This window comes from Balaenoptera ricei, chromosome 15, assembly GCF_028023285.1.
Source record: "Balaenoptera ricei isolate mBalRic1 chromosome 15, mBalRic1.hap2, whole genome shotgun sequence".
Classification (NCBI taxonomy): domain Eukaryota; kingdom Metazoa; phylum Chordata; class Mammalia; order Artiodactyla; family Balaenopteridae; genus Balaenoptera; species Balaenoptera ricei.
Genome location: NC_082653.1, coordinates 34127264 through 34199352, shown reverse-complemented (window position 1 = coordinate 34199352; position 72089 = coordinate 34127264). Strand labels below are relative to the sequence as shown.

General features: G+C 42.9%; 2 protein-coding genes across 3 annotated transcripts; one reads left to right on the top strand and one right to left on the bottom strand.

Moving 5' to 3' along the window:
- Positions 1 to 23817: 23817 nt before the first annotated feature.
- On the top strand, positions 23818 to 38025 carry LRRN4 (leucine rich repeat neuronal 4). Its single transcript, XM_059898674.1, has 6 exons — positions 23818 to 23973; positions 24325 to 24432; positions 26979 to 27651; positions 29498 to 29702; positions 35129 to 35266; positions 36780 to 38025. The coding sequence occupies exons 1-6, from the start codon at positions 23818 to 23820 to the stop codon at positions 38023 to 38025; spliced, it is 2526 nt and encodes an 841-aa protein (XP_059754657.1).
- Positions 38026 to 41732: 3707 nt separating this feature from the next.
- On the bottom strand, positions 41733 to 68142 carry CRLS1 (cardiolipin synthase 1). 2 transcript variants are annotated; one of them, XM_059897574.1, is made up of 7 exons: positions 67624 to 68142; positions 64689 to 64826; positions 59995 to 60124; positions 47143 to 47228; positions 46168 to 46236; positions 44469 to 44560; positions 41733 to 42723 (listed from the first exon to the last, which is right to left on the bottom strand). In XM_059897574.1, exons 1-7 carry the CDS (start codon positions 67927 to 67929, stop codon positions 42636 to 42638), a joined length of 909 nt encoding a protein of 302 aa, XP_059753557.1. In that variant the 5' UTR covers positions 67930 to 68142; the 3' UTR covers positions 41733 to 42635. The 2 variants fall into 2 exon arrangements, with proteins under 2 accessions (XP_059753557.1, XP_059753558.1); XM_059897575.1 differs by lacking the exon at positions 67624 to 68142 and adding an exon at positions 67452 to 67611.
- Between the last annotated feature and the right edge of the window lie 3947 nt (positions 68143 to 72089).

Sequence of the window (72089 nt, the reverse complement as noted above, 5' to 3'; positions counted from 1 at the left end):
GCATTATGTCACATGGCTTCATTTAGCTACAAGGGAGATTGAAATATTTGGTCTTTATTCAAAGTAACATGAACTCAATTAAAAACCAGCGTTCTTTTTCTGATAAAGGTGAGAATAGTTGTTGGGAGATGAGGAGCTCCCTCTGCCATAACCTCCTGTTACATGCTACACACAATGTCAGCTGCTAAGGAGAATCTATTGAACAGAGTTTATAATCTAGCAAGAGACAGGTCTCTGAGCAAATAACTTTGTAATGCTGTATAACAGGTACTATTCTTGATATATAAAAAAGACATATGAGAAAAAAAGGAGAGAATAGTTTTGTTAGATCAGGAGAAAAGTAGGAAGGATTTCCCAAAGGAGGGGACATTTAGACTTGGCTTCGAAGGAAGAGTAAGAGTTTGCCAAGTGAGGAGACGGATGGGAATTAGGCCAAGCTTGCCAGAGTAGCCACTAGTAGAGAGAGCCACTGAATGTTCTTATACTTGCGGGGCCATAATCAGATTTGCATTTTAGAAACATAAGTCTGGCAACTGATGGAGGATGGTGGTAGGAGGGCTACGTTGGAAGTTGGAGGGTCAGTTCAGAGGCTGCTTTGATAGACAAGTCAAAAGACACTGAGGACAGGAGCTAAGAGAGTGGAGAGAGAGATAGGAAACCTGAGAGCTATCTCAGAACTAAAATCAGCAGACTTTGCAACTATGACCAACACTATTATTTACCCACCAACACAGTTTTACCTACCAACACAATTTTCCCTTCTTCCTTGCTAACAGAACTGGAATTTGGCTGAGGGAATGTGTCTAGCCCCAGGCATGGATCTTTATTTGTCTGGACCAATCTGACCATCCTGTTCCACACTTCCCAGTTCCCTTTGCAGGTAGGGGTGTCCATGTGACCAGTTCTGACCAATGAAGCCTAAGGGAAAGTACACTGTGGAGATTTCTGGGAAAGCTTTTTCTATCCTGATAAAAGGGATATGCAGCTGGCTTCACCTTTCCCATTTTTCCTGCCTTGAACGTGGATGTGTTGCCTGGAGGTACAGCAGCCCTCTTACAACCCAAAGGCAACAAGCCTGAGGATGAAAGGATCCCCTTTGATGGTGGAGCCTGAAAACAGAAGGAGTCCATGTCATCATGGGACAGCTGAAAGGACACCAACAGCTGCCTAATTCTGGACTTTTTGTTATGTGAGAACAATAAACAAATGTGTTTAAGCCACTATTATATAGGTTTTCTATAACTTTCAGCTGAATGTATCCCCAGCTGATTGTGGTGAACAGTAAACAAGTGAATTTGTAGAGTAATGAAGCAGAGGGTCGAGCTTTACCTACAGTTTCTAACTTGGCTAGTTGGGTGGATGGAAACCCAGTTGATAAATTAAATATAAAGGATACTGGAGACCAGATCCTCCCATCAAGCCTTTTAGATAGCCTCAACCACCAGAGGGCAGACAGCAGAAGAAAAACTATAATCCTGCAGCCTGTGGAAGAAAAACCACATTCACAGAAAGATAGACAAGATGAAAAGGCAGCGGGCTATATACCAGATGAAGGAATAAGATAAAACCCCAGAAAAACAACTAAATGAAGTGGAGATAGGCAACATTCCAGAAAAAGAATTCAGAATAATGATAGTGAAGATGATCCAGGACCTCAGAATAAGAATGGAGGCAAAGATCGAGAAGATGCAAGAAGAGTTTAACAAAGACCTAGAAGAATTAAAGAACAAACAAACAGAGATGAACAATACAATAACTGAAATGAAAACTAAACTAGAAGGAATCAATAGCAGAATAACTGAGGCATAAGAACGGATAAGTGACCTGGAAGACAGAATGGTGGAATTCACTGCTGCAGAACAGACTAAAGAAAAAAGAATGAAAAGATGAAGACAGCCTAAGAGACCTCTAGGACAACATTAAATGCAGCAACATTCGCATTATAGGGATCCCAGAAGGAGAAGAGAGAGAGAAAGGAAAAGAGAAAATATTTGAAGAGATTATATTCAAAAACTTCCCTAACGTGGGAAAGGAAATAGCCAACCAAGTTCAGGAGGTGCAGAGAGTCCCATACAGGATAAACCCAAGGAGAAACACACCGAGACACATAGTAATCAAATTGGCAAAAATTAAAGACAAAGAAAAATTATTGAGAGCAGCAAGGGAAAAACGACAAATAACATACAAGGGAACTCCCATAAGGTTAACAGCAGATTTCTCAGCAGAAACTCTACAAGCCAGAAGGGAGTGGCATGATATACTTAAAGTAATGAAAGGTAAGAACCTACAACCAAGATTACTCTACCCGGCAAGAATGTCATTTAGCTTTGATGGAGAAATCAAAAGCTTTACAGACAAGCAAAAGCTAAGAGAATTCAGCACCACCAAACCAGCTCTACAACAAATGCTAAAGGAACTTCTCTAAGTGGGAAACACAAGAAAAGAAAAGGACCTACAAAAACGAACCCCAAACAATTAAGAAAATGGTCATAGGAACATACATATCGATAATTACCTTAAACGTGAATGGATTAAATGCTCCAACCAAAAGACACAGGCTTGCTGAATGGATACAAAAACAAGACCCATATATATGCTGTCTACAAGAGACCCACTTCAGACCTAGGGACACATAGAGACTGAAAGGGAGGGGATGGAAAAAGATATTCCATGCAAATGGAAATCAAAAGAAAGCTGGAGTAGCTATACTCATATCAGATAAAATAGACTTTAAGATAAAGAATGTTACAAGAAAAAAAAAAAGAATGTTACAAGAGACAAGGAAGGACACTACATAATGATCAAGGGATCAATCCAAGAAGAAGATATAACAATTATAAATATATATGCACCCAACATAGGAGCACCTCAATACATAAGGTAACTGCTAACAGCTATAAAAGAGGAAATCGACAATAACACAATAATAGTGGGGGACTTGAACACCTCACTTACACCAATGGACAGATCATCCAAAATGAAAATAAATAAGGAAACAGAAGCTTTACATGACACAATAGACCAGATAGATTTAATTGATATTTATAGGACATTCCATCCAAAAACAGCAGATTAAATTTTCTTCTCAAGTGCACACAGAACATTCTCCAGGATAGATCACATCTTGGGTCACAAATCAAGCCTCAATAAATTTAAGAAAATTGAAATCATATCAGGCATCTTTTCTGACCACAACGCTATGGAATTAGAAATGAATTACAGGGAAAAAAACGTAAAAAACACAAACACATGCAGGCTAAACAATACGTTACTAAATAACCAAAAGATCACTGAAGAAATCAAAGAGGAAATCAAAAAATACCTAGAGACAAATGACAATGAAAACACGATGATCCAAAACCTATGGGATGCAGCCAAAGCAGTTCTAAGAGGGACGTTTATAGCTATACAAGCCTACCTAAAGAAACAAGAAAAATCTCAAAAAACAATCTAACCTTACACCTAAAGGAACTAGAGAAAGAAGAAAAAACAAAACCCAAAGTTAGCAGAAGGAAAGAAATCATAAAGATCAGAGCAGAAATAAATGAAATAGAAACAAAGAAAACAATAGCAAAGATCAATAAAACTAAAAGCTGGTTCTTTGAGAAGATAAACAAAATTGATAAGCCATTAGCCAGACTCATCAAGAAAAAGAGGGAGAGGACTCAAATCAATAAAATTAGAAATGAAAAAGGAGAAGTTACAACAGACACCGCAGAAATACAAAGCATCCTAAGAGACTACTACAAGCAACTCTATGCCAATAAAATGGACAACCTGGAAGAAATGGACAAATTCTTAGAAAGGTATAACCTTCCAAGACTGAACCAGGAAGAAACAGAAAATATGAACAGACCAATCACAAGTAATGAAATTGAAACTGTAATTAAAACTCTTCCAACAAACAAAAGTCCAGGACCAGATGGCTTCACGGGTGAATTCTATCAAACATTTAGAGAAGAGCTAACACCCATCCTCCTCAAACTCTTCCAAAAAATTGCAGAGGAGGGAACACTCCCAAACTCATTCTATGAGGCCACCATCACCCTGATACCAAAACCAGACAAAGATACTACAAAAAAAGAAAATTACAGACCAATATCACTGATGAATATAGACGCAAAAATCCTCAACAAAATACTAGCAAACAGAATCCAACAACACATTAAAAGGATCATACACCATGATCAAGTGGGATTTATCCCAGGGCTGCAAGGATTCTTCAATATAAGCAAATCAATCAATGTGATACACCATATTAACAAATTGAAGGAGAAAAACCATATGATCATCTCAATAGATGCAGAAAAAGCTTTTGACAAAATTCAACACCCATTTATGATAAAAACTCTCCAGAAAGTGGGCATAGAGGGAACCTACCTCAACATAATAAAGGCCATATATGACAAACCCACAGCAAACATCATTCTCAACGGTGAAAAACTGAAAGCATTTTCTCTAAGATCAGGAACGAGACAAGGATGTCCACTCTCACCACTATTATTCAACATAGTTTTGGAAGTCCTAGCCACAGCAATCAGAGAAGAAAAAGAAATAAAAGGAATACAAATTGGAAAAGAAGAAGTAAAACTGTCACTGTTTGCAGATCACATGATACTATACATAGAGAATCCTAAAAATGCCACCAGAAAACTACTAGAGCTAATCAATGAATTTGGTAAAGTTGCAGGATACAAAATTAATGCACAGAAATCTCTTGCATTCCTATACACTAACAACGAATGATCAGAAAGAGAAATTAAGGAAACACTCCCATTTACCATTGCAACAAAAAGAATAAAATACCTAGGAATAAACCTACCTAGGGAGACAAAAGACCTGTATGCAGAAAACTATAAGACACTGATGAAAGAAATTAAAGATGATACCAACAGATGGAGAGACATACCATGTTCTTGGATTGGAAGAATCAGTACTGTGAAAATGACTATACTACCCAAAGCAATCTACAGATTCAATGCAATCCTTATCAAATTACCAATGGCATTTTTTACAGAACTAGAAAAAATCATCTTAAAATTTGTATGGAGACACAAAAGAACCCGAATAGCCAAAGCAGTCTTGAGGGAAAAAAACGGAGCTGGAGGAATCAGACTCCCTGACTTCAGACTATACTATAAAGCTACAGTAATCAAGACAATATGGTACTGGCACAAAAACAGAAACATAGATCAATGGAACAAGATAGAAAGCCCAGAGATAAACCCACGCACCTATGGTCAACTAATCTATGACAAAGGAGGCAAGGATATACAGTGGAGAAAAGACAGTCTCTTCAATAAGTGGTGCTGGGAAAACTGGACAGCTACATGTAAAAGAATGAAATTAGAATACTCCCTAACACCATACACAAAAATAAACTCAAAATGGATTCGAGACCTAAATGTAAGACTGGACACTATAAAACTCTTAGAGGAAAACATAGGAAGAACACTCTCTGACATAAATCACAGCAAGATCTTTTTGGACCCACCTCCTAGAGTAATGGAAATAAAAACACAAATAAACAAATGGGACCTAATGAAACTTAAAAGCTTTTGCACAGCAAAGGAAACCATAAACAAGACCAAAAGACAACCATCAGAATGGGAGAAAATATTTGCAAATGAAGCAACTGACAAAGGATTAATCTCCAAGATTTACAAGCAGCTCATGCAGCTCAATAACAAAAAAACGAACAACCCAATCCAAAAATGAGCAGAAGACCTAAATAGACATTTCTCCAAAGAAGACATACAGATGGCCAAGAAGCACATGAAAAGATGCTCAACATCACTAATTATTAGAGAAATGCAAATTGAAACTACAATGAGGTATCACCTCACACCAATTAGAATGGGCATCATCAGAAAATCTACAAACAAGAAATGCTGGAGAGGGTGTGGAGAAAAGGGAACCCTCTTGCACTGTTGGTGGGAATGTAAATTGATACAGACACTATTGAGAACAATATGCAGGTTCCTTAGAAAACTAAAAATACTATTACCATATGATCCAGCAATCCCACTACTGGGCATATACCCAGAGAAAACTGTAATTCAAAAAGACACATGGAGGGAGGAGAGAAGATGGCAGAAGAGTAAGACGCGGAGATCACCTTCCTTCCCACAGATACAGTAGAAATACATCTACACGTGGAACTGCTCCTACAGAACACCCACTGAATGCTGGCAGAAAACGTCAGACCTCCCAAAAGGCAAGAAACTCCCCACGTACTTGGGTAGGGCAAAAGAAAAAAGAAATAACAGAGACAAAAGAATAGGGCTGGGACCTGCACCAGTGGGAGGGAGCCGTAAAGGAGGAACGATTTCCACGCTCTAGGAAGCCCCTTCGCGGGCAGAGACTGTGCCTGGCAGAGGGGGGAAGCTTTGGAGCCATGGAGGAGAGCGCAGCCACAGGGGTGTGGAGGGCAAAGCGGAGAGATTCCCGCACAGAGGCTCGGCGCCGAGCAGCACTCTCCTGCCCGAGAGGCTTGTCTGATCACCTGCCGGGGCGGGCGGGGCTGGGAGCTGAGGCTTGGGCTTCGGTCGGATCACAGGGAGAGGACTGGGGTTGGCTGCGAGAACACAGCCTGAAAGAGTTAGTGCACCACAGCTAGATGGGAGGGAGTCCGGGAAAAAGTCTGCAGCTGCCGAAGAGGCAAGAGACTTTTTCTTGCTTCTTTGTTTCGCGGCGCGCAAGGAGAGGGGATTCAGAGCGCCGCCTAAATGAACTCCAGAGACGGGCGTGAGCCTCAGCGATCAGCACGGGCCCCAGAGATGGGCGTGAGACACTAAGGCTGCTGCTGCTGCCACCAAAAAGCCTGTGTGCGAGCACAGGTCACTCTCCACACCGCCCCCTCCCGGTAGCCTGTGCAGCCCGCCACTGCCAGGGTCCTGTGATCCCGGGACAACTTTCCCGGAAGAACGCATGGCGCACCTCAGGCTGGTGCAACGTCACGCTGGCCTCTGCCACTGCAGGCTCACCCCGCCTCCTCTGTACCCCTCCCTCCCTCCGGTCTGAGTGAGCCAGAGCCCCCGAAGCAGCTGCTCCTTTAACCCCGTCCTGTCTGGGCAGGGAACAGACGCCCTCAGGCGACCTACACACAGAGGCGGGTCCAAATCCAAAGCTGAACCCCAGGAGCTGTGCGAACAAAGAAGAGAAAGGGAAGTCTCTCCCCGCAGCCTCAGAAGCAGTGGATTAAAACTCCACAAACAACTTGATGTGCCTGCATCTTTTGAATACCTGAATAGACAACGAATCATCCCAAATTCAGGAGGTGGACTTAGGGAGCAGGATATATTAATTTTTCCCATTTTCCTTTTTTTGTGAGTGTATATGTATATGCTTCTGGGTGAGATTTTGTCTGCATAGCTTTGCTTTATAATAACCTTATTTTACTCCACTATATTATAGCCTTTCTTTCTTTCTTTCTTTCTATTTTTTCTCCCTTTTACTCTGAGCCGTGTGGACGAAAGGCTCTTGGTGCTCCAGCCAGGCATCAGGGCCGTGCCTCTGAGGTGGGAGAGCCAACTTCAAGACACTGGTCCACAAGAGAGCTCCCAGCTCCATGTAATACCAAATGGCAAAAATCTCTCAGAGATCTCCATCTCAACATCAAGACCCAGCTTCACTCAACGACCAGCAAGCTACAGTGCTAGACACCCTATGCCAAACAACTAGCAAGACAGGAACACAGCCCCATTCATTAGCAGAGAGGCTGCCTAAAATCATAATAAGGCCACAGACACTCCAAAATACACCACCAGACGTGGACGTGCCCACCAGAAAGAAAAGATCTAGCCTCAACCACCAGAACTCAGGAACTAGTTCCCTCCACCAGGAAGCCTACACAACCCACTGAACCAACTTTAGCCACTGGGGACAGATACCAAAAACAACGGGAATTACGAACCTGAGGCCTGTGAAAAGGAGACCCCAAACACAGTAAGATAAGCAAAATGAGACGACAGAAAAACACACAGCAGATGAAGGAGCAGGGTCAAAACACACCAGACCTAACAAATGAAGAGGAAATAGGTAGTCTACCTGAAAAAGAATTCAGAATAATGATAGTAAGGATGATCCAAAATCTTGGAAATAGAATAGACAAAATGCAAGAAACATTTAACAAGGACATAGAAGAACTAAAGAGAAACCAAGCAATGATGAAAAACACAATAAGTGAAATTAAAAATACTCTAGATGGGATCAATAGCAGAATAACTGAGGCAGAAGAAAGGATAAGTGACCTGGAAGATAAAATGGTGGAAATAACTACTGCAGAGCAGGATAAAGAAAAAAGAATGAAAAGAACTGAGGACAGTCTCAGAGACCTCTGGGACAACATTAAACGCACCAACATTCGAATTATAGGGGTCCCAGAAGAAGAAGAGAAAAAGACAGGGACTGAGAAAATATTTGAAGAGATTATAGTTGAAAACTTCCCTAATATGAGAAAGGAAATAGTTAATCAAGTCCTGGAAGCACAGAGAGTCCCATACAGGATAAATCCAAGGAGAAACACGCCAAGACACATATTAATCAAACTGTCAAAAATTAAATATAAGGAAAACATATTAAAAGCAGCAAGGGAAAAACAAAAAATAACACACAAGGGAATCCCCATAAGGTTAACATCTGATCTTTCAGCAGAAACTCTGCAAGCCAGAAGGGAGTGGCAGGATATACTTAAAGTGATGAAGGAGAAAAACCTACAACCAAGATTACTCTACCCAGCAAGGATCTCATTCAGATGTGATGGAGAAATTAAAAGCTTTACAGACAAGCAAAAGCTGAGAGAGTTCAGCAGCACCAAACCAGCTTTACAACAAATGCTAAAGGAACTTCTCTAGGCAAGAAACACAAGAGAAGGAAAACACCTACAATAACAAACCCAAAACATTTAAGAAAATGGGAATAGGAACATACATACCGATAATTACCTTGAATGTAAATGGATTAAATGCTCCCACCAAAAGACACAGGCTGGCTGAATGGATACAAAAACAAGACCCCCCAAAAAAAAAAACAAGACCCATATATATGCTGTCTACAAGAGACCCACTTCAGACCTAGAGACACATACAGACTGAAAGTGAAGGGATGGAAAAAGATATTCCATGCAAATGGAAATCAAAAGAAAGCTGGAGTAGCAATTCTCATATCAGACAAAATAGACTTTAAAATAAGGAATATTACAAGAGACAAAGAAGGACACTATATAATGATCAAGAGATCGATCCAAGAGGAAGGTATAACAATTGTAAATATTTATGCACCCAACATAGGAGCAACTCAATACATAAGGCAAATACTAACAGCCATAAAAGGGGAAATCGACAGCAACACAATCATAGTAGGGGACTTTAACACCCCACTTTCACCAATGGACAGATCATCCAAAATGAAAATAAATAAGGAAACACAAGCTTTAAATGATACATTAAACAAGAGGGACTTAATTGATATTTATAGGACATTCCACCCAAAAACAACAGAATACACATTTTTCTCAAGTGCTCATGGAACATTCTCCAGGATAGATCATATCTTGGGTCACAAATCAAGCCTCGGTAAATTTAAGAAAATTGAAATCGTATCAAGTATCTTTTCTGACCACAACGCTATGAGACTAGATATCAATTACAGGAAAAGATCTGTGAAAAATACGAACACCTGGAGGCTACACAATATACTACTTAATAACGAAGTGATCACTGAAGTAATCAAAGGGGAAATCAAAAAATACCTAGAAACAAATGACAATGGAGACACAACGACCCAAAACCTATGGGACGCAGCAAAAGCAGTGCTAAGAGGGAAGTTTATAGCAATACAAGCCTACCTCAAGAAACAGGAAACATCTCGAATAAACAACCTAACCTTGCACCTAAAGCAATAAGAGAAAGAAGAACAAAAAAACCCCAAAGCTAGCAGAAGGAAAGAAATCATAAAGATCAGATCAGAAATAAATGAAAAAGAAATGAAGGAAACAATAGCAAAAATCAATGAAACTAAAAGCTGGTTCTTTGAGAAGATAAACAAAATTGATAAACCATTAGCCAGACTCATCAAGAGAAAAAGGGAGAAGACTCAAATCAATAGAATTAGAAATGAAAAAGGAGAAGTAACCACTGACACTGCAGAAATACAAAAGATCATGAGAGATTACTACAAGCAACTCTATGCCAATAAAATGGACAACCTGGAAGAAATGGACAGATTCTTAGAAATGCACAACCTGCCGAGACTGAACCAGGAAGAAATAGAAAATATGAACAGACCAATCACAAGCACTGAAATTGAAACTGTGATTAAAATCCTTCCAACAAACAAAAGCCCAGGACCAGATGGCTTCACAGGCGAATTCTATCAAACATTTAGAGAAGAGCTAACACCTATCCTTCTCAAACTCTTCCAAAATATTGCAGAGGGAGGAACACTCCCAAACTCATTCTACGAGGCCACCATCACCCTGATACCAAAACCAGACAAAGATGTCACAAAGAAAGAAAACTACAGGCCAATATCACTGATGAACATAGATGCAAAAATCCTCAACAAAATACTAGCAAACAGAATCCAACAGCACATTAAAAGGATTATACACCATGATCAAGTGGGGTTTATTCCAGGAATGCAAGGATTCTTCAATATACGCAAATCAATCAATGTGATACCCCATATTAACAAATTGAAGGAGAAAAACCATATGATCATCTCAATAGATGCAGAGAAAGCTTTCGACAAAATTCAACACCCGTTTATGATAAAAGCCCTGCAGAAAGTAGGCATAGAGGGAACTTTCCTCAACATAATAAAGGCCATATATGACAAACCCACAGCCGACATTGTCCTCAATGGTGAAAAACTGAAACCATTTCCACTAAGATCAGGAACAAGACAAGGTTGCCCACTCTCACCACTATTATTCAACATAGTTTTGGAAGTGTTAGCCACAGCAATCAGAGAAGACAAAGAAATAAAAGCAATCCAAATCGGAAAAGAAGTAAAGCTCTCACTGTTTGCAGATGACATGATACTATACATAGAGCATCCTAAAGATGCTACCAGAAAACTCCTAGAGCTAATCAATGAATTTGGTAAAGTTGCAGGATACAAAATTAATGCACAGAAATCTCTTGCATTGCTATACACTAATGATGAAAAATCTGAAAGTGAAATTAAGAAAACACTCCCGTTTACCATTGCAACAAAAAGAATAAAATATCTAGGAATAAACCTACCTAAGGAGACAAAAGACCTGTATGCAGAAAATTATAAGACACTGATGAAAGAAATTAAAGATGATACAAATAGATGGAGAGATATACCATGTTCCTGGATTGGAAGAATCAACATTGTGAAAATGACTCTACTACCCAAAGCAATCTACAGATTCAATGCAATCCCTATCAAACTACCACTGGCATTTTTCACAGAACTAGAACAAAAAATTGCACAATTTGTATGGAAACGCAAAAGACCCCGAATAGCCAAAGCAATCTTGAGAACGAAAAATAGAACTGGGGGAATCAGGCTCCCTGACTTCAGACGATATTACAAAGTTACAGTAATCAAGACAGTTTGGTACTGGCACAAAAACAGAAATATAGATCAATGGAACAGGATAGAAAGCCCAGAGATAAACCCCCGCACATATGGTCACCTTATCTTTGATAAAGGAGGCAAGCATATACAGTGGAGAAAAGACAGCCTCTTCAATAAGTGGTGCTGGGAAAATTGGACAGATACATGTAAAAGTATGAAATTAGAACACTCTCTGACACCATGCACAAAAATAAACTCAAAATGGATTAAAGACCTAAGTGTAAGGCCAGACACTATCAAACTCTTAGAGGAAAACATAGGCAGAACACTCTATGACATACATCACAGCAAGATTCTTTTTGACCCAGCTCCCAGAGAAATGGAAATAAGAACACAAATAAACAAATGGGACCTAATGAAACTTAAAAGCTTTTGCACAGCAAAGGAAACCATAAACAAGACCAAAAGACAACCATCAGAATGGGAGAAAATATTTGCAAATGAAGCAACTGACAAAGGATTAATCTCCAAGATTTACAAGCAGCTCATGCAGCTCAATAACAAAAAAACGAACAACCCAATCCAAAAATGAGCAGAAGACCTAAATAGACATTTCTCCAAAGAAGATATACAGATTGCCAACAGACACATGAAAGAATGCTCAACATCATCAATCATTAGAGAAATGCAAATCAAAACTACAATGAGATATCATCTCACACCGGTCAGAATGGCCATCATCAAAAAATCTAGGGGGCTTCCCTGGTGGCGCAGTGGTTGAGAATCTGCCTGCCAATGCAGATGACACGGGTTCGAGCCCTGGTCTGGGAAGATCCCACATGCCGCGGAGCAACTGGGCCTGTGAGCCACAACTACTGAGCCTGTGCGTCTGGAGCCTGTGCTCCGCAACGGGAGAGGCTGTGACAGTGAGAGGCCTGCGCACCGCGATGAAGAGTGGCCCCCACTCGCCGCAACTGGAGAAAGCCCTCGCACAGAAACGAAGACTCAACACAGCCAAAAATAAAAATAATAAATAAATAATAAATTTAAAAAATCTAGAAACAATAAATGCTGGAGAGGGTGTGGAGGAAAGGGAACACTCTTGCACTGTTGGTAGGAATGTAAATTGATACAGCCACTATGGAGAACAGTATGGAGGTTCCTTAAAAAACTAAAAATAGAAGTACCATACGACCCAGCAATCCCACTACTGGGCATATACCCTGAGAAAACCATAGGTCAAAAAGAGTCATGTACCAAAATGTTCATTGCAGCTCTATTTACAATAGCCAGGACATGGAAGCAACCTAAATGTCCATCGACAGATGAATGGATAAAGAAGACGTGGCACATATATACAATGGAATATTACTCAGCCATAAAAAGAAATGAAATGGAGGTATTTGTAATGAGGTGGATGGAATTAGAGTCTGTCATACAGAGTGAAGTAAGTCAGAAAGAGAAAAACAAATACAGTATGCTAACACATATATACGGAATCTAAGGGAAAAAAAAAAAGGCCATGAAGAACCTAGTGGCAAGACGGGAATAAAGACACAGACCTACTAGAGAATGGACTTGAGGATATGGGGAGGGGATGGGGTGAGATGTGACAGGGTGAGAGAGTGTCATGGACATATATACACTACCAAATGTAAAATAGATAGCTAGTGGGAAGCAGCCGCATAGCACAGGGAGATCAGCTCGGTGCTTTGTGACCACCTAGAGGGGTGGGATGGGGAGGGTGGGAGGGAGGGAGATGCAAGAGGGAAGAGATATGGGAACATATTGTATATGTATAACTGATTCACTTTGTTATAAAGCAGAAGCTAACACACCATTGTAAGGCAATTATACTTCAATAAAGATGTTTAAAAAAAAAAAAAAAGACACATGCACCCCAATGTTCATTGCAGCACTTTTTACAATAGCCAGGTCATGGAAGCAACCTAAATGCCCATCAACAGACGAATGGATAAAGAAGTTGTGGTACATATATACAATGGAATATTACTCAGCCATAAAAAGGAAAGAAATTGAGTCATTTGTTGAGACGTGGATGGATCTAGAGACTGTCATACAGAGTGAAGTAAGTCAGAAAGAGAAAAACAAATATCGTATATTCACGCATGTATGTGGAACCTAGAAAAATGGTACAGATGAACCGGTTTGCAGGGCAGAAGTTGAGACACAGATGTAGAGAACAATGTATGGACACCAAGGGGGGAAAACTGCGGTGGGGTGGGGATGGTGGTGTGCTGAATTGGGCGATTGGGATTGACATGTATACACTGATGTGTATAAAATTGATGACTGGTTAAAAAAAAAAAAAAGAAGTAGTAAGAGTGGTCATTTTTATTTTCTTCCCAACTTCAGGGAAAATTGTTTAATATTATTTAATATAAACCAAAAATAATGATGCTCACTGCAGGCTTTTGATAGATATATATACTTTATCAGATGGAGAGGGTTCCCTTTTTTTTTAACATCTTTATTGGTGTATAATTGCTTTACAATGGTGTGTTAGTTTCTGCTGTATAACAAAGTGAATCAGCTATACATAAACATATATCCCCATATCCCCTCCCTCTTGAGTCTCCCTCCCCCCTCCCTATCCCACCCCTCTAGGTGGACACAAAGCACCGAGCTGATCTCAGGGTTTGCCTTCTATTCCTAGTTTGCTAAGACTTTTTATTTTAGTGTCTTGGATTGAAATAAATGTTTATTCTGCATTTACTAAGATGATCATATAGATTTTCTTCCTTATTCTGTAATTGTGCTAAAGTACATTGATTTTCAAAAGTTCATACCAACTTGAATTACTGGAATACACTTTGTGATGTCATATCCTTATTGTATTTGAGTGCTGGTGTTTTGTTGAGAATTTTTGCATCAGTGTTCATGAGATAGCTTGATCTGTAATTTTTCTTGTATTAGTTTTGTCAGGTTTTGCTATAAAGGTTACACTGGTATCATTAATGAATTCAGAAGTGTTCTTTTTCTATTTTCTAGAAAAGCTTGTGTGATATTGGCATTATTTCTTCCATACGTGTCTGGAAGAATTGAAGCCACTTGGAACTGTGATTTTCTGTGTGAAGATATTCAGATTTTTCTGTTTCCTATTGTGTCAATTTTGGTAAATTGTGTTTTTTAGTGTATTTGTCCATTTAATCTAAATTGAATAAAGTTTCTCATAAGATGAAAAAAAATGGATACTGGAGGGAAAGGAGGCATAGATAATAATCAGTGGACATAGACAATGAATTTGTTTTGGGTGAGTCTGATATCTCTATCATTCCTGACATGATGTAATTCTATGAAGTATGTGTGGACTTTGGCAAAGGTGCATCCTCAGAACTCCCCTTTGGAAATTCTCAGCAAACCCTCATTCACCTTACTTGGGATATCCTGGCTGTAGATGAATCTTCATTACTTTCATGGGGGATTCAGTTTTTGGAAATATTTAAAACTAAATAAGGTGAGTTATGAGATTGTGATAATTTTTTTTTATAAATTTATTTTATTTATTTATTTTTGGCTGTGTTGGGTCTTTGTTGCTGCGCACAGGCTTTTTCTAGTTGCATTGAGTGGGGGCTGCTTTTTGTTCTGGTGTGCGGGTTTCTCACTGCGGTGGCTTCTCTTGTTGCAGAGCACGGGCTCTATGCCCGCGGGCTTCAGTAGTTGTGGCTCGCAAGCGTAGTTGCTCTGCGGCATGTGGGATCTTCCTGGACCAGGGCTCGAACCCGTGTCTCCTGCATTGGCAGGCAGATTCTTAACCACTGCGCCACCAGGGAAGCCCCTAGAACGAGATTGTGATAAAATATTTTGGTGAATGCTCTAATAAATAAAAGTAATCCTGTTGATTGTTTTGTGCACGAATCATAAACTCCTTCTAAAAGCAATTCCAGAACAAGAATTACAAATATATTTTCAACACTAAAAGCATCATTTGCAAAAGGATACCACCTACCAAGTAACTCTGCTCAAGACCAACTCTTGCCAGAGAGTTTTTTTAATTACTCTCAGGAGTTGATGATCCAAATATCCTCTCAAGTAAAACAGGCAGGTATTTTCCATGTCCTCAGTACTCCTAAAAAAAAGAAATGATCTCAGAGTTCTAATCCTGGGTTCTTTCTCAGACTTACTTTATGAAGTTACTCTAGTTCCTCCAAGCAATAAAGCTGAAATAACAGCACATACACCCCATCTAAAGGAGTGTGGTGAGCAAGAATTGGTCGTCAACTTCCTAGAATTTGGAGCATCTCTCGTATGTTCCACAAATACTTGGCATAATTAACAATCACCAATAAACTGATTTTGTTGTTAATATACACTTGAGGATTAATAATCATGTACTTATGATCTATATTCTTTTCAACAATAACAGAAAGCCATCACTGTTAAACTCTGCTTTTCAAACAAATACCTAATGTTCCTACTCTCTAAAATTACTATGACGTACACCTTCTTTTCTTCTTAACCCTCCTCAACGACTACCCTCAGCAGATGATGTGTAACGTAATTGCCTGCACATTATTGGGCACAGTGAAATCATCAGAGGGGAACAGCCTCATCTTTTCACTCTGCATCCGTCCTCACAATGTCCTTCCCTCCTGCCCCAGGGAGAATAGTGCTCAGTCTCCAGCCTTTGAGTATTGTCCCCTTGTGACCTCTGAAGGACTTGTTGATTCCTGAGGTTTTCTCTTCTCTCTTCCACATCATTCACCTCTTCCCATCTCATGGTGCATTCCCATCCAGCCTGCAAACATGTTCTGTATCTGTAGGAGTTTAAAACATAGCTGCAAATTCTCTGACTGTCCTCCCATCAAGAGGTGGGGGCTATGTCCCCTCCCTTAAATCTGGGTGGGCTTCTGGCTGGATTGACCAATAGAGTACAGCAGAAGTGATATTCTGTGATGCCTAAACATCAGTCATAAAAGGCCACGTAGCTTCTTTCTTGTCACAGGACACTTGGAGCCCTGAAACCACCATGCTAGAGATGCCACAAGAAGGCACTCCAGTTGACAGTCCCAGTGGAGCCCAGCCTTCCAGCCATGCTCACCAAGGTGCCAGACCTACGAGTGAAGCCATCTTGAACCCTCAAAAACAGCCCGTTCAACAGCTGAATACTATCAGTGACTCCAGTTGGTGCAACGTGGAGCAAAAGAATCATCCAGCCAAGCTATCACCAAATTCTTGGCCAACAAAAATCATGGAAAAGAATATAATGACTATTGCTTTAAGCCACTAAGTTTTAGGGTACTTGTTAGGCAGCCATAGATAACTACAACAATATTTCCAACCTTAAAAAGTTTTGAACTCCACCTTATCCCATTTTTCTGCTCCTTCTCACAGCAAAATTTCTTCAAAGAGTTAAGAAGGCTAATACTACCCCGTTTCTCACGTCCTTAACTCCTCCTTCTCTGGCTTCTGTCCCTTCGCCCTACCCCAAACTCTGCTCTCATCCAGGTCATAAATGTCCTCCCCTTATTCGCTCTCTCAAAGCCTGGTTGGCTGTGCCCTCCTCACCGAAACTCTCATGATACAGAACTTTCCTGAGTTTTCTTCCCCCTCCCTTGCTGCTCCTTCTCAGCCAGATAGGCTGACTCCTCCTCCTCGGCTCTACCTGCAAATGTTGGCCCAGCCCCCTCCTTTTCTCTCTCCACACTTTCCCTGGGAAGCCTCAACCAAGCTATTGGCTTTAAGCACCATCTATGTGGTGACGCCTCCCAAGTGTAGCTCTCCAGCTCTGACCTCCCCCCAGAATTCCACAGTCTAGTTATTTCCTCAACATCTCCTCTGGAAGTCCAGCAAACATCTCAAATTTAATATGGCCTGAACAGAGCCTGTGATTTTCCTACCCTGAATCTGTTGCTCTCTGAGACTTCTCTTTCCCAGTAAATGGCATCTCAATCCATCCAGTCCACAGGCCCAAAAGCCTAGGGATCATCCTTCATACCTTCTTTTCTCTCCTCCCTCATGTATTAGTTTCCTGTGGCTGCTATAACAATTGCCACAACCTCAGTGACTTAAAACAACACGTAATATTATTCAGCCATAAAAAGAAATGAAAACTTGATAGATGTTACAACTCAATGGACCTTGAAAACATTATGCTTAGTGAAATAAGCCAGACATAGAAGGGTAAATATTATATGACTCCACTTATAGGAAGTATCTAGAATAGACAAATATAGAGACAGAAAGTAGAACAGAGGTTACCAGGAGGTGGGGATAGGGGAGAAGGAGGGGTTAGTATTTAATGGGTTCAGCGTTTTTATTGCAGATGATGAAAGTCTTTAAAGCAAAGATAATGGTAATAGTTACACAACATTGTGAATGAGTTTAATACCACTGGCTTGAACACTTAATGAATGGTTAAAATGTTAAATATTATGTTATGTATATTTTACCACAATAAAAACAACAACAGTAGCATAGACATGTATTCTCTTAAGAGTTCTTGAGGTGAGAATTCTGAAATCAGATTCACTGGGCCAGAATCAAAGTGTCAGCTGGACCACGCTCCCTCCAGAGGGTTTAGGGGAGACTCCACTTCCTTGTCTTTTCCAGCCTCTAAAGCTGCATTCCTCACTCCAGCAGTGGAGCATCTTCCTTCAGTCTCCACTTTGCCTTCTTTTTCTCTGCTGTAAAATCTCCCTCTGCCTCCCTCTTCTAAAGATACTTGTGATTACATCCAGATAATCCACGATAATCTCCCCATCTCAAGATCATCACCTTAATCACACATGCAAAGTTCCTTTTGCTATATAAAGTAGCATCTACAGGTCCCAGGGATTAAGACATGGATATCTTTGGGGGCCATTATTTAGCCTACCATACCTCACTTTCAATCCATTGACAAATTCTGTGGATTCTCCTCTCAAAACATATTTCAAATGTGTATACTTGTCTCATCTTTTACTGTCATCACTCTCAAGCCAATATCATCACCTCCCCCTTGGACACATTCAACAGCTTCCTAATGTAACTCCCTAGCTTTGCTCTTGCGTACAATAGACATAGAAAAAGAATGATCTTTTAACACACCAAGCAGGCCATGCACAACTTACTTGCAAGATAGCGTCCTTAAAAAAAAAAGATAGCATCCCTGCCTCCGCCTCCCCTCCCCCACATTCCTCTAGACACAGAGATCTGCTTTCTGTGGCTCAAACACAGCAGGTCCTTCCTTGCAGGCTCTTCCCTGCTGTTCCCTGGGACATTATTCCCATGGCTCTTGGCATGACAGCTCCATCCCACCCTTGGGTCTCAGTTCAAATGAAGCAACCCCTCTTGATGACCATCTCCACTCTCCTCCCCAATTCCTTTACATCATATCAGCCTGCTTATTTCCTTTATAACTCTTACTGCAATCTGTAAGTCAGATTGTGAATTATTCATGTGTTTGCATGTTGTCTGTATTCCTCGACAGAATGAAAGCTCCTGAAAGAAGAAACTAAATCTGCTCCAGCATTTAGAACACTGGTTAGTGCAGAGCAGAGCTCAGTGTGTTTAATTAATTAATTAATTAATTAATTAATTAGTGAGTGAATGAATAAATGAACAAACGAACTTGACACCATAATCAAGGCCTGTATCAACCCAAATAGACAAGGATATGCTGCAGTAACAAGCAACCTAAAACTACAAGGTTTATTTCTCACACTATATATGCCTGTGTTCAGCCTCAGGGGAGTTCTGGTCTTCCTAGGGACCAGGCTGATGGAGCAGCCACCATCCCAAATAGTGCCAATTGCAAGAGGGGAAGAGAGATCCCTGAAGGGTCTCATACAGCAATTAAATGCATTGCCTGGAAGTGGCACACACCGTTTCCTGTTACAACTCATTGGCTGGAACAAAACATGGAAACATGGTCCCACTCAACCACAAAGGGCCAGGAGCACAGTCTCACCAAGTGGCCAGAGGGAAAGAATCTGAAATATGCAGCAAATAGCACAAATGACGACCACAGGGCCTTTTACAAAATGGCCCAAGAAACCTTCCCATTCTCTCTCCCTCCACTCCTCCTCCATGGCTCCTGCAATCCTCCTGCCATATTGAGCTGACCCTTCCCTCAACACACCATCACTTGTCAAAACTCCATTTCTTTGCGCATAACTGGAACCTCTGCCTGGGATGCTCTTCAGAGGTTACCACTATTCTAACCTTTGATTAGTTTTGCCAATTCTTGAACTTCATATAAATGGAACCATATGGTATGTACCCTCGTGCCTGGTTTCTGTTGCTAAACACAGCATCAGTGAGCGTAATCTGTGGTGTCGAGCGTGGCATACTTCATTCTTTTTTGTGGCTGTGTCATGACTACGCCATTGTATGACTATACCATGATTTATGTATCTATTTTCCTATTTATAGCATTTGGGTTGTTTTGAATTTGGGGCTTTTGAATAAAGCTGTTATAAACATTCTTTTGGTGGATATATGCACTCATTTCTCTTGAGAAGAAACCCAAGAGTGCAATTGCTGGGTCACTAGGTAGATGTATGCTTGGCATTCATGGATCGATACTGCAAGTTTTCCAAAGTAGTTGTACCACCTGACACTCTCATCTGCAGAGTATAAGAGTTCTAGCTGCTCCACATGTTCCCCAAAACATGGCACTGTCAGTCTTTTTCATTTTGGCCATTCTGGTGGATGCATATTAGTATCTTACTGTGGTTTAAATTTGCATTTCCATGGTGAGTATTGACATTGAGCACATGCTTGTTTGCCTATTGGATGGCATACATTCTTTCATCCCACAAAATGTTATCAAACGTCCACATTGCATGTGCATGTGGCTATAGCAATGGGAATAAATAACATCCAAGCTCCATGAAATTCCAAATCATTGCCTTTTTTGTGCAACTCAAACACTGTTGATTTTGGAAGAATTTTATTCAACATATTAAAAATCTAAATAAATATACAGGCAAACCCTGACTGTTCTTCTATGTAAAATCCCAAATTAGGAAATATAACTGATCAGAAACAGAAGGGGAGGACACAGTTAATAGACACTTATTCATTCAGCAAATATTTCTTAAGCACAAACTGTATGCAGGTACAGCCAGACCCTGGAAACAGCAGTTCATGGGCTAGACACGCCCTGGGGCTAACAGAGCTCACAGTTCAGCCCTTTGTAACGCGACAGTGCACTCACACTGTGCGGGATTGTTTTCTGTCTTCTGCTCCTTCTAGACTGGGAACTGCTTGAGGACGGGGTCCCTCTTTTATATACTGAGAACCTGGGGCAGGTGCTGGCATGTTCTGAGGATACATGTGCTCAATTGCTAAGCCTGAACCAATTCATTTACTTAAAAATATGAGACAGAAGTTTAAGGATACATTGTACCCAATAAAATATTAGCACTGTTAGGATGCGAACCCAGTATCCTCTCCCAGTTTAAGGAAATTTTCACTTGTACGCTGCCTCTGGGCTGTGGTAAATTCGAGAATGTAGTTTATAAGAACAGCCTATATGCTATCTTATCCCACTTCCTACAGCCACATGCAGAATAAAGTGGCAGAGTCTGACTTTTCAGTTTTAATCTTTTCCACTACAGATTTTAACAAGACCCCATATGGTATGTATTTTTTTTTTATTTCTAAGCATCCTACAAATCCTCATGCTAAAATTTTACTGCCACTGAGTGACACCTCAATAGAAAAATAAATGAGTCTCAACCCGTTACTATTTCATTCCCTCAAGGTCATTTCCTCACAGGCAGATCGGCCACATCAGTGGAGCCCACTCAGATGTCTTGGGCCCCACCTCTGCTCTGCATACCATTCCATGAGAGCTGCTGCCCGGAGACTTGACAGCCTGGTACCATCTCCTCCCACAATCACCCTCCCATTCCTCCAGCTTATCTCTGGTGTCAGAGAAGAATGAGCCTTCAAGTTTGTACATTCCAACTCCAGCACTTGAGGGAAGAACCCTCAGCACAGTCATCTGGCATCTGGACGGCAGGGCAGGGGAGCTGGCTGCCCAGGCACCTGTCATCTAGGCCAGGCCCCCTCACCCAACCCAGGCTGCCAGAACTGTGAACAGAGCCAGACAGGACCGCCTTGGAAAGCACAAATTCTGGGTCTCTGGGGCAGCCTGTATTAGGGGTATTTATTTCTGGGGTTCTGGGGGTGGCATCAGGACAGCAGGTGTCAGAACCCCTAGAAACTCTGCCCAGTCACCTGATGAGTCAGGTGTGTTTAGTCATGGGAAACCATGGGGAAAGGCCCACAGTGCTAATGCCAGGGCAGGTGAGACCTGGCTGACTGTGCAAATGAGCCCAGAGCCCAGAATAGAGCAGTGAGAATTAGGTCACCTTTCCTTCTCACTGGACTATTCGGACACAACTATGTGACCCCAGACAAGCCAATTTCCCTCAGTGGCGCTCAGTTCTCTCCCTCTAAAATGGACAAGGAGGGGTGGAATCAGACAAGTTCTAAAGTCACGTCTAAGGCCAAGGACCCATGACTCTGATTTTGATCTAAATCCAGAAAAGAACTGTGGCCAGGTGTCTAATTACTGGCTCATTGTTTTTCTCCTGCAGGCTATGGGTTTACTAACACTCTAACCTTGTGATCTTCTTCCAAGAGACCTTCCCCCCGAAGATCCATGGGAGTACTGGGAAAATGGATTGGAGGCTTCTTTGTGACCCAGTTCTCTCCTTACATTCCTACCCCCACCTGCACCCACCATGCCCATCTCAACCCTTACCTGAGCCCTTCTCAAGGCTGGGATGCTGGCAGACCTCGGATGCAAATCTCAGGCACTTGCATTTAATGTTTGCTGTTTTGCGTCCTGCCCTATCCACTCCTGGGCACCTCGGAGGACATTCTAACTCACCATGTACTCTTTTCCCATCCATTTGTTGAGTGTTTCTCCCAAGTGCCAGACTCTACTCTGAGCACCTGGGCTGCCGAAAAGAACAATGTGGCCCGTTCTCAGGAAGTTGTCTTAAATTAGGGAGGAGCGCATCAGTCCAAGTGACAGCAGTTAACCCCAGGTCAGCTGGGAGAGAACACCAAGTGAGGACCTGCCTGGGAGAAACCTTGAAGGTGCTACAGCAGATGCCGCCAGTGCCCACCCATCCCCCTAGCCCTCCTTAGAGTCCTCAGGGCAAACCAGACGTGCCAGGCAGTAAGAGCCACAGGAAGAACCCTTGAGCCAGCAAGCAGCAGAGACTAGGGGGTAAATACCCCACCACCTGGCCACATGATGAAATAATCCCAAGGCGGCTGGCCACAGCCTCCCGGAGGATCCCAGGGGGACTGAGTGACCTGCTCATTAACACACCTGCAGTGCCTGCCCATCCCGGTCTCACTTCTTTACTCCCTCTCCATGCTTCTTAGGATGGTCTCTGGAATAAACTACATGGATTCATGTCTTTACATCAGGGCTGACTTCTGAGGGAAGCCACAGTAGGTCTGGAAGAGTGAGCTGGATTGGAGAGTAAGGTGGTCGGGGGGAGGGCACCCAGACAGAGGAGCCGCTTGGGAACAGTGCTGGAGGGCGGGACGAGGCATGGCATTCGGCGTGGGGCAGCATGTGGAGGACACACTTGACCCCAGGACTCTGTTGTGGGACCTTAGCACCCTTGTCCGAAGGGGACAAACACTTCAGTCATCTTTTCCAGATGTGTCTGGAAGAGGAGAAGCGGCTGGAGAAGACAGCCAGGGCTTTCCTGAGAGGTGCCCGGTGGCCCTGCCCAGCCATCTGCCTCAGTCAGTCCTGGGTCCACAGGGAACCAGGAAGTCAGCTCTGTTTCTTTGGAGAATGAGCTGCTCAGCTATGAAAGGAAATATCCCAACTGTCCTGGCTTCTTGAGTGATTTGGATCTCTCTAAATATTTGGAAGAGTTTCTTTTGTGCTTACAGGGATATTACAGTGTCAAATGCTGAGGCCTGTGGAAGGCAATAGAAAGCAGTGGGTAAGCCAGACAGACTAACTGGTAGTGTGCTCCAGAGCCTAGTCAGCCTCTGGGGGCCTCAGTTTCCTTACCTGTAGCATGGGAAAAATCGTACCTGGTGAGCATTCAGTAAGATAATGCATATGGCATTAGGCTCTGAGTATAGTAAGTGCTCAGTTTTGAAAGGTGGGAGGATGTTGGTGACAAGCAGAGTGCACCCCTGGGGCAAGGCCCACCTGCCACCTGGATGAGATCACAAAGCAAACGCCACCGTGCAGGATCTGCCACCAGACTCCCCGGCTCAAAGGCCCACCTGGGCAGCTCCCCGAGAGTGTGTCTGCTTGGGTTGGGTATGACCAGAGCAACAGAGCAGTCCAAGGGCCGAGCTCAGACGTCGGGTCTGCCTGTGCAGGCCAGGCCCTTGCTGACACTGGTGAGCCAGCCAGCAAGCAGCGGGGACAAGAAGCTGGCTCAGAGGGCCTGGGGCTCTGGCAATGACGCTGGCCAGGTGATGACCTCAGCCAGGGCCTGTCCAGACCTCTTACCCCGCTAGTGTACAGAGGAGCACACTGACATCGCTCTCTGGGGTCCTCTTTATAGGCCTCCATGTTTTCTTGTTTTTGGCCACACCGTGAGGCACGCAGTATCTTAGTTCCCCAACCAGGGATCGAACCCCTGCCCCCTGCATTGGGAGCGCTGAGTCCTAACCACTGGACCGCCAGGGAAGTCCCTTTGTAGGTCTCCATGGAGAGCCGCTTCCTCCTCAGAGTCTCAGTTCAAATGGGCATGTTTCAGTGGGTTCGGCTCCCTCTCATCCGGGCACCCCTGCCTGAACACCCCAAACCTCTGCTGGCCTCAGGCTGTCAGTCACCTCCAGGGCAGTCCCAGCTGTTACGCTCTGAGAGAAGCTGAGGCTTCAGTTGACCTGCTGGGTGCTCTTCTGCCCGTGAACCAAGTGAAGGCAGAGGTAAGGGCCTTACCTGAGGCCACCCACTGACCCCCCACATTGGTCCTCTCACCTTCCCACCTTTCCCTGACTCCTGCCTCCCACTTGACCTCCCTGTTGTTTATGGCACAGAATTTCTACCTCTGTGGCCTGCGCCTCAGGCTCCCTGGTAGCAAATGCACTGCCCCAAACAGGGCTGCACAGAACAGGCCTCTCCCCACCCCCATGTGGGGCTGATGAAGGTATACTTCTGAGCAGCAAGGCCCCGGGCTAGCAATTAGGCTGAAAGGATATTTTTGAGGCTTTGGGTGGAGAAGGCCTCAAAAGAGATCCCCGGGGATTTGCAATTAACCAATTAAACATGCCAATTCCCAGAGGTCCTGGAGTTCCTCAGCGGCTGCTCAGATAAGAACTGACAAGAGGAAGGATGAAGTTTTGGTCTCAGAGGTCTGTGTACACAATGCTGGGGATGATTAACCCCTGGCCTGGGGTGGGGGCGGGGGTGTGCAGATCAAAGGCCCTCAGATGAATGAACAGTCTTGGAATTCTGGGGGAGAAAGGCACCGACTGCTCTAAAAAATTTGCTCTAAGCAAAGCACATTTAGCATCCCCACGGTTTCAGGGAGACCTGGGGCTTTTGGTAACCAGGATTGATCACCCCAGCCACGGGGCAGGAATGATCTTTCTGCATTTCTGCCCTCTTTATTGATTCCCACCCCTGATGAGAGACAAACATCCATGCTGTCACTGAACTGAGTCCCAGAGAAACCAAACCCATCCTTCTTGGGGACTCCTGGATCCGGTCCATGCCTGCCCCCGCTCTCACATTCCTCTGAGGACCCCCCACTCCTGCTGCTTTTTCCTTCCTATAGACTGGGATACCTTCCTCTTTTGGGGAAGGGGGCTTCCTCCTCATACCAGCTCACCATTCAGCCTCCAACCATCCCAGGAAATGGGAACCACCTGGCAGGAGGATCAGATTCCTGGGAAGTGACGGAGCTGCCTCTGCCCCACTGCCCCCATTATCCCTCAGTGCTCACCTTGTCCCGGAAGAGTGGACTCCCTCCATCTCTCAGGCCTGGGAAAGGCAGCTGGCTGGCTGGCTTGCTGGCTGGCGAAAGGCCAGGTGAAGATGGGGGAGGGCTGGGGGGAGGTGCCATGCCCCGAAAGGGGCAGGGGCAGGCCCAGGAGACAGGCAGTGAGAGTATTGGCTGAAGACCACAATATCTCGGTAGGGAAGGAGGGGCTGCAGGGGCTGGGGTATCTGAGGATCCCTGGGTGGGTGGGGCCAGGGCCAGGGGCATCTGGGAAACAGACCTCCTTCTGAAATTCAAAGTTGAGCTGCTAAGCTACTGGCTCCTGGAATCTGTAAGACAAAACTGAAGACTGTAGACGGGCATCCAAGACTGCCACACTCTGAAAGGACAGCTTCCAGGTGAGTGTGACATATTGCTGGACACATGGACTCCTAGCCTCAGTTTCCAGGATCTTTCTCACTGCCTTGACACTCCAACTAGCAAGAGGGAGGCCCTTCCCCTGGAGCCAGGGTGGTTGCTCAGGGACTTGGCAGTCAGCAGAGAGAGCTGGAGCAGGAATACACACCTGCAAAAATGAGGGGATGTCAAGCAGTGACCTCAAGGTCAGGACCTAGTTGGAAGTAGCTCTGCGGCATCCACAGCAGCCCATGGCTGCCTGATCTATCCCTACCTGATCTCCCAGCTGCCCTGTGCAATCCTGGGTACTCCAGAAACTCCACATCTAGCAGCCCTCAGCCATCCCTTCTGGGCAGGGCTGACCTCAGGAGCCCTAGCTTTTGTTGGGACCAACATGGGATGAGGAAATGCTTGACTCCAGGTTCCCAAGCCCCACAGTGGTCTGTGGGCTCCTTTCTTCCCTGAAGGCAACCCTGAGTGCCCTCCCAAGAAAGAGATCCCAGAATTTAAAGTGTGACTTGCAAACTAGGTTACAGGCAAACTGGACTCACCTGTGGCTCCGCAGTTCTAAGGGGAAAAATTGGGGCAACTGAGTGTCGTTGGAACTAATAAAGTCTTCCTTAAGTCTCATGTTTATTATACCCCAGCAGAGCTTCCTCCCGACTGAGGCCATCCACTGGCGTGTTACTAATATACGTTTATGCAGCAGCGTCTGCACACCTGGGGAGAATTTGCAAAGAGAAAGGCCATGTTCCCTTCCCCCCAGAAACTCATGGGATGGGGACAAGCAAAGGGAGAAGGTTACTGGAAAGTTCAGGGACAGATAAGGGAGGCCTTCCTCAAGAGGTCACCTGTGGGTGGAAACCCTCGAGTGAATTAGAGGGAAAGGCAAAGCTAGGGGAAGAAAGGGCAGGAGGTGCCGCGGGGTACATGCGGGAGATGATGGGGCAAAGCAGGCAGAGGCCAAGTCACCGCACATCTGGTGACGCGCGGGAACAGCCCTTGCCCTTCAGGGAACATCCAGGGCTGGGCTCTTCCTGGGGAAGAGGCGGCGGGGGGTGGCGGCGGCGCATTTGCCCCTTCGTTCGGCGTTTCCGATGCATTTAATGGGTTGGTCCGCTGTTCTGTCTCCAGCCAAGCGCCATGTGGTGGACTCCGTTGCTGCTGCTGCTGCTGCTGCTGTCGACGGCGCCGCGCCCGAGCTGGGCGGGGCCTCTCCAGAAGGCCCCAGTTTTCCAGCTCACTCACCAGGGCCCCTGGGGGAGCGGGGTCGGCAACGCCACGGTCTCGCCCTGCGAAGGGCTCCCCGCCGCGGGAGTCACGACCCTGACCCTCGCGAACCGCGGCCTAGAGCGCCTGCCGGGCTGCCTGCCGCCCGCGCTGTTTAGTCTCGACGGCAGCCACAACCTGCTGCGCGCCCTGAGCGCGCCCGAGCTCGGTCACCTGCCGCGGCTGCAGGTGCTGACGCTGCGCCACAACCGCATCGCCGCGCTGCGCTGGGGCCCCGGCGCGCCCGCGGGACTGCACACGCTCGACCTCAGCTACAACCTGCTGGAAGCCCTGCCGCCGTGCTCCGGGCCCGTGCTGCCCGGCCTCCGAACGCTGGCGCTGGCCGGGAACCCGCTGCGGGCGCTGCAGACCGGAGCCTTCGCCTGCTTCCCCGCGCTGCGCCTGCTCAACCTGTCCTGCACCGCGCTGGGCCGCGGCGACCATGCTGGCATCGCCGACGCTGCCTTCACGGGGGCTGGTGGCGCGCCCCTGGCTGCGCTCGAGGTCCTGGATCTCAGCGGCACGTTCCTCCGGCGCGGTGAGTGCGGGCGCCGGGTGTCGAGCCCGAGTGGCCGGCGATCTGGGGAGAAAGGGCTGTGAACTTCCTCGAGGGGCGCTGCCCCGGGCGCCTGCTCACAAGACCACTCAAAAAGACCCGCCCCGAGATTCCCCAAGCCGAGGGCACCCTGTTCGAAGCGCCGCAACAGGCTTCACTCCTTGAGTCCCATCTCCGTTCTGCATGTGAGGGAACCAGGGCACAGAGAAAGGGGAATGGCTGGCCCGCGGCCTCCCAGGTCATTAGCGGTGCCTCCACATCCGAACCCAAGCGTTCTGGGTCCAAAGCCCACACTTTTAGCCTCTCTGTTCTGCTCCCCAGCAGAGCTGGTCAATGCTTGTAAAATGGGGAGTGGATGCAGCGCTTTGGGGCTGATGAATGGACGAACTTGGTACCAAACATTTAGTTAACGTGAAGTACCTGATGCTCAGAGGATGCATTCATTGATTTCTGTTCAGTTGGCTAAAACTCTTCCTGTGAATGTTGAATCCTTCAATAAGACACAGGCGGGAGGTGAGAATACCTGTTTTCCTGCACTTGGCATGTTCTGACTCTGATTCACAAGGTTGGTTTTATTTTTAAAAAACGCTTCTCGTCTACACAGTAAGTCCCCTACATACGAAGGAGTTCTGTTCCTAGAACGTGCTCGTAAGTCCAATTTGTTGGTAAGCCCAACAAAGTCAGCCCAGGTACCCAACTAACACAATCAGCTATATAGTACTGTACTGTAATAGGTTTATAATACTTTTCACACAAATAATACATAAAAACAAACACAAAAAATAAAGAAAATATTTTTTAATCTTACAGTACACTACCTTGAAAAGTACAGTAGTACAGTAAAATAGCTGGCATGCAGGGGCTGGCATCGAGTGAACAGGCAAGAAGAGTTACTGACTGGAGGAGGGAGAGGAGGTGGGAGATGGTAGAGCTAAAGGATCGTCAGCAATAGGAGACGGAGGGCAAGCTGCAATTTCATTCATGCCTGACGTTGATGGCACAGGTTCTGGTTCCTTGCTGGATTCAATTCTATCTACCCTCTTAAAAAAATAATCCAGTGATGTCTGGGTATTAGCTCTTTTTTTCTTATCATAGATGACATGGTAGCACTGGATTGCATTCTGAATGGCTGCTGCAACCTTCATGTACTGTTCTACATTCCAGTCCCGTGCCTCAAAAACTAACAGTGCCTCCTCAAATAGAACTAACTTACATGATTGGACATGCGAATGCATGTTCGCATCTTTGAAAGTTCACAACTTGAATGTTCGTATGTAGGGGACTTACTGTTATCACCTGTTCCACCACCGACAAGAGAACAAAGAACAGGAAACAGGAGAAGGGGCACGTTCTCCATTTACTAGGAGAGCCACGAAATGAGGTTTCTGGGCCTCCTCCTGCCACACTCCTCCTCTCCTCCTTCCTTACATTCCTCAAAGATTTCCTTTGCTTCTAGTAGCCATCAGAGTAAAGGCTGGGGTACTTCTGTGTGGGGTTTAACAAGAGGGTGGGGCAACAGTGGACTTGGAGACAGTGTCCTGGGGTCAAGCCCCACCCTGTCCCTTCCCCACTGTGTGGCCTTTCACCAATCAATGTCCTCTGGGGCCTCAGCCACCTGGGGCTGGAAAAGGAAGAATTGGTCATCTCCGAGGGCCCTTCCAGCTGAAATGGCTCATGCTTCTGAGATTCCCAAAGCTGCCCACTGTACCCATGCTCTGCAATGACCTTCACCACTCACCTTGTCACTCTCATTGTTTCCTTGATCCCGTGCCGGCCTCCTGGGTTTATGCCTTCCCAGGTAGTGGGCAGTTTCCCCTCTGTGTTTCAGTTCAGTCAGGATGGATCAGAGACCTGCCGAAGCTCACGTCCCTCTACCTAAGGAAGATGCCCAGGCTGAACAGCCTGGAGGGGGACATTTTCAAGGTGACCCCTGACCTGCAGCAGCTGGATTGTCAAGATTCGCCAGCACTTACCTCTGTCCATACACACATCTTTCAAGACACGCCTCTCCTACAGGTCCTTCATTTCCAGAAGTAAGTGTTCCTGAATCACGTGACTGATTTTTGCCCATTACACTAAGTTGAATAGGCATAACTATTTTATAGGATAAACCAGACCTTACTTTTCCTTCCACTGCTCCTTCAAGGCCTCGCTGGGGTCTTGTTCCTCCTCATCCTTCGGGTGATATGGTGGGCACATCCTAGAGAGTCCATCCAGCCTAAAAACCAAGCAAATCAGTCTTGTCCAGAATATTGTTAAAACTTCAAACTCTCATGCATGTTAACTTTCCTTTAAGCCCAGGATGAGAAACTTGCAGTGGGAAGAGGAGTTGAGGGCATCAGGGTCTTCTCTATTTCTCCATCCACCTGCTTCCCCATGTGTTTATGCAAGTCAGCAGCCCCTTCCAGAGCTTGAGCAGGTCCTACTTGCATTGGGACCTGGGGATGGTGCCGTCTGGCCCAGTGGATGTCCCAAGTGTCACTATATCCACCCTCCTTCCCAAGAGCAACTACTGTTCTGACTTCTAGCAGGAAGGGCAACATCCCTTTGAAGATGATCCCAGGCCACCTCCTTTCCTGTGGGCCCACAACTGGGCCCTGGGAAGCAAGCACTGTTGCCCCACCATCACTCTCAATGTAGCCACTTCTCTTTTTTCTCTGCTAGCTCCAGAGTACTCACTTTGGGGCTTATCACAAGGGAAAAGGACACAGAACATGCAGAGCACTTAGCTCAGTGCCTGGCACATTGTGTGTGCTCTATAACATTAGTTAAGATCACCATGGTGGTTGTGATGAAGGTGATATAATGATGACAGTGATGGTGGTAATGGTAACTCTGATGATGGTGATGATGGTGAACTGGTGATAGGATGGTAATGGTGATGACGATGGTAGCAGTGGTGATGATGTGGATGAGAGTGATATCATCTCTGGCTCAGACTCCTCTTTTGAGCTTCAGACTAATGCAGCATTATTTAAGGTTATCAGATATGGAACCAAACTGCCTGGGCTCAATCCTGACTCCACCCACCACTATGTGAGTTGGGGCAAGTTACCTAATGCTTCTGTGGCTCAGTTTCCTCATCTGTGAAATGGGGATAATGATCAAATCCTCCCCCATTGCATTGTTGTGAGAGGAAATGTTTTGATATGTGCCTAGAACAGTGCCTGGCACAGAACAGGAGGTTTGTATTATTACTACTGGACATCTCCACTGGATGTCTCATAGGTCTTTCAGGATCTAGCACACAGCTAGATACACGAGCCTGGAAATCATGGAAGGCCTGGGCTGGAGATCCCTAACTGAGGACCCTTAGCACAGAGATGGTGGAGGAGGCATCAGGTGGTGACGGTGGATGCTGATGGGGATAGTGGTGAAGGCACCAGTAACAGTGATGCTGTTGAGGGCGATGGTGGTGGTGATGATGACAGCATGGCCCTTGTTTTCAGGGAGTGCACAGTTCTGTAGGCAGCGGACATCTGCCAATTGTCATGATACGCTGGGATCAGTAGAGGCACACACCATGTACTGTGCTATAAGGCAAGTGGGGTTAACGATCAGCTCCAGCAGACTGGAAGAAGAATATAATTGATCCATACCTTCAACGGTGAGTCCAAACTCACCAGGTGGAAAAAGGCAACCTAGACCCCAAGAAAAGCAGGCGTACCTGGGTCAGAAGTGGTGGCTGCTTCCTCTCATCCCTACGCTTCTCAGTTCGCTGCAATCTGACCACCCACTTCAGCTTCATGATTGAACGGGACCAGTGGCATTTCAGCTGCTACGTCCAGTGGACACTTCTCTATCCATTGAGCCCCTTGTTGAGTCTTTCCTCCCTCTTGACACTCTCTCCTTGTCCTCAGGATGTTGCCCTGGTGCTTCTCCATCCTTTCTGGATAGGCCTTCTTAAGGTCATTGGCTATTTCCACTTCTTATAACTTTTTTGCATGTCATTTCTCACCCTACATGCTTCCTCTAGCATTGTCCCCACCCCCTTGTCTGATGCCATAGGATTTGGCAAAATGTGGGGTGTTGGTGACATTCATTCTCAGTGGAGCCAGATGGGAGTGGGTTGAAGAGTCAGTGCAGGTGTAGACGGATCTTAAGGTTGGCTTCCCAGTTACCAGGTCCAGCCTGGTCTCCATTCCCAATAGCTCCTGTGCCAGCCCTTCCTACCCGCCCTGCAGGGCAGCTTGAGGTCAAGTTCTCAACATTCCCTGCCCCAATAACCAAGAGCCTTCTAATGGGTGACTCCACCTTCAGGGGCCCACATGTTAGTGCAGGAAGTCTCAAACGTTTCTGTGCCATGGACTCCTGTGGCAGTCTGTGAAGCCTATGGGCCTTTCTCAGAAGAAGGTTCTGATATACATAAAGTAGAGTACGTACGTAGGATTCCAAAGAAACCAATTATAGTTAACAAAATATTTTTAAATGTGTGTTTTAGGAATATATGTGTGTGGGGTGTGCTTCTTTATTTAACACCGTAAATAACAAAATCCAGCAGCAGGTCCAATAACTTCCATAATTTTGATGATTATAAATGACAGAAAACTACTGAAAAGTGATATGGAAATATCTGTTATTTGTCGGTGACTCACCTGTGGTTTGCTGCCTTCTTTTGCCACTGTAGCAAATGGTTAATTTCAGTTAGAGGTTTGTGAAAGTAAAGAAGTAATATTCTCCATCCAAGTTCACAGACCCTGTCTCCAAGGACTTCAGGTTAAGAACCCTTGTAACCCAGTCACCATATTCAGCCAAGAGATCTGTCTAAATTGTGATCTGATTGAGTCTTAAGCCAAATGAAAACCTTTCCATGCTTTCCATGGCTGGAGGGAAAGGTTTAACTCTCTGGCTGGCTCAGCCCAGGCCCCCACTGTACCCCGCTGTGCTCCAGCTGGGGGAGAAGCCACTCCCAGAAGTCTGGGAGCTCTCAAGCCTCTGAAGCTCATTAAATGCCCTCTCCCCTGCTGGACCCTCTTCCCTTCTTCTCAGCCTGCCTTGCTTCTGGCTCTCCTTAACGCACCCACAGCCTCCCCTGGGAGGCTGTCTGAGATAGATGCTGGGGGACGTGTGCGTGCCCTGGCACAGCCAGCACCCTCTGAAGAGGGGATGGCACCCTCCTGGCTGCTCTGCCAACCCGGCATGCCCAACGCCATCCATAGTCCTCTCCGACAACGCTACATGCAGGAGGGAGACGCCTTCGGCAATATTTCAGCAAAAAAAAAAGAGAAAAGGGATTGTTTAGAGGGCGAGGGGAAACTTCTTCCACACTAGGGCTTTGTCAGTTCAGATGCAGAGAACACCTAGGTGCCATCATGCGTCAGGACGTGATGCAGGCTCTCCCTCAGCATGTGGATGGCAAATGCAGCTTGTCTTTATCATGTGCAGGTTGCACTGGATGGCAGAAAGGGCTGTCAGATAAGGAAAAGACTCCTTTTCCTTATTTATAAAATGAGTGAAATATTGGGAATTCCCTGGCGGTCCAGTGGTTAGGAGTTGGCGCTCTCACTGCTGGGGCCCAGGTTCAATCCCTGGTCAGGGAACTAAGATCCCGCAAGCGCAGCCAAAAAAAAAAAAGAGTGAAATATTATCTACCTTATGATCTGACATAATGATATCAATGAGATAATGTTACCTGAACCACTAAACAATGTTACTTCCCCCAAAATATGGTAATCCTTTTCCTCTCCCCTTCAGGCAAAAAGAAAAATATTTCCTTTGAAAGATGAAGTGCTAAGTAAACTCCCATCCTAAGATTTCTACTCTATCTCTGTGAATCCTGCTAAAAGCGAGCATTTGCATATATATACACATAATGTGGGTACACCTTAAGTTTCAATATAAATGGCACACACATACAGTCAGTGCTCCACAGGGGACAACTGTCAGGTGCCCACTGGCCAGGAGTGTTAGAGCAGATCTGGGTGGTGGGTCCTTCCTTGCCCAGAACATCTGCATCTCCCCCAGAGCAGGAGAAGGTGGATGTTTCCCAGGCAGATGGAGAAAAGCCAGCCTTTGATGGGAAGAGGCCTGTAGATAAAGTGTAACTCCTGTTGCTCATGATGCTCAGATTATAACTGAGAACATGTACAAGAGGACAGGAGACTCCAGGAGTTGAGACAGTTGAGGCCAAACCCTCAGTGAGGCTCTGGGCAGAAAAAGCAGAAAACCAGGAGGGGGCCTGCCATTGCTAGGTGTGGTACATTGTTTGCAAAAATGGCTCTGGTAATTCCTCCCATCCCTGTAGACACACCCCTTTGCAATGTGACTTTGCAGCTCCTCCCATCAGGAAGTAGAGTCTGTTCTCCACCCCTTGAAGCTGGGCGTGGCCATGTGACTTATTTAGGCCAGAGGGACATTAGCAAAGGTGATATAAGCAGAGACTTGAAAGCAGATGAGCAAGCTGGGGCTCGCCCTCTCTTGCTGGTGGGGACTGGTCCAGCACCATGTGCACAAGCCTCCTGGGTGATGAGAGACACGTGGAGAGAGGTCCCGGAAAACCCAGCTGAGGCTCCATATATGGGAGGCCATCCTAGATCTTTCGGGCCCAGCTGAGCTGGCCCAGACCATAAAAATCACTGAGTCAACCCACAGAATCATGAAAAAGAATAAATATTTATTATTTTAAGCTAAGTTAGCGAGAGCTAACTGATACACTTCAGTGAGGCATCTTCCAAAGGACTGGTGTTGAGTGCCATCAGCTGCAGTTCAACTGCAATAGTATACGTTCAAGAGTGTTCTCACTAATTAAGAATTTCTGCCATTTCTTGTGACTGGTCTATAATAACAATATCTTATTTTTTTTTAAATATCTTTTATTTTATTACTTATTTATTTTGGCTGTGTTGGGTCTTTGTTGCTGTGGGTGGGCTTTCTCTAGTTACGGCGAGTGGGGGCTGCTCTTCCTTGCAGTGCGTGGGCTTCTCATTGTGGTGGCTTCTCTTGTTGTGGAGCACGGGCTCTAGGCACGCGGGCTTCAGTAGTTGTGGCACGTGGGCTCAGTAGTTGTGACTCCCGGGCTCTAGAGCGCAGGGTCAGTAGTTGTGGTGCACAGGTTTAGTTGCTCTGCGGCATGTGGGATCTTCCTGGACCAGGGCTCGAACCCATGTCCCCTGCGTTGGCAGGCGGATTCTTAACCACTGCGCCACCAGGGAAGTCCAACAATATCTTACTTTTGTTTAGAGATTTATATTTATAAACGCTTTCATCATCACAGACTCTTTTTGATATAACCGGCAGGGAGGATTGTCTCCATTTGTTTTGAGGGGTGATACTGACGGGGTTAGGTTTGTATCCCTACAGATGAAAAAAAAAAAAAAATCCAAGGTTATTAAGAGTTTGCTCAAAGCAATATCATCTAGCACCTAACAGAATGGATTTCCCATGACACCACCGTGGCTCTCTGGGTATAGTTTTGACCTGATTGTAAAAGACTGACTTAATAGATTTTTGTGCATTCCAGCTGCAACTTGAGTTCCTTCCCTCCTTGGAACCTGCATTCCTCCCAGGTCCTGTCCATCAACCTCTTTGGCAACCCTCTCACTTGCAGCTGTGAGTTGTCCTGGCTCCTCATGGATGCAAGGAGGATTGTCCTAAGCAGGTAACACATTTACAAAGCAGATGACTGAGGGGTGAGGGCCTGCCCCCCGGAGCTGAAGTTCTCGCAGCTCATATCTTGCTCATGTAACCATGCTGGACAGGTTGGCAGTGCTGGGTGGGGCGGCCGTTCCTCATGTAGTCACACTCAAGAACCCAGGACATAGAGGCTCTAGTTCCCTCCCAGCCAGCCAGAGGGGCAGAGAGCATGGAGGACCCCCCGACTCAGGAGGTTTTAATGGGCCAGGCCAGGAGGTGGAGCTCACCACCGTCACTCACATCCCATTGGCCAGATGTCACTTAGCAGGCCACGCCTACTACAAGGGAGGCTGGGAAATGTAACCTAGCTGTGTGCCCGCTAGGAAAAGAAAGTGGGCAAAGTAAATAGCTAGCTTGTCTCTGCTAAAGCGGAGTTATCATTGCTCATTTTACAAACGAGCGAATTGGGGCCCAAGGAAGAGAGGTACTTACTTAGATTCACGTAGCCGCTGGGTGGAGGAGGCAGGATCTATACCGTCTTCCAAAAATGTGCTCTTAACCACTGGGCCCCACTGAGTCCCCAAAACGGAGCCTGGCCTATAAGTCCAGGGCCAGTGGGCTTATAGAGCTCTCGTGAGACAGGAGAAAAAGAATTCCTATGGAGACTTCCCATTGGCTGCTGGCTGGAAGAGTTGTTTTGCAGTGGGGAGCCATGCCCAGGCTGGCCACCAGGAGAGGATGCGGGCTGGGGACACCTCTGGTCTTGAGCACCCTCAAACCACCTCCACCAGCTAATCTGTTCTCCTTGCAGCTCACTTTGAGAGCCCTGTCCTGTGGGGTTCTTTTCTCACCTCTCACGCAAGCCTGGATATCAAGTGGGGCTCAGTCTGCCCCCCTGCCCCCTTCATGTTGCCTCTGGCACCCAGGCCCTTTGCAGTGAAGGGCCTTGCTCTGGTATAAATGAAAAGGTTGAGAGTACTTACTACTGTTGATTTTGGCTGTTACTTAACCTCTTTGTGCCTCTACCTCCTCATCTGTAAAATGGGGATAATAGTGCCTACCTCATGAGGTAGTGCAGACTAGATTGGTTTATACAGTAAAGTGTTAGCAATAGTCCCTAGCATGCAGCAAGCACTCAAAAAATGTTAGCTAGTATGAGTATTGTTACTAGTACTCACCACTAGGAAGCAGACAGGTGAGAATAAAATGGCAGACCACACTTAGAGCATCTGGACTGCCCTTCACTGGGCTCACCCTGGGTTTTGGCTCTGCGTTTAGTAGCCAGGCTATCTTGGGCAGTTAGTCCCTCTTTCTGAGTTCCCATTTTCTTCTCTGCACAATGGGAGTGATGAGGGGACCCTCCTACACAGGTTGCCCTGATGGTCACTGGGGTGACCCATGTTGCACATGTACCACATGGTACCTGTCAGATGTGTCACAAGGCTTGGGAGAGGGATTATCTGCACTGAGGACTCAAAGCCCAGCACAGAAGCAGCCCTGATGCCAAATACCTTCTAACCAATTGGCCTCCCCTCTAGGGCAGCAGACACTGTGTGCACACCAGCAGCAGGATCCAGTGGCACCTTCTCAGCCCCTCTTTTGCTGTCCCAGCTGCCAAGTGTGTGCCATTCGGACCAAAACACCACCTTCCTTGATTCCAACCCACCCTCCTCAGTCTTCTCCACCCACACACCATCTACACAGGGTCCCTCCACCCTGCGGAGCACAGCCCCCTCTACCCAATCTGCGGGAGGCCGACAGAGTGTTACCAAGGTGCCCTCCCTCCCTGTGGATCCCCCCACACGAGCGGCGGGGCCGCGGCACAGCCTTGCCGAGGACGGGGCCGTTCCCTCCACTACTGTCTCTCCAGCAGGTTCCAGCAACTCTAGCAACCCACCTAGGGCTGCGAGCACAGCCGGGACAGAGCACCAAGAAGAACATGCTGCCCGGCTTGTCCTGGAACCTACTATCTCAGCTGCCTCCACCCCATGGGCCAGCAAACACCCGGGTCTCTCCCCTACCTCCCGGAACCCAGGGAGCACGCCTCAGCCCGCCCGAGGGACACGGGCCACCCCGCGGGCTCCCCACCCGCCTCCTTCCGAGGGCGGGATTCCGGTCCTGCTGCTGGACGACTCCAGTGAGGAGGAGGAAGAGAGCGGGAAGGAGGAAGTGGGGGCGCCGGCCCGGGATGAGCCCTGCGATTACCACCCCTGCAGGCACCTCCAGACGCCGTGCGCAGAGCTGCAGCGGCGCTGGCGGTGCCGGTGCCCCGGCCTCAGCGGGGAAGACACCCTCCCGGACCCCCCCAAGCTGCAGGCGGTGGCCGAGACAACTGACATGTCGGCGCTAGTGCGCTGGTGCGCCCCCAACTCGGTGGTGCGCGCCTACCAGATTCGCTACGCGCCCGAGGGCCGGCCGGGGAACCAGTCGGTGGTGTGGGACGTCTGCGCCACCGCGCGCCAGCACGCCCTGCACGGGCTGTCGCCGGCCACCACCTATCGCGTATGCGTCCTGGCGGCCAACGGCGCGGGCCTGAGCCGGCGCGGGGCGTGCGCCGCCTTCAGCACCGGGCGCAGCCCAGCGCTCGTCGCGGCCGGGCTGGGTGCTGCGGGCGGCCTACTGCTCGTCAGCACCGCGCTGCTGGCCGCTGGCCTCTGCCGCCGGGGCCGGACGCCACGCTCCCCGAACCGCCGCACGCAGCTGCTGGCCTACCGCAACCCCGCCTTCGCCGCCGAACCCGCGCCGCCGGCCCCGGCCTCGCTCCCGCGGGCGCGCGATCGCTGAGCTCCCGCCGCCTACGCGAGGAGAAGGCGGTACCCGGGTCCCGAACGGCCCGTCGGCCCCGAGCGTCTCTCCCTCGCGCGAGGCCCGGGCTCCTCGGGCACACGTGGCACTCCCCGCGCTGAGTTCCTCATCCCCGGGAACCTCACTGCCTTCGCTTCCTGCTGCTTCTCTCTGTTCCCAGAAACGTGATGGTTCACGCTGCCGGGCATCCCTGTGTGTGGTTTTATTGGGGTTTTTCAGCAGTCAGTGCCCTTCAGCGTCCGGTAGAATAAATAGAATTGTGTGTGGAAGTAGGAAGAGAGAAAACAAATGGCGCAATGAGGCCGCTTTTCTCATATTGGAAACGACATCCTCAAGTCATTTCAGAGAAGTTCCTCATGGTCAAGCTCTGGCTAAGGGTCCTGTTATTCAAGGTAACGACTCCAGTGGATTCTCATCACCCGCTCCTCCCCACAGCTCCTCCCCACAGTGGAGTCTTAACCTGAGAACCGGTTATGTTCCCTCAGGCCTTGCAGGTTCATTAGTTCATTTCAGGGTACAGCAGCAAGTGTGCTTCTAGCTTTAAACTGCAGTCTTCCGGGAACATCTGTGAAACACGGGGAAGGCTGTCCTTTCAAACTTGGTTTTTGCTGCATTTCACCTAGGACCAGGTGGGCAAAGGATCTGTGAACTCCTTTTTTGAGGAAGCATAATAATTAATAAGCTCACTTTCAGGAAACTTTTTTTTTTTTTAAGAGAGAGAAGAAATAAAAGGAAAACCTCAAGGCTCTGGCTAGAGGCCAAAGCATTTCTCTGCTCAGATTGCATCAAACAAACCTTTTTTGTATGATTCGTATCTGACTGTGGGCTATGTCTCACTACACCTTTTTTTTACTTCTATACAAACTTAGGGGGGGAAAGAGACTTTATTAAATTAAAATGGGGGTCATAGATCTAGATTTTAGTTTTCTACGTTAGCATTTATGTAAGTTTCCTGTGGCCACTGTAACAGGTTACCACAAACTGGGTGGCTTAAAACGACAGTAGTTTATTCTCCTACAGGTCAGGCCAGAAATCCGCAGTCAAGGTATTAGCAGGGTTGGTTCCTTCTGGAGACTGAAGGAGAACTATTCCATGCCGGCCCCCCTCCCCCTGCTGCCCCCACCCCTCCACCCCAGTGTCTGGTGGAAGCCAGCAATCCTTGGGTTCCTGGGCTTACAGGCGCATCACTCTTACCCATGCCTCGTTGTCTTGTGACAGTCTCTGTGTCTCATGTGTCTAAACACCCAGCCCCCCCTTTTTCCATTCTTTTCTCCAGGCTTATTTAGATATAATTGACATATAACCTTGTTTAAGGTGTACAATGCAATGAGTTGATACTCCTATATATATAGAAATAATTAAAATAAGGTTAGTGAACACATCTGTCACCTCATACAATTATCTTGTGTGTGTATATGAGTGTATGTGTGGTGAGAACTTTTAAGATCTTAGCTACTTTCTAATAGTATGGTATTGTTAACTGTAGTCATCATGAACTTGTAACGGGAAGTTTGTACCATTTGACCACCTTCACCCATTCCTCAGCCCACCCCCCACCCTTAGGGACCACCAATCAACTCTGAGTTGGTTTTTTTAGATTTCACATATGAGATGATACTGAATTTGTCTTTCTCTGTCTTTTTTCAGTTAGTATAATGCCCTCAGGGTCCATCCATGTTGTTCCAAATTGCAAGATCTCTTTATTTTTTATGGTTGAATAATATTCTATTGTATATATATTTTTTCTTTATCCATTCATCCACTTGACACTTAGGTTGTTTCCATGCCTTGATTACTGTAAATAATGTGACAATGAACATGGAGGTGAAAATATCTCTTCGAGATAATGATCTTATCTCCTTTGGATATGTACCCAGAAGTCAAATTTCCATCTTCATATAAGGACACTAGGCAGTGGCTTAAGGCTCACCCAAATCCAGTATGACCATCCTAACTTGATTACGTCTGCAAAGACTCTATATCCAAATAAGGTCACATTCACAGGTACTGGGGTTAGAACTTGAACAATATCTTTGAGGCACAATTCAACCCACAACAGCATTTACTTCTATTCCAAGAAAAAAAAAAAAATCAAGTTTGATTCCCATGTATCTTTTGTTTCCATGACATGCTGCAGCACAAAAACCATGCTGCAGAAACTAAGCATATCCAAGTTTGACCTGAATAACTGTATTTCTAGGTGAAGTTTTGAAAAGGCTTCCCAAAATTCTGAGGTGGATCCCTAGTTTCATCACATATGTAACCAAGAGAAATAAGACTGATTTAAGATACCTACCAGCTCCAAATTTAAAATTGCAAGGCAGAAGTCCAAAATGTGACTAACATAAAAGCCCTCAGGCATGTAATTAAATTATCCCAATGCCTTTTTTAGCTTAATATCAAGATTGAGGGACCTTCCCTGGTGGTCCAGTGGTAAAGACTCCACACTCCCAATGCAGGGGGCCCAGGTTCGATCCCTGGTCAGGGAACTATGATCCCACATACTGCGACTAAGCCCACACACCGCAACTTCTGAGCCCGTGCGCCCTAGTTGCCTGTGTGCTGCAACTAGAGAAGCCTGCGAGCCGCATCTAGAGAGCCCGTGCACCGCAAAGAAGACCCAAAACAGACTTAATTAATTAATTTAAACAATATTCCTTAAAAAAAAAAAGATTGAGTCTGTTATGTGGAGGCATCAAAATGAATCTGTCTTGCTTGGAGTCTGTATGCATGAATATACACTCAAACATACCTAATACAATTTCAATGTTTTATGGACCAGCAGAATCTATGTCTTATAGCAATTCAGTATCCAAAAACCTACAGGTTGAGGAGGAAAAAATCTATTAACCAGAACCAGATTAAGACTTTGATACTAAAGACACTATGGACCCAACCCATAAGTCACTCCAAATAGTATCAACACTAGACCATAAATAAGCATAACAAGACACAAAATTCTAATTTTTCCCCACTTTATTTCAAGTTCTCCCTTTTTTAAACATCATTTTTGTGTGCTCATACTTTGCTAGTGCTGATACATGGTCAATGTGTCTCTTGGGTGGTCCAGCAACGGGACTTCCACCTCGCGGCTCACTGCATCCCAGGCCATTATGAGACATTACAGGAGGTTCCCGAAAGGGAGAATGGCCAGCCTCACACCACCCTTCTCTCACCCCCTTCCACTGGATTCCTTAGCAGTGTCCCTGGCTGCAGGCTTCAGCATTTTCCAAGCCAAGGATGGCTCAGCAGCTAATCTGGGAACAAGGAAGCCAGGAACAGCAGGCAACAAGGGGCACACTGATCCAAGGATGCCACAACCAAGAGGCATGAATTTTGCTTATAACTTCTCATTTTAACACAGCTCAACAGGCTATGTTTAGATAATCTCACTGTATGAGTCCATGTTACACTTAGGTTAGACCTCGGGACAATGAGCAGCAACAGGCCTCCACTGTTAAGAGGAAGCAACCAGCACCAGCCACTTGTCTTCCTCTTCCCTCTCCCTGCATCGTCCATTCTCTTAAACATGACAGCGTAGCAAGAATAGGGCTTTTCAGTCAGATGATCCCAAACCAATTATTTTTACAATGTTAAGTGCAAGTGATATATCTGAATGGACTTTATGAATCAGAAAACTTCGCAACAGCAGACGACCGTGGAACACAGACAACCCAAACTGAAGGTCACTTTTTTCCGGCTCTTTTATTCCTTTAACATCTTAACAAAAGAAGATTCCCCAAAGCTTAAAAAAACCTTTGAAAAATATAATTTCATATTATTTACATAACATATGAATACAGGTCCCAATATCATACAAACATTGTTATGTTAGAGATACAGTGGGAAGGCATGATGTAACTCACTGCCTCTTGGATGGCTAGGGTAACAGACATGTTTTCATTTTTCAACTACCTTTGTCACTTATTATCCTGATGCATAAACTATTAGGCACCTGAGAGGTTGGAAGACTTCTGAACATGAACTTCAGTACCTTCTATTTTGATCTTATTTATTATTTTCAAAATTTACTGCATTTTAAATCTCTTTACAAGTATACTTCATCCACAACTAAGCTACCTTTATAGTCATTATCCTAAACAATCAAATATTAACCACATGTACTGTTAATGTGTGCACAGATCTAAAAGTCAAACAAACAACTGTGTAGCCAAGTTGTACAGGATACATATTTAAACCCAGGAAATTCCCTAGTGCTTTGTGAGCAATCTAAATTCTATTAAAGTGACAACTCTTCAGTTTCCATGCTCTAGACTGTTTTTTGTTTTACAGATCAAAAAATGACTGACAATAATTGGAATAATTGCTACTTATAAATTAATCAAGAAACCTAAGATAAAAAAATTCTAAATTATAGTTTTATTTGTATTTAAAAATACATTGGAAATTCTGCATATGCCCATGATCAAGCTTATTTTCAATGCATATTACTTAAATTTTGATGACATGGTTTGTTCTGACAAGTCCTTTTTCAAGCTGAACACCAAAAAAGGAAACTCCTGTAGATTTCCACTGGCCCTGCCGCCGATGATATATATTGCTTCCTTGCTAATGATGATGGATGACTTTCATCTGCCTTTTATCACCTGAACAGTTTTCCGACCATAATGATAATAACTGTAAGCTGATGCAGCTGTGGTAAAAGCTGTAAGACACCTTTTATGGAAGGAAAGAAATAAAATTTAGTCTAAACTCTAAAAAATGTTAACTATAAGAATCATAAAGAATACATTTAAAAGAGTTGTTTCAAAGTAAAAAAGCCTGTGTTGGTGTAACTTTTTTTTTTTAACAAGAATTTAAATATACTGCTTTTCTTTAAGACTTCATTTGAATCAGTAATGTCAAACAGAATTAATCTAGTTAATCAGTCTGAAAAAAATAATAATAGCAATTGTCATTTTTTACCCAGACATTATTCTAGGTAGTTTTATTTTCACAGCAAGCTCATCTTACAGAGGAAACAGTGCGCCAGAGAGCTTGCTCAGGGCCACAGAACTATGAGTCTGGCTTGGTTCCAACTCTAGAGCCCTTGTGCTCCTCCCACTGTTCCACGCTGCTTAGAGTGTTAGTTTTAGAAGCTATTTCTTACAGATCTTGGGAATTCTAATATCTGAGTCATTTTAAATAAAATTCAGCTTTCTTTACTGATATTTCCTTAAAATTAAGGAGAATTAGATTAATCAGATTCTCTTTGAAATGACACGAGTGACACTCAGGGCTTGCTGAGTGCTCGCAGCTAACACATTCCTTTCTGGTGCACGCATGTGCTTCTGTTTCCACCAGGTGAGGTGTAGGCTCATCAGGACTCTATCTGTTTGATCCCAAACCTGTTTATGCCAGTTTGATATCCTAAATTCACACATAATGAAACATACAGGTAGGAGGAGTCACTATTTCTGAGAACTAAGCTGGAGGCTTTGAAAAGGCCTGATATCATGGCAAGTTGCTAAAAATTACTGTCAAAGTAAGTAGACAATGTAATTGTTAAAATACTAGAGAAAATGGTAAAAATCTAGAAAGTTTCTATACTCTGCTTCATAAATGTCTTACATTCTTATGTCACTTTAAAAGAAGCAGAACATGAAAATCACAGAGGTTGTATTATGGATGTAGTTTTTTGCAAGAAAGAAAAAAATCCCACTGATGAGCCTATAATCAAAGAAAAGGCATTGGGCCTTTATCAGAAAACGCAGGACGAATCAGAATGAATGTATGATTATATATTTTAGAAAATAAAATGTCTAGCGTGTGTATCATTTTTAAAGCTTTTTAGCTTAACTGACTTTAGTTAACCAACTATTTTCTGGCTCAGACTGCATCAAGCAAAGTTTTAATTATCGAGTTAAAAGTAGAGTAAAAATACAGTGCTTTAGTATCAGTGTGGCATAAAGTATGAATGTGACACATTTTCAAGGCTACACATAACCTTAATAAAATAAAACTCAAACTCCTTTCTCCAAGTTTCTCTCCCACTCTGCCCCCTTCACTAGGCTGGGTGCACTTTCCCCTTATCCACTCTCCTGCATGTCTGACTTTGCTCAGGGTCTGTCCTTCACCAGAATGGCCTCCCCTCAGTCTCTCTCCACCTAGACCTCATGGCTCAAATGCCACTTCTTCCCTGAAGCTTTCCCTCTTCTTCCTACCTGGAAGTATTTTTCTCTCCTCCAAAACCCCAACACATTATCTGTACCTCTCATCCCTTCTAACTTGCATGAAACCCCCTATAACTTCTATATCCTATACTTGATAGTAAGCTTCTTAAAAATGGTATCAATCAAAAAATATAGCCCACAGCTTTACCCAGTGCTTAATAAACATGATTAAGAACAAAGTAATTCTAGGATTGTCACAATAAGCCATTTTGTTGACATTCTCAGAGAGTAATTCTAAGTTTAGCTTACCACAGGATCTGAAGATAAATGCTGTCAGCATAATTGAAAACCGGAGCTGCCAAAGAAGCTGCCACCAAGATTAACTGGACTGCTGTGTTAACCTAAAAAAAAGAAGTCATAAATGAACAGTGCCAACCCAATCATGTTTCAAGCTCACGAGAGAAAGGCATAACCCATCACAGTGTAACACAACAGACCCTCAGCATGCTTGATGTTGTAATATCCCTGCCAAAGAAGCTGGCATTCACACAAAAGGCTAAACTTCACTAACGGGCTCATCTGTCTCCACAGCTGCCCTATATAGTGAGGAGAAGGGCAACTATCAGAAAACACCACTATCTTGAATTTCCATAGCAATTCAATAATGTTGCAAAGTTCTTTGCCTTTTTCTCAGTTGCCTATTAAAACAGCCCTGTGAATATGGAAATAATGAAGCTACTCTTCACAGGTAAAAAGGTAATGAGTTAAGTGACTTGCCAGCAGTCATAGCAGGTTACAGATCCAAACCCAGAACCCAGATTTCCTAGTACTTCATTCAATACTCCTTTCACTTGCCTACCACCTGTCAAACCTATGAGGTTAGAAAATTGAAATGCACTAATCTCCATGAGAGAGGCTCTCAGTTCGGAAATGAGTAGGTTTCCCTACCCTAAAAGACTGCGCGGTGGAGAAAAGGAAGACAACAGAACCACTGGAGACTTCCTCTACTCACTGAGAGAAGCATTTTGGGGAAGCGGGTGATGTATGAATCCGTGGGTGATGTGTCTAGAGAAGCACCTATGTTCTCTCATCCATTCTGCAGCCAAATTACAAGGATTCTATTCCATTTTAAAAATAATAAAAATTGTCTGGAGAACTCCCTGCAAGCCCAAGGAATTGAGGCATTTGTCCCTGGTACCTCTTTAAGCCACCTTCTGCACAGTGCTATACTCCAATTACTGTACTTGATACTTATGTAAGTCACAAAAATAAATAGGTAAAATAAATAGATAAATAAATAAATAACACATATTTGTAGGTAAAAATTCACCCTAGGGAGTCTCTGGTTTAAGAGTAATCATCCCTCCGTCCCAAAGATGATCGACATCCCTAACCTGTTAAACCTCTGTCACAAGGCATGGAGCAAAAGAATAATTACAGCAAACTTACCAAGGCCACTAGTAAAACAAATGTGCCTTCAGAGGCATTAATAGTGTCCTCTCTGTGTGCAAAGACTGGCATACAGTTATTACCCTGAAGAGGGCTCAGGAAAACAGATGGACAACTAGGAGTAGGAGTTGTTTATTAGTGAATAAAACTTTCTCCTATCCCTTTCCATGTTAACAATCGATCTTGCAAATGAAAGGACCTTGTTATATGGTGTTTTCACTACAGGGAGGGGTGGGTAGTGAAACCAGAAAGGAATCTTCATACTCTGTGTCAATATGCAATTACATTTCCACTTTCTCCACCTCCCCTAAGTGGTGGCCCTAATACCTCATTTGGAGACTTAAATTCTTACACCACCAACACAAAACACAACATATATACTAAAGATCCAGAAAGCCTGGAGGACAAAAGAACTGGGTTAATGACCCCAGTCTCTATTCTCTATGGTCAATGCATTAAAATGTGTCTCATTTTCAGCTGCTCGAGACTGAGGTTTATAGTCATCATAATAAAAATCCACAAGGGTTTTTAACTTAAAAGGATATTGTGTGTCTCTTACCTTGCTGATGAAGGTTGGTTTTAACCTAGCAGTGGCATAGCAAGGATTGAAATACTTAGAAAGTGTTCTCTGGCAGAGGACAAAAAAAAAAAATAAAGTTTATTCATCATTCAAGTTTAAAATAAATATTTTGTTATTATATGTAACAGTTACTGAGTGTATAACACATGCCTGGCTATATGCTAGATAAACCCTTTATCTCCATCTTCTTTTATTATACTAAATGAGCAACATCTACATTCTTCATAAATCACCCACAGTTTACTGAAAACATATTTTTTAATTTATAGATTTCTCAATTTCTATAAATTTCTAACACAATAAGTATCATAAAGTCTGCTTGACTACGTCTTTCTACTAAATAGACTCAACAAATCTCCCTCATCACTAGTTTCTTTATAGGCTAAAAAGAACCAAAATGAATAAAATACTGCCATTTTCACTGGACTGGGAATCAAAAGATGAGGTTATGTTCGTGAGGTGGTTATAAGCTATGCTATGCTTATGTGCTCAAATATTTGTAGAACTAATGAACAAATGTGCAAACAGACCACTCCATGCTCATAAAACTGTGATTTTAAAAACCAGTTCTAGATAATCCATACTAGAAGCTAAATTAGACAGGGAAGGGTGCTTACTTATACAAAACACTCCTAACAGAGTTTGCTGCTAGGGATGGGGCTAGCTGGCCTGAGTTTTATGGACTATCAACTAAAACAATTTTGACTTGTAACAAAAACATCCTTTTAAAAAAACTGATTATTCATATGTTCACTGAACAGCTACCATAATGGGTGATTCAAATAGCAAGATGACAGTTATGTCTGTTTTCTTTAAATTCCTAGTAAATGGATTGAATACATAATTGTCATAAATTATTCCCATAAAGTGAAACTCAGTACACAATACTGATTTTTTTCTTTTGCCTTAAGTTACAAGTAATACTAAAAGAACATTTTTTTCAAACAAACTCACCGGTGTTGGAAGAGTTCGATATCTGACATAAAAAACAGCAGCAATCAACATTACATCTCTTGAAATTATCATATAAGTAAGTGGAACTGAAAATCAAATATAAAATAATTTTGATTGGGATTTTGAAAATTATTAAGACATTATACATACAATGAAGCCTTACCATAAACTGGTGCTTCACCTAAGCAAAAATTTTAAAATAAACACTTATCGATGCCTGTTTAGGGTCCTTACAGTGAACCACTGATTTTTATATTTTTTTAACCTGCCTTCAAAACAAGGTGAAAGGCAGACTATGGCTTTTAAAGTCACATTTCAGAATGTTGATCCTCTCACCCCTTTCTGTATTTTTTTTTCCTTGCATACGTTTTTAAATTGCAGTTATCAGTGTCAGCTCTACTCAGCCCTATTTCCTTTGTTACTTCCCAGCTTTGTAAATTTAGAAAAAAGATCACCAAGCTCACTATAATTACATGGCATGAGATGGTAAAAAGGTTGGAAAGGATGCCGGGACTCAAGGCATTCTTTTTTCTTTTTTTTAAAAAATAAATTTATTTATTTATTTTTGGCTGCGTTGGGTCTTCGTTGCTCACGCGGGCTTTCTCTAGTTGCGGCGAGCGGGGGCTACTCTTTGTTGTGGTGCACAGGCTTCTCATTGCGGTGGTTTCTCTTGTTGCGGAGCACGGGCTCTAAGCACGTGGGCTTCAGTAGTTGTGGCACGTGGGCTCAGTAGTTGTGGCTCGCTGGCTCTAGAGCACAGGCTCAGTAGTTGTGGCACATGGGCTTAGTTGCTCCGTGGCACGTGGGATCTTCTGGGACCAGGGCTCAAACCCGTGTCCCCTGCATTGGCAGGTGGATTCTTAACCACTGTGCCACCAGGGAAGTCCCAACTCAAGCCCTTCTGACTTTCAATAACTCTTGACTGCTTGCTTCTGCATTCTAGATTATTTTATGAACAGTAAAATTTGCTATGTGTACCACTTGTGGAGAACCAAAATATCTTCATTTTTGCCCGGCCAGTTCCTATCCAGGCAATTGCTATTTTTTCTTCTGCTCATTCATTCAATGAATTCTAGTTACACATGAATTCAACTTGTTGATAGTTTTCTCATTATTCCTAAGATCCTACAGGATGGTCCCAGTGCCAGCAGAAGGACATTTTAAATGGATACCCAAGGAACTCCTGCTCCCTTGTCGAATGAGAATGGGAGGGCAGAGATCTTGTTTCATTTTACATCCTTCCACGTTGAAGGAAGTTTTAACCATGAATATATGTCATGTTATTAGAAAAAAATATTTTTTTAAAAAGGAAAAAATCTCGAGGCTAACAGTTCAAATTGTTTCAATTACTAAAATAAAAGAATCATGCACATCCCTTCCATAATACTTTCAAACAGCTCTTTGTGAATTACTTTTAAGGCTATACTTAGGGTCCTCTATTGGTTCAGAAACTTATGAAAAATCTCACTAATTAATTACAGATTTAAAATTTAAATCTCTGCTGGTTGTGGCTGTGATGTAAGTGTTGATCCTTGGCCTAGTACTCAATGACAAGACGATTCCAAAGAGAAAATGTTTATCCACTCAAGTCATGGCATTTGGAGCATAAAGAAGACTCGGCTGTATGAACCAAGTAACAAAACAAGGCAGTCATGATTTTTAGGAGGATTTTTGTGCCTGTAAACCAAACTTTTCTATAGTAATAATCAGCTGGCAAAATCAAATAACAATCAGATTTTATTTATTTTTAAAATGCAGCAAACTCATGTGAATTATATACAGTAAACACAACATTAGAGGAAAATAAACACCTGTTATTGTAGTTCATCACCACAGGGGAAAAAGAATATAATTTAATTCTAAATAAGGTTTCTGCAGAAGAACAGAGGAGGCAATTCAATACACTGCAAAGCCTTGGGCTCTAGTTCTATTAACTACTAAAATTACCATTTATTGGGCATCTGGCACCATTTAAGTATTTTATACATATTATGTCATTTAATCTACATATCAACTCCATGATATGTGAACCATCATTACCCCATTTTACAAATATTGAAAACAAGCCTCAGGCAGATTATAAAACCTGGCCAAGGTCACCAGTTAGTCAGTAGTACTGCAGAATGCATCTCTGGGCTCAGTTTACCATCTGTTAACAGTCTGGGGGAAGATAGGACTGTTTACAAAATCCAGTGTTCCCCAAACTGACTACTCATCACAGAATCACCTCGTGAAAGCTTCATAAAAGCAAAGATGAATGCTCCCTGGGGGTTCACAAGCACAGCCAGACTGGGACCAGGCTGCACCGGGTGATCTCTAAGGCCTCTGCCAACTGAGAGCACGTATACATACAGGCTCTTACTGTGATTTGGGGGGCAATTTTGTCCAGTTCCCTGGCTTTTGAATCTTCTTACTGTTCCTGCCTTCTCTCCCGGCCTTCCTTTCCCTTTTCTTCCAGGGCTAAAGCAGCTTTCCTTTGTCTATTAGAGTATGATAGTGTGTTAGGGAGGTGTAAAATGTGTCAGGGAGTGCTCCAAGGTTTTCCTCTCTATTTGCTAACTCTGTCTGAAATACAGTTTCTGCAACAAAGAAGTACATCATGGGCAAATTTATTAGTGTTAAAGGGAAATAAAATCAAGTCACTTTTATATAGTAGAAGTGATCACTATCAATAGCATACATTATTGCATTGAAAATAATAAAGTTAACACACAGCCATAGTCATTTGTTTATGTATTTTCTATGGCTGTTTTCACACTACAATAGCAGACTTGAGTAGTTACAACAAAGACCACATGGCCCATAAAGTCGGAAATATTTACCATTCTGGCCTTTACAGAAGAAGTCTGCCAACCCTTGTTCTACATGTTAATCTCTAAACCAGGACCTCTGCAATCTCTAAGGAGCAAATGGAGAGCTCTTACCTACAGAATAGACCTAAAGGTACTGAAAATTAAGGGCCATGCCTGGTCTCTCACTGCCTGTTCGCCCTAGAGGGTAGTATACCACCCAACAAATTCCACCAATGCCCAGGGAGCACCCAGTTAAACATTTATGAAGTAAGCAGCCAAGGATCACCAGACATTTTAGCAAAGTCTCCATCATGAAAGAGAGACCAAAACAAACAGAAAAAAAAAAAAAAAAGAAGAAGAAAAGAAATAGATACAATATAGGGGCTTAAAACCATCCCCCCCACACACACACACGCAAAAACAGATAGACAGAAGATGTCCTGAAATGATGATACTCACCTATGAAGTAAGAAAAAGACATTTAAAAAAATTTATTTATTTATTTATTGGCTGTGTTGGGTCATCGCTGCTGTGCGCGGGCTTTCTCTAGTTGCGGCGAGCGGGGGCTACTCTTCGTTGCAGTGCACGGGCTTCTCATTGCAGTGGATTCCCTTGTTGTGGAGCATGGGCTCTAGGCGCACAGGCTTCAGTAGTTGTGGCACGTGGGCTCAGCAGTTGTGGCGCACGGGCTTAGTTGCTCTGCGGCATGTGGGATCTTCCTGGGCCAGGGCTCGAACCCATGTCCCTTGCACTGGCGGGCAGATTCTTAACCACTGCGCCACCAGGGAAGCCCCTTTGTCTTGTTTTTAAAGAACATACAGAACAAGAGCTCTTTATTTCCTCTTGGAAATTAAAAATGATAGCAATAAAAATGTCAATCGAGGGACTTCCTTGGCAGTCCAGTGGTTAAGATTCCACGCTTCCACTACAGGGATTGAGGGTTCAATCCCTGGTCGGGGAACTAAGATCCCACATGCCACGTAGTACAGCCAAAAAACAATTTTTTAAATTAAATTAATTAATTAATTAAAATGTCAGTAGAAGGGGTAAATGACAAAGTTGGGGAAATCTCCCAGAAAGAGAACAAAAAGAGTTTCCAGTAAGAAAAGAACCTAGGGAAAAATGTTTAGAACTGAAGGATAAGTTTTCAGACTGAAGGGGCCTTCTTAGTACCCAGCACAATGGAAGAAAGACTTACTACAAACTCTAGTAGTATCTAGAACATATACCACTGTAAAATTTCAGACCTATAGGTAAATAAAAAGATCCTCAGGTTCAGCTCCATTAATATCTGAGCAGGTAATAATTCTCCTGCTAAGACAATTAAAGAAGAACGTTAAACAAAAAAATCTTGAAAGTGAAAAGCTTGTAAGATGCTAAGAAAGTATCAGAATGAGAACTCAGGAAAATAAGCCTAGGCACTCAAAGCCACTCAAAGCCACTGTCCCTGACCCTAGGGAAGTAAGCCACAAAGCTGAATAGGGGTTTTGGCAGCCTTAAAGGGTGGGGGAACAGTAGTCAAAGCCCAGAGCCCTCAGGTTGGGCAGTGACAAACCACCTCCTAGCTTTAAGCTGGGATCTGAACAACTATTCCCACAGGGTTGGGAGAGGAGATGGCCCTAAGCAAACTAAGCCTTAAAAAAGAATGTCTTATCATCTGGCCATCTAGGTGGTCCCAGACTGTTAGCATGCCTAGATACCTGGCAGAACTGAACAAAAAATCTCCTCTGGAGAGTGATGCCATCATCCTACACATCAAGATATTCCTCCAAATTATTTTTTTAAATATTAGTACAGTGTCTAAACAGTCAAAAATAACCAAAGACATAAGATACCATGAGTAAGAATCAATAGAAACAGACACATGAAAGAGACCCTCAAAAGATATTTCAGAATTATCAGTGTTTATAAAACAACTAAAGCTTACTATGTTCAAAGGGATATAAAAATCAAGATTGAAAATTTCAGCAGGGAACTGAAAACTATAAAAGATGATTTACTAAGTTTGAAGAAGAATAAAATAGAGATTTTATAACTAAAAAATATAATAGAAGACTTAAATGAATTTGGCACAGCTGAAGAGAGAATCAGTGAAATGAAAGAGCAAGCTTCATTAGTAATCACCTAGAATGGAGTGCAGAAAGATAAAATGAGGTATCATGCAGAAAAGGGGCTGAGACACTTTAAGGATACAGTGAAATCTAACACAGGTATACTGCAGTCCCAAAAGAAGGAGAAACACAGACAACAATACCTGAAGATTGTGGCTCAGAATTTTCTAGAACTGATTAAAGATATCAATCCACAGATTAAAAAGCCCAACAAATCACGAGCAGGATAAATAAAAAAGAAAATCACATCAAATATTGTGAAACTATGGAAAACCAAAGAGAAAGAGGAAATCTTAAAAGCAGACAGAGTAAAAGTACCTTTGAAAAAGAAATGGGTTAACAATTTCTTATTACCAACAATGGAAGTGAGTAGACAATTGCATGGTTCTTTAAATGTACTGAAAGAAAATAACTACCAGCCCAGAATTCTATACCCAACAAAAATATCCTTCAAGAATAAAAGCAAAATCAGACAGAGAAAGACAAATACTGCGTGATATCACTTATATGTAGAATCTAAAAAAAAAAAAAGGGAAATAGAAAGAGGTTGGTAAAAAGACACAAACTTTCAATTTTAAGATGAAAAAAAAGATGAATAAGGTCTGAGGATCTAATGTATAACACACTGACTAGTTGGTAACACTGTACTGTATAATTAAAATCTGCTAAGAGAGTAGAATTTAAATGTCCTCACACACACACAAAAAAAGAATAAAGGCAAAATAAAAATATTTTCAGAGAAACAAAAAAAAGAATGTACCACCAGTAGACCTCTATTAATAGAATTTCTAAAGATATACTTTAGAGAAAAGGAAAATGATTCCAGGTGGAAGGTCTGAAATACACCAAACATAAACCAGAAAAAAGTATGAAGATACATCTAAATGAACACTGACTTAATAAACAATATCATGTGGGTTGAACACATATATAAAATTAAAGTATGAGAATAACCTAAATTGAGAAAGGAATAAATGGAGTTAAAGTATTCTAAGGCCCTTCCAGTGTCCAGAAGGCGTATAGGCATCCCTCGGTATCCATGGGGGGCTGGTCTGAGGATCCACCCTGCTTCCCCCCAACATATACCAAAATCCACAAATGCTCAAGTCCCTTATATAAAATGGTGTAGTATTTGCATATAACCAATGCACACCCTCCCATATTCTTTAAGTCATCTCTATATTACTTAATATCTAATACAGTGTAAATACTCTCAGTTTCCAGTTGGCAGCAAAGTTTGGTTGGACCTTCTAGATTTTTTCCCCCCAATCTGAGGTTGGTTGAATCCGTGGATGTAGAACCCACAGATACAGAAGGCCAAATGTATAGATTTGTTAACATTAAACTTTGATAAAGATGAATTATAATTTTGAGACTAGCTAAACGTTAACAGAGTGTAAAACTTTCCAACTGGTACAGGAAAACAGTGATAATAATAGAATATAGACAAAAGTAGAATAGAACATACAGGCCAAATAAAACACAAAATAAAATGGAAGACTGCTACGCAAATATTAGTAATCATAGTAAATGGATTAAATGTTTCAGTTGAAAGATAAAATATTTTTAGACTGGATAAAGTAAAGAAAAACCATCTATCTATATGTTATTTATAAGGAATATCTAAAGTATAAAGATGTGGACAAGTTGAAAGTAAAAGATTGATTTATCATGTAAACACTGACCAACAGTAAGCTAGTGTAGCTATAGTTATAGTCAACAAAAGAGACTTCAAGGCAGGGACTTCCCTGGCGGGCCAATGGTTTAAGACTCCACCTTTCCACTGCAGGGGGCACAGGTTCAATCCCTGGTCAGGGAACTAAGATCTCACATGCCACATGGTGTGGTCAAAAAAAAAAGAGAGAGAGAGAGAGACTTCAAGGCAAAAATCATTTCTAAAGATATAGAGGGTCACTTCAAAATAAAACATTCAATTCACCAAGAAGACATAACAATTCTACTTTATACGCACTTATTAATAGCATGACTTCAAAAGACATGAAGCAAAACTCAGAGCTAAAAAGAAAAAATAATGGAAAATTGGACACAGCAGGAAACTTTACTCTCTCAGTAACTGACAGAAAAGCAGACCAAATGTAAAAAATAAGTCCGTAAAGAAGGAGATTTAGCCACCAAGATTAAAAACTTGACCAGGGACTTCCCTGGTAGCACAGTAGTTAAGAATCTGCCTGCCAATGCAGGGGACACAGGTTCAATCCCTGGTCCAGGAAGGTCCCACATGCCGTGGAGCAACTAAGCCTGTGTGCCACAACTACTGAGCCTGCATGCCACAACTACTGAAGCCCGCATGCCTAGAGCCCATGCTCTACAACAAGAGAAGCTACCGCAATGAGAAACCCATGCACCACAACGAAGAGTAGCCCCTGCTCGCCGCAACTAGAGAAAGGCTGCGTGCAGCAACGAAGACCCAACACAGCCCAAGATAAAGAAATAAATTTATTTACTTAAAAAAAAAAAATTGACCAAATGGACATATGTAGAACATCATACCCAATGACTGCAGAATACACATTCATTTGAAAAATGCATAAAATGTTTATAAAATTTGACTGTATACTGGGCTGAAGGGCTAAAATCACAGAGCATGGTCTCTGAACACAAGGTAATTATGCTTGAAATCAATAACAAAAAGATACCTAGAAAATCCCACAAATTAAGAAATAAATGTTTATTAACACCATAGGCCAAAGAAATATCATAATGGAAATAGATTACTTTGAACTCAATAATGACAAGAACACTAATACCAACATATGAGATACAGTGAAAGGGACACTTAGAGGAAATATATAGCCTTAAATGCAAACTTTAAAAAAGAAAAGCTGAGGGAATTCCCTGGTGGTCCAGTGGTTACAACTTCGTGCTTCCACTGCAGGGGGCTCAGGTTCAATCCCTGGTTGAAGAACTAAGATCCCACAACGGCACAACCGAAAAAACAAAAAAACAAAAAAAAAAGGAACGAGTTAAACATTCATCTACAGCTGCGTTGTTCAATACAATAGCCATGAGCAACATGTAAAGATAAAGCACTTGAAATGTGGCTAGTCTGAAGTGAGAGGTGCTGTAAGTGCAAACAGCACACTGGCTTTTGAAGACAGAGTATGAAAAAAAATCTCATTAATGATTTTTTATTGATTATATAATGAAATGACAATATTTTCCATCTAGTGGGTTAAATAAAATATTATTAAAATGGGGGGTGGGCTGGCACAGGCAACAGTGCATGCAAAGAGCACTCAGTCTCCACTGTAGCAGAAGTGCAAGCACACACACACACACACACTTCACCTGTTTCTTCTCACTTTGAACATAACTACTAGAAAAATTTAAATTAGATCTATGGTTCCCATTATATTTCTACTAGACAGGACTGATCTATAGAATTTAGAAAAAGAGCAGAGAATAACCAAAGGAGGAGACAGAAATAAAAGAGCAAGATTTAATGAAGTAGTAAACATATCAGAGAAGTTTGACAAAGTTCAAAGTTGGTTCTTTGAAAAGATTCATAAAACAGACAAACCTCTGGCAAGACAAGTCAAAGAAAAAAAGGGACAAATAACTAATAATTAGGATGAAAAGGGGGGCATAGCTACATAGCCTACAGACATCAAAAAGTTAATGTGGATACTATAAATAGCTTATGGTAAATTTTTTTTTAATGTAGCTGAAATGGACAAGTTCCTAGAAAAACATCACAACTCACAAAACAGACAAAAGATGAACCAGAAAAACTGAATCACCCTGTAACCACTTTTTTAAAAAATGAATCAACTATTTTAAAACTTTTTCCCAAAGAAAACTCCAGGCTTCAATGGCTTCAACAAGTTCTACCAACATTCCAAGAAGGAATAATTGCAATCTCACACAAACATCTCCCAAGAATGGGGTGTGGGGCGGGGGAGTACACTCCCTAAATTCATTTTATGAGATTATTATAAACTTGGTATTAAAACCTAACAAAGGTAGGGAACTTCCTTGGTGGTCCAGTGGCTAAGACTCCACGCTCCCAATGCAGGGGGCCTGGGTTCGATCCCTAGTCAGGGAACTAGATTCCACATGCCGCAACTAAGAATTCACATGCCACAACTAAAGATCCCGCATGCTGCAACTAAGACCCAGCGCAGACAAATAAATAAATATTAAAAAAAAAAAAAACAAACAAACCTAACAAGGGTATTTGTAGAAAAGAATTCCAGGCCAATCTTGTGAATCTAGATGTGAAATCTTCAACAAAATATTAGTAAACCAAATACAGCAATATCTTCATAATATATCATGACCAAGTTAGATTTGTAACAGGAATGTCATCAGGTTGATTTAACTTAGAAAATCAATAACGTAATTCACCACACATTAAGCTTAAAGGGAAAAAATATGACTATCATAATACATGAAGATAAAAATTTTCATAAAATTCAATATCCAATGTAAAAAAACTTCTGAACAAACTGCCAGTAGAAGTGAACTTCTTTAACCTGAAAAAGGGGTATCTACAAAACCCTACAGGAAATGTCATATTTAATACGGAAAGACTGAAAGCTTTCCTTCTTAGACTGGAAATAAGAAACAGATACCACTCCTACTCAACATTGCACTGTGCACTATAGTGAGGCAAATTTTTAAAAAGGTAAAAGGATTGGAGAAGAAGAAACACACTGTCATTAATTATAGATAATACATAATCAAGGATACAGAAAATCCAAGAGAATAAAGAGTTCAGCAAGTTTTGCTAGACACAAAAATCACTGTTAGAGATGGAACTGATTTCATCCTATCAACATCAGCTATTACAAAATGAAATATTAAAAAAGCTACCATTTACAAAAGCATCAAGAACTATCAGTCACCTAGGAATAAATCTAATAAAAAATTACTTATTACCTCTCTAGAGAAAACTGTAACATTTTAACATTTTAACAGACCTAAATAGAGTAAATACAACATGTATATGGACTGGAAGACAATACTGTAAAAATACCAATTCTTCCAAATAAATCTGTAAATTCAGTGCAATCCCAATAAAATCCCAACAGGTTTTTCTGGGGAACTTGAAAGCTGATTCTAAAATTCACACACAAATGAAAACAGGTAAGAATATCAAGGTGGAAGAACATGCTCTATCATATATCAAGACTTTTGGGGGACTTCCCTGGTGGCGCAGTGGTTAAGAATCTGCCTGCCAATGCAGGGGACACGGGTTTGAGCCCTGGTCCGGGAAGAGCCCACATGCGGCTGAACAACTAAGCCCGTGCACCACAACTACTGAGCCTGCACTCTAGAGCCCACGAGCCACAACTAATGAGCCTACGTGCCACAACTACTGAAGCCCGTGCACCTAGAGCCTGTGCTCTGCAACAAGTGAAACCACTGCAACGAGAAGCCTGCGCACCACAACAAAGAGTAGCCCCTGCTCACCGCAACTAGAGAAAGCCCGCGCACAGCAACAAAGACCCAACGCAGCCAAAAATAAATAAATAAATAATAAATTTTTTAAAAAAAGACTTTTAGCAAAGTAATAATAATAATTAGGGACGGTACTGGTGCAAAGATAGACAAATCAATGGGGAATAAACTAGACAACCCAGAAATGGACCCATGTATATATGCACATGGCAGTGAGTCTGGAAAGTATAGACTTTTCAATAAAAAGTGCTGGGATAATTGGGTATCCCAAGAAGCAGTTAGAAAATTAATTTTTAAGAGAGAGAATTTTTTTAAACCATCAACTAGGAATTATGCAAAGAAATCTTAAAAGCTTTCTAATACAAAACATAATCACACGTAAAGGAAAAGGTATCAGAATGGCATGAGACTTCTCAACAGCAAGATGGAATCTGTTAATCTATAATCAGAGTCTTTAAAATTCTCAGTGAAAATAACCTGCAATTGAAAATTATGCCCCATTCAAGTATGGAGGGTAGAACAAATACATTTTAGATGTCTGTAGAATAAAGACATTGTACACCTCTAAAAACCTGGCTGCCAGGCTGCATCCTAGCATAGGAAACAACTGGAGATTCTACTCCACCAAAAGAAGGACCATAACAAGGAAGCCATGGGAGCCTGGAAAAACAAACCCAACACAGAAGAGAGAAAATGGAAGTTCCCAGAATGATAATGAAGGGAAGTTTCAGTTCCAAAAGCGACCTACATCAATTGTATCAACAATATCCATAATACCAAAACCTGGAAACAATTTCTGTGTTCAACAGGGAAATACCTGGGCTGGCCAACCTTTGTAAAACAATACAACAAAATACAAAGTAACTGTGAAAAATGGGAAGCATGAAAATACACATATACACACACACTAATTTTAATTGTGAATGTTAACAGAATGCTCCTTAGGATCTTTTTTCCTACAAATTATATATATTACTTATAGCATACCCCTGCCCCTTCAATACCCCCAACCATACACACACCATAATTCTGACTTTCAAAGTAGCACATAAACAGTAGTCTAATTCATTTTTAAATTTGGTATGTGGATTTAAAAGCCTAAAAGTAGGGACTTCTCTGGTGGCTCAGTGGTTAAGAATCCGCTTGCCAATGCAGGGGACACGGGTTCAAGCCCTGATCCGGGAAGATCCCACATGCCGTGGAGCAACTAAGCCCGTACGCCATAACTACTGAGCCTGCGCTCTAGAGCCTGTGCCCCACAGCTAGAGAAGCCACCGCAATGAGAAGCCCGCACACCGCAACGAAGAGTAGCCCCCGCTCCACTCAACTAGAGAAAGCCCGCGCACAGCAACGAAGACCCAACGCAGCCAAAAATAAAAATAAATAAATAAATTTATTTTTTTTTAAAAAGCCTAAAGGTAGAGGAGAAAAAGAACCTCTAGATTGGGAGACTATACTAGACTGAAACGCCACTAAACTTCTTCCTATCAAATGTCAGTAATAACATGGTGTTGAAGGACCAAGTGGCAGCTTCTTTGTTCTCAGGTTCTAACTCTTGGAAATAAACAGTTTAATCTGAACCAAAGGATTAAAAACTGAGAAACACAGCTGAAGTAGAAAATGAACAACCAAAAAAGCACATACAAAATACAAAAGATCATAAAATTTTGTTACAAAGAGTATTCAGGGGCTTCCCTGGTGGTGCAGTGGTTGAGAATCCGCCTGCCAATGCAGGGGACACGGGTTCGAGCCCTGGTCCGGGAAGATCCCACATGCCGTGGAGCAACTAAGTCCATGTACCACAACTACTGAGCCTGCACTCTAGAGCCCACGAGCCACAACTACTGAAGCCTGTGCACCTAGAGCCTGTGCTCCGCAACAAGAGAAGCCACCGCAATGAGAAGCCCGCACACCGCAACGAAGAGTAGCCCCCGCTCACCAACAATTAGAGAAAGCCCGTGCATAGCAACGAAGACCCAACGTGGCCAAAAATAAATAAATAAATAAATAAATTTTAAAAAAAAGTATTCAGACAATGTACAAACTACGTGTATAATTTAAAATTGCGTAATACCATCTAAGTAATAATAATAACAATGTGAAATTTTATAGACATCTTTAGGATTTCAGAGCTCTCACTTATTAAATTGTACTTAATAAATAATAACTTAGGAAAACTTTAAATTGCTTTCAAAAGCTAGGCACTAAGAAAATCATAGTTTCAAAAGATTCTCAGATAATATGAATTAGCTCAATTTTTTTGAAATATTTGCTCAATTTTAATTTTACAAATTTTACTAAGAAAACAATGCATTCTATAGTATATACAAGGTCATAAATTCTAAAGTAAAACAAATAGCTTGGCAAGCAAAACAGTTCAATAGTTTAAATTTAGGGAAACACTTTAAAGTTGAAAACATATTTTTGTAACAAAAATTATTTGTCTCTCAATCAAGAGAAATCCTAAGCTGATAAATGTGATTCTTCCCTGTACTATTCAAAAGTACGCATGATGGCGTTCTTACCTGGAATAAGATCTGCATAGGTCAAGCTAACATATAAGATACTGATAAGTATTTTATCAGCAAGTGGATCAAGAGCACTTCCCAAAGCTGATTTTTGACTGGCCCAGTTTCGAGCAATAAATCCATCCAACTGAAAATAGAAGTTTTTTTTTTAATAAATGTCATAATAGGTACAGAGTAGATATCTTGAAGGTTAAGAGATACCAGAGTAACAGCTATACTTGCATAAAATGTAGATAAAACCTCTTCTGTCTCTTACCCCCAAACCTTCTGTTTTACTGGTATACATTTAGCTTTTAAATTACCAACTGGTCAGAAAATGATTTCACTTTTCTACAGAAAAAAATTTTCACTTTTCTTTCTCAAGGCCTTCAGCTATTTTGCAATGTTTTCACAATGCCCCTTTGTGGGATGAACCCAGACACAAATTTAGAGATGTAAAGAACACAAATAAAACTCAAAGAAAGCAGGACTGACAGAGCATGGACTAGGCACTCCACCCCAACCCACCCCTCCCATCCCCCGCCCCTTGAGCGCTGGGCTAGTTCACTACAGCCAAAATAGCTGCTTTTACTTGCAAGGACTACCCTTTAACTTCGAGATTTTCTAACTTCCATTCCTACCTACTTTTCTATAATATGACCCAACTCCCTATGTTTTAGCTGTTCTTATTTTTATTTTATTCTCTTTTAACTGTTATTATCAATATTTTTTATCTAGTGCCACTGTTAATTCCATGTCTGACTATATTGCATGACCTGTATTTGAATACAAAACTCAGTCCTCTGTACCTGGCCTACTTAAAATTTTTGATATGAAAATTATTTATTCACTACTCTTGGAAACAAATTATATTTTAAAGCAGAGGTCGTACTTGGGTTACCAGGGGGCCAAAGAGGTCTGCAGGCTGGTTTTGTTTGACCTGCCCAGTGATTTTTTAAATATAAATTAGTTGCCAATATTTAAATATTCAAAGTCTTAACTCAAAAAATCCAGATCTCCAGGCTCACTTGAGAAATGAGAAGATCTGGCCACCCTGGGGCCACAAAATTGACTGAAACCAAGTACTGCCTATTTTCATTAAACGAGGCAGATATTTTCTGGTTTTCCAAGTCCCTACCCTGGCTTTTACTCATTTTATTTAACTTCAAACTTCAACAAATATTTGAATTTTCCAGTCCTAGTTCCAAGGAAAAAGATCAAATTAATCTAGACATAATTTAACATGGTACATTTTAAAGGACAAATAAGTCCTCCGTATCTCAAGTATTCCAATGACTTAGAGCAGTCGTACAGGACAATGGTTAAGAACTTACTCTTCGCAGCAGAGCATAAGTGGTTCAAGCACTGGCTCTCCCACTCACTTAACTGTGTGACTCTGGGCAAGTTATTTGGCCTAAGCCTCAGTTTCCTCATCTGTAAAACAGAGATAGTGCTACCTACCTCGAAGGGTGGGTTGTCTCAGTACATAATGTGATTAATACTTGTTTAGCACTCAGCACTTAGTAAATCCTCAAAAAAGCAGTTACTAGCTATTACTACCTCAACTGAAAAAATTATTTTCTTAAGTATACTATAGGTAACACTAACAGAAAGTGCCTAGAACTGGGAGTTGGGGCCTTGGAAGATGCAGGTGTCAGTTTCTGATCTCAGGGAACTTAACCTCCCATTTTTTCATCATCATCACCCTCTTGTCTTCATTGTTCCTCTACCCACATTGGATTCCAAGGTCATCAACATCATCTCTTCTTTGTAAACCTCTTTAACTCCCTACTCCACTCTCCCTCAACCCTGCTTAAATACAACTATCATGTACTCCAGGCCTGCACCCAAGCAGCTGAACACTGATCAAGAAAAACACATAAATGGGCTGATTGATCTCTCTTTTTCATGACCACAAATCTCCTGTGGGCACTCAATACTGCCTGCAAACCTACATCTGCTTACTGTGTTTACCTTCTCTATTCACAGTCTGCTCATCCCTCCCAAAGCCTCTCTCTCTAGCTCATGACCATGTCTATATTTGCTCAAAAAACAGAAACAGATTGTCAGCCCTCCCTCGTATTCCCACCTCCAAATCCACCACCTACTAGCGTCCATGCACATTCTCTCTGCGTTCCCTGATCCCAGGCCCTCTTACCTTGAGTTTTCCCCACCTCCCCTGCATCATCAATCTCTCTCTTCCTACCCAGTCATTTAATTAATTAGTTAATTAACAACAAAAATTTCCCCAGTATGTATCTCTTTATAAACTACCCTTCCTTGACTATCTCTCTATTCCCCTATGAAGCAAAACTTCCTCAGTGTGACATCTATTGTCATCACCACCTCATGTATGCTCGCCAGCCCATTCTGACTGCCCCACCCTCTAGAGATTGTACTCATAGAAGTCACCAATGAATTCTACATTCTTAGCTTACTTGACTTCAACACAATTGAAACACTTTCTTCACTTAACATCTGGGACACCTTACTGCCCAATTTTCTTTCTTTCTCACCAGCTATTCCTTCTCAGTGTCCTTTATTGGCTCCTTCTCCATTGCTCCATTTATTGTTCTTTTCTCTGACCTCTTCTCTTCTTTTACCACAGGCTAGATGATTTCATCCAGATTTGACCATCTATATGATGATAACTCTTAAATCTATCTCTAACCATGATTGCCTCCAACTCCAAACTACTGTATTCAACTACCCAATGTTACCTCTATCTGAACAGGCATAACAACTCTTTTCCCACAAACCCTGTCCTACTCTGAGTGTTGACCTTCACAGAAAATGTAAACCTCCATGCATCTGCTTGTTGAAAAGGAAAAAAAAAATAACAGCCTAGCACTCCTATTTAATTCCTTTCTCTCACCCCCCATATCCAATCCACTAACATATCAACTCTATCTTCAAAACATATTTCCCAACCCACTTCCCTATATTACTATCAGCCTCATAACCAGCCTCTCTGCTTCTATTCTTGCATTCCTGTAATCCATTTCCCATATACAACATTCCCCTACTTAAACCCTCCATGAGTCCAGCCATCTGCCCAGCAGCCATTCTAGAGGCATCAAAGCCTACATGAAGTAAATGTAATATGGTGCCAGTTAACTCAGGTTTCCATACACATTGTCTTAGTTATTTAGAAAAGTATAAATGAGGCCTCTCCCATTTGATGAATATTGCAATCTCATGTGGCAACTAAAAAAACCTACAAACCAAAAAAGAGCAAATCCAGTAACTGAAAAAGATCTTGCCTATTACGAAAAAAAAATTCCATTATCAATATAATGGCCTTTGACAGACTTGGAGACCATATTAATAAGTGGAGGGCTTCAGGCTTCACAGACAAAAGCAGGGACAAAAGAAGAGATTGTGAGAATGAGAAGTTGTGACAAACAGGAGCTAAACTCGGGAAAAAGAGGTGGTAACCACTTCAAGAAACTGTATTTGATGCATATTTGGAAATGCCACATAACAATGCAAATGCCCTCATTTATTTATCCTGCAGAAGCTTCAGCTAATTCTGTATTGCTCAACAATGCTACTGGGCAGGTGGAATTTTGTTTCTATGAACCTCAAAGGGAATAGCTGATGTTACAAAGAAAGATGCTACGTGATTTTTATTAACAGAAAATTAGTTTCTCTTTATTCTCACTGAATACTGAGCAAAGCTTTTCAAACAGACATCAGTTTAAAGAGGCACCAAATTATTATTGCCTGTCTGGGTGCTCACTTGGATCTCAGACCAGCCTTGTACAAGAATATACAATTTATATATACAATGTCTATTTCTACATGCTTTTGTCCTAATTTAAAATCTTTCCTCTACTTTTTCCCCACTTCCTTCAATTGTGTTTTTGCAGGACATGTAGTTTTACAAGCCATTTCAAATCTTTTATGCAACAGGGTGGGTGGTAAATGCAAATAATGTCATACATGATGATGACTGGCCAGTCCACAAAAGCCTATATAACACATAGTGAGGCTTTCTGTTAGAAAATTATTTTCCAAGTTCTAATTAGAGATAACCTGAATAAATCTTTCCCTTCCTATAAAATGACACAGTGGTGTCAAGGTGCTCTTTTCTCCTTGGTCCATCTGCTGGGAGAGTGGAAGAAGGAAGGATGTCTAATGCCCACCCAGGGCAGGGTCTTCTGGAAGGTGGTCAGAGGGGTGTAGAGAAGGAATCAAGGACCAAATCTGTGGGGTGCCTATGGCCTCCTGCCAGCATAAACCTGAGCAGAGATCTGGCCTCTGCAAGCTCCCTGGTCACAACAACTGGCCCACTGTTTCCCTCTCCACCAGTAAAACCAACTGTTGTTGCAGATCAGATATTTCTCTCTACTATATAAGTAGAAAAAAAGTCTCACAGCTTCTCTCCTTTATTTCTATCCCTAAAGCAAGTACTTGGCCCTTTGAGAATTTCTAAGGTTTTTTCTTTTATGAAAAAGTTAAAAACCAAGAGTAAAAAGCTCCCTCTCCCATGCCTCCCTACAACCTCCACTTCCTTCCTTAGATCATATAAAGAATAACAGAGTCCCACATGGATGTTAAAGACAAGCCTTTCACAAAGTACTAGGTGAAATTCATCTTGAGGATTTCCTTCCAAAGAAAAGCAGACTGAGGCTGTGCTATTTCAGTGTAGTAGAGACCCTGGGATTTAGAAGGGGAGCAAAAACAGGGGGAGTGCCGGTACAACTTACCAAATCAGTTAGCCCAGCTAAAGCAAAAACTCCTAGTGCAATATTAAAATCTTCTTCAATAATCAAATAGCCCAAAACCGGGGCCAAGCCAATTCTCGTCATTGACAACATATTTGGGATTGTCCATGGGTTTTCATACTGAAACATAAAGACAACAAAATTTAAATACTATAAATTCATACTTTAAATAACTATATACATTGGAAAAATACACTCCATCAACTTAAAGGTTAGAAGCTACAAAAACCTTAAAATTAGTACTTTCAGTTTTAAAATCCATTCTGTTCTTTTTACACACATCTAAAACTGTTAAGAATGCAGAAGATGAAGATATGTCATATACCCAAACACAGACTAAAATGTTGGCTGTATATAGAGTAAGTTTTTTCACTAAAGAGAGAAGGAAGAAACATGTATTATCTATCATATAAGTCAAGCCTTTAATGTATTACTTCACCATCAGAATTCAAAACTAAAAACATACTGCTTTTAAAAGTGAAAATTCAACATTGTAAATCAACTATATTAAATAAAATTTTTTTTTAAAAAAGAATTACTTTCCCATTATACAAAATTAAAAAAAAGATCTTCAGGAAGATCTTATACTTCAAGTAGACAAACGGTCTAGAAAGTGTCAGAAAAAAAGCCAAATTGTCAACCATGGGCATTTTGGCTAAAAAACATTTATTGCAAATAACCTCTCCTCACTCCTCTACACATACCCATCAAAAGAATGCTAAATGCCATATACAGTGTTGGAGATACGAATGAAGAGGAAAAAAACATTTAATTCCATAACCTCATCACTAAACTGGAGAACTGCTAGAAGAAAATGGAACAAGGAAAAGGGATTGAGATACTTAGGAAATAAAAGAGGTTTTGTAAATTTGTTTAAAATAGCCACAGAAATGTTAAGATCCCCAACCAGAAGCTGAGGGCTTTCACAGCTCCCCTGCGGGGGGCTTTATGATTCCTTGAAACTTCATTTGGAGCCAAGGTGTTTGAAGTTGGCACCAACAAAAGGGCACCTCGGCAGCTGCTCTGAAAACCATTCCTTCCTTGCCAAAGTCTGTTTCATGAGAGGGTATTTCAACTTTAAAAAGCCTCAGCCTAGTGGAACTACGATACACTGCACAAAAAAGGGTACAGAAATAATACAGAGAAAATGTCATTCCCTAAAGGCTGGATTTTTTTTCTCCACTGAGTCAAGACTGCCAGCTCTACCCCATGGGACTATCTCCTCACAAGATAACCCTACTTAACCTCTTTATCAATCAGTAACCTATTTGCCTGAACCTTAATTTTGATTTTTTTAAAAAGTAACAATTTCCTCTTCTAAATACCTCTTTTAAAATACCTTCAACCATTCTGTAAGAAAAGCCAGTTCTCTAAAGATACTTAGTTTGTGTTTATAAACAGAACCCAGCAAGAAATGTTCACCTCAGTTTGGAGGAATAATGGGGTTATTGGGGCCCAGTGGCAAAATACCGTCACTAAAGCTACAGAAAAATTCAAATTCTCCAGGAAACAATCACCAAACAAGCAGCACTCCAAACCTCTACTCAAGGACCTTCTGTTGAACTAATCCACATTATATTAATTAAATGGAATCATTCTTGGAACATATTCCAAATTCTAGTTCAAAGGTCCAAGTGTTTCAGAGTCCAGAGAAAAAAGATAAGTCTGTTGACCATACTGTGATACAGAGTAAGTCAAATACTGATCCAGCATTACAGTGGCTCACTAAGGGGGTGGGGAGGTACAGTTCATGATTGACAAAAAGGAAAAACAAAGCAAAAGGTCAGAATACAGAGGCCCAAAATTAAACTCAGAGAGGCCCATGGGGAAAAATTAAAGACACAGTTGTAAACAGCCAGATCATTTCATTTGGTGAATTAATAAACCAGACTGAATGTTCTTGGAACAATGAAAGGGATTCCTTTTAGCTCCACATAAAATATTTCAGTTAAAATAAAATACCTCAATTTCTAATCATTAAATTCGTAAACGTTTCTAAGTTAAAATTAAGAGAGCTAATCTCAGATTACCCAACCAGATAACCTGTGGCATACTCGACCAACTACTGCCGTTCTGGGAAGGACTTCAGCCAGGATATGGCAACCTCAAAGCATCCAGCATTCATTCAAACCCCAACATGCTCTAGCTATTAATGTAGCTGAGACCCCTGCCAGGATGTGGCCACCCCGACCCATGCTGTACAACTGATGAAAGCAGCACAGGGGCCCACTGAAGACATAACAATTGAAGATGTAATAATTGCATGAGTCTTGCTACATGACATCAAAAGCTCTCCCACACTCATGCTCTCATGTCTTCTGTTTGGTCAGTATTTCAACAGGTAAGCAGACAAATATTTTCCTCCGTTACCTCAGGAAGAGAGGTTTAATCTTCTTCTATAATTAGAGATTAAAGGATCTTTTAATTACTATTTAAATTACTTAGTTATCCTTCATCCTACAATATGTAAAGTTACCAAAGGGCAAATGATAGTTAACCAAACCTGCACAAGCAAACAAAAGGGCCTGTATATCTTTCTGAAGACGCCCAGAGACTTGCCCTAAACATTGGGGATTCGCTTCAGAAAATTTAAAATGGGCTTTTAATAAGACAAGTGAAGGCTATTTTTACCAATGCAGTATCCAGAGGCGCGTCCAGCTACCGGTGCGGATAGAGGGGAAGAAGAGGGTTCTAACTTGACCACCGAGACAGAAGGAGGACGCGGCTGGTACCCCTGACACTCACCCCGACCGAATGATCTGCCCATAACTTCTCTTCGGGGAACGCTGTAAAAGTTCTGAAACGGAAGCATCGGACCTCACCGGCCACGGCACTTTATTTGCGTCCGGGACCGAGCCCCGCCGGAGCAGTCGACCCCGACCCAGAGTCGCCCCTCCGCCTCCTCCTCGGTACGTACCAGGCTGGCGGCGCTCGCCGGGCCCCACCGGCCGCCCCGGGCCTCGGTGGCGGAGTCCTTTTCCGCTGCGGGCCCGGGGGCTGCCTTCCCCGCGCCCGAGCAGTGGGCCCGCGGGCTGGACCCAGGCAGCCGCAGGCCGAGCGCAGCCGGGCGCAGCCACCAGCGCTCCGCCAGGCAGCCCAGGCAGCAGGGCACTGGCGGCAGCAAGGCCCCGCGAGCGCGCCCCTTGCCCGGCCGCGCTCCGGGCGCCCACACGGCTACGCGCAAGGCACCCCACGAGGCGCGCGCCACCCGCGAGGCCAGCATGGCCCTGCGGGCGAGCTGCGGGGACGCAGGCGGCGAGAGCTCAGCAGCCCGGGGCACCGGCGAGTCGCTTCCCCATCGAAGCCCCGCAATATCGGAGAACCTCGACAGCCTCCATACTGGTTCTCAAACCTCAACACGTTCGGTTATACCAGTGGCCTGGGCCGCCAAGAACAGACGCCGTCGCGACGCTTTTGCGACACCGTCGCCGCTGACCTTCCCAGCGCCGGCGGCGGCGGCGGCGGGAGTCACGTGCCGTTAGGCCCCGTGGGCTGCCGGGTAGCGGTCCGGCGCGGCGCCGCAGTCCGCCCACAGGCGGGACCCGGGCTCCGTGGGGAGGCGAGGAGAGGAACGCGCAGGGTACGACTACTGCGCGGCGGCTGTGGCCGAGAGAGAGCGGGAGACATCTCGCGCCCCGGCCGGAAACCCGAGGTGTGCGCGCCTCTGGGCACACTCGCAAGAGTTTTACATATTGCTAAAATGTCTGATACAGAGGAAGTACTTAATACTAGCTCTCTGTTCTTTTCCCTCTTTTGAGCGTTGCATATGCCCAAAAATATGGGTGTTAGAAAATGTCAGTAATAGCAATTACTGATCGTTTACCTGAAAAAAGTGTTTACTGTAGCCAGGCTAGAGTGCATCATCCCGTTTAATCTTCCCAGCAACTCTAGGATGGGTTCCATTAGTATCTTACTTTTACAGATAAGGAAATTTAGGCTTAGAGAGGTTAAGAAACGTGCTTATTAGAGGAATATCCAAAATAAGAATCAGCTCATCGTTAATTAACTGACAAATTGTATACATTAATTATTAATATAGAAGTTATAAATTATATTGATTATTGCTATATTGTTATTAATATTTATTAATATTGCAATGTTACAGACCTGTTTTCTTGTAGAGTCTATGTCAGAGTGAATTTGAATGGTTCTTGTGGCCTCTGCACCATCCCCCTCAGCCGTGTCTGTGATGACAGACCCACATTGAAGTTGATCTTAAACTTAGTTCAGGTAGCTTAGGAAAGACCAATTGAATTTGAACGTCATTGTAGAGCTGAGTATTTATCAAAAGAAATCTTCAACTTCTTAGACACATATTGAGATGCTGATATTGAGAGAAAAATTAAAGTGTAGTAGCAATGTAAAAAGGATAATTTTAAAAAACAATGATATTGGAATCAAATACCTACAACTGATACATAGACTTTCTGGATAATCCTGTCAAGGGGGAATGGGCAGTATTTCAGTCTCTTATCCCTTCCACTCAGGGAACTGCGTTTACTCACTCTTTCCGTTTACTCACTCTTGCCACCTTCTCCTAATTTAGGACACTTTCTCATTGTCTCTTGGGATTTTTTCTTCTCTGTGCTCCATAAGCTGTCAATCCTGCTGCATCTGCCTCTAATAGTTGCTATGAGGGCATGATCTTACTTGCTTTTCTCTTCATGTTTTTTTCATTTCTTGCTCTGATAGTTTTTATTTCTATTCCTTTTGGTATTTACCTAATCTTGTTTTTCTAAATTCTAGTTTAATGTGCAATTATTTATTCAACTTATGTACTATCAATTTATGGTAATCTAGTTTTATCCAGGACCATCAAGAATGATACCATCAAGAATAACACCTGAGGGCTTCCCTGATGGCGCAGTGGTTAAGAATCCGCCTGCCAATGCAGGAGACACGGGTTCGAGCCCTGGTCCGGGAAGATCCCACATGCCGTGGAGCAACTAAGCCCGTGCGCCACAACTACTGAGCCTGCACTCTAGAGCCCACGAGCCACAACTACTGAGCCCACGTGCCACAACTACTGAAGCCTGTGCGCCTAGAGCGCGTGCTCCGCAACAGAAGAAGCCACCGCAATGAGAAGCCTGCGCACCACAACGAAGAGTAGCTCCCGCTCGCCACAACTAGAGAAAGCCCGCGCGCAGCAAGGAAGACCCGACGCAGCCAATACATACATACATATATACATAAATAAATAAAAAATTAAAAAAAAAAAAAAGAATAACACCTGAGCTCTTCACTTAGTTGCTTTATTGTTTGGAGATAGACTTTTGGCTCATAGGCAAAAAATAGTCACAGAAATTAAACCATGAAATATCATTTATGGTTTTCTGTTTAAAATACAATTTTAGTTGTATGTATTTTTTGTATATTTCTGTGTATGGAATTACATTATACTAAATTGTAAGTTTTTAAAATAAAACTTTTGTCTGTTGTCTGTGTAGTGATTTCATTACTTTCTTCTGTTTCTCACTTCAATATAAAATTAGAGAAAAAATTAACCCCCAATTAAAACAAAACTCACACTTTAAATATAGTAAACTAGGAAATGGGGAGGTGTTGGTTAAAGGGTACAAATTTCCAGTTATAAGTTCTGGGGCACTAATATACAGCATGGTGACTATAGTTAACAGTACTGTATTATATACTTCAAAGTTGCTCAGAGAGTAGAGCTTAAATATCCTCACCACATACACACATACACAAATAATTATGTGTGGTGATGGAGGTGTTAACTAACCTTACTGTGGTAAACAATTCCCAATATATACATATATCAAATCATCATATTAAATTTACACAATGTTATATGTCAATTATATCTCAATAAAGCTGGAAAATGTTTAATAAAATAAAATATAGGAAACTATTATATATATGTATATATGTGTAATATAGAAAGTCAGCTTTACTACGGACTACTGATATTACTACTAAGTCTTTATAAAGTAGGGCAGTTAAGTGTCTGGCATTTTGGCCTAAAGGTCAATGACAGCTCAATACATAGAACTAAAAAGTAACAGTGCTTCCAACAAACCATTTCCTTAACATTTTAAGACAGGAGAACATGCAGCTATCAGTCTTTGATCTCATTTTGTAGAACATGACAGGTGTCAACAAATGAACAGATTAATCTGGGATGAAGCGTGGAGAAAATGCAGAAACCCAGTAAAACAACAATCCCAGGTATAAGCTGTTAGGATACACATAATAAATAGTAGTGAAGCATATTTGCTAACATATTCAGCTTAGGGGAGAGCAGGGGGCAGAGGAAACCTAAAAATTCTACCGTTAGTATTTGATTTATAATAAGTTAATTCCCTGTTTCATAAATTGTATAAGTTAATTTCTATCCAATAAGATTAACTAAATAGGTGGGCAGCTCATATGTCTGAGGGATTGGGAATCTCTGTCACTGGACTTTTTCCCAAAATTAGGAAAAAAATAATTGGAAAAGTAAGCCTGTAACAAGAATCCAAGTAAGTATCCATATATAAGCCCTAAGTCTCTTGCTTGAAATTAATTCCAATTTTTATCTCTTCACCCTTTTTATTAGAATTATTTTTTTAAAAAACTAGTCAGGTGTCTTATCCCAACTTCTGTAGTCAATCATGTAAATTCTAACAACAAAAGAACAGGAAAAGAGAAAGGATTGTAAATAATTAACCTTGAATAATTAGCCAGTTGACAGTGTGCTTAAGTTACTTCTTTGAAAGCATAAATGCTAACAATAGCTACTAATATCTACGGTGCAGTCACAGCGGAGCTATGGAGCTATACCATGTATGGCTTTTTTATTTAAATAAATTTATTTACTTATTTATTAATTTTTGGCTGCGTTGGGTCTCCGTTGCTGCGCGCGGGCTTTCTGTAGTTGCGGTGAGCAGGGTCCACTCTTAATTGCGGTGCGCGGGCCTCTCACTGCGGTGGCCTCTCCTGTTGCGGAGCACAGGCTCCAGGCACACGCGCCTCACCAGCTGTGGCATGCGGGCTCAGTAGTTGTGGCTCACAGGCTCCAGAGCACAGGCTCAGCAGTTGTGGAACATAGCCCGTGGCAGCTGTGGCACACAGTTGCTCCACGACATGTGGGATCTTCGCGGACCAGGGCTCAAACCCGTGTCCCTTGCACTGGCAGGCGGATTCCCAACCACTGGGCCACCAGGGAAGCCCCTGTGTGTATGGCTTCTTATCTTTTCATTGATCCTTTGCTGAGGAAGTTGTGAAAATAAAAATGTTGCCCCTAGAGGGTAGTATTGTCTCGCCACTCAGGCTTTCCTTGGTTAGCTGCAAAGCGGTGCAGATCGGGCTGTGCTGAATATAGGCACGTCTTACCTCTGCTAAAGATTCCTGGATCCTGGTTTTAGGCTTTTGAAAATTCTG

Coding starts and splice junctions, on each gene's coding strand:
- LRRN4 (XM_059898674.1), top strand. CDS start 23,818: ATGACCAGAGCAACAGAGCAGTCCAAGGGCCGAGCTCAGACGTCGGGT. Junction 27,652..29,497: donor CGGCACGTTCCTCCGGCGCG/GTGAGTGCGGGC, acceptor TCTGTGTTTCAG/TTCAGTCAGGATGGATCAGA. Junction 29,703..35,128: donor CAGGTCCTTCATTTCCAGAA/GTAAGTGTTCCT, acceptor TGTGCATTCCAG/CTGCAACTTGAGTTCCTTCC.
- CRLS1 (XM_059897574.1), bottom strand. CDS start 67,929: ATGCTGGCCTCGCGGGTGGCGCGCGCCTCGTGGGGTGCCTTGCGCGTA. Junction 44,561..46,167: donor AACCAACCTTCATCAGCAAG/GTAAGAGACACA, acceptor TCTTTTTTTTAG/GTTAACACAGCAGTCCAGTT. Junction 42,724..44,468: donor ATTTATCTTCAGATCCTGTG/GTAAGCTAAACT, acceptor CTTCCATAAAAG/GTGTCTTACAGCTTTTACCA.